We start from the raw sequence: 64,723 nt of genomic DNA, 5'->3' as shown, positions 1-64,723 counted from the left end.
AGTATCTCAGAATCTGCTGCTTTTCTTGGATTTTCACATGTAACAGTCTATAGAGTTAATAGCTAATGATGTGAGAAACAAAAAAAAAAATCCAGTGAGAGACAATTCTGTGGCAAAAATGGCTTGCTAATGAGAGAGGTCAGAGAAAAATGGCCAGATTGATTCAAACTGCTAGGAAGGCAACAGGAACGCAAATAACCACATATTACAACGATGGTGTGCAGAAGAGCATCTCTGAGCACATCAAACTGAAGTTGATGAAGTAGCAGCAGACGTCCACAAACATATACTCAATGGCCACTTCATTAGGTACATCGTGTACATAATAAAGTGGCCACTGGGTGTGTATCTAGGTACTGATAATCTACACTTCTCAATACTTTGGGAAGTGACCAGACACAGTAGATGAATTGGCCATCATTTCCCAACTTTTATTTTGATTCTGCATCAGTTCCTATGGAATATATCCATCATGGCTGATTTTATTTTTCTTAGCGCTATTGTCCTGCATTCTCCCTGTATGTAACCGTTAACCCTTTATCAATGAAGAACCTGACAATCTTAACCATAGATACACCCAGTGACTTGGACTGTACAGCCCTATGTGGCAACGAAATTCCATGCATTCATCATTCATGGGCTGAAGAAACTCCTTGTCACCTCAGTTTTAAAGGGAAATTTCTTTTAACTGAGGCTGTGCCCTAAAATCCCAGACTCTCTACCAATGGAAACATCCTCTCTCCATCCACTTTTTCTAGGCCTTTCAGTATTTGGTAGGTTTCATGGAGATAACCCCATCCTTCTGAATTCGGTCGAGTATAGTCCCAAGAATATCAAAAGCCCTCATATGTTAATTCTTGTGAACCTCCTCTGGACTCTCTCCAAGGCTAGTGCATCCTTTCTTAGATACAGCTCCCTAAATTCCTCAAATATTCCAACTGCAGTCTGGACAATATCTTGTATAGCCCAAGGAATTCAATACATCTTAGCTTTTATATTCTAGTCCTCTAGAAATGAAGGCTAACATTTCACTTGCCTTCTGTACTACTGACTGAACCAGGAAGCTAACCGTAAAGGAAACCTAACCTAGGTCCTTTTGCACTTCTGATTTGTGAATTTTCTTCCCATTTAGAAAATAGTTCACACCTTGATTCTTCCTACCAAAATGCATAAACTTATAGTTCCATATGTGATATTCTGTCCACCACTTTGCCCACTTTTCTAACTTATCCAAGTAATTCTGTGGATTCCCTAACACTGTGACATTATCGTTCTAGGCTTACTTTGCTACCTTCTGAAAATTTGACATCTGTTCCTTCATCGAGTTCATTAATGTTGAAAGGGAAATGATGCAATCCCGACATGAAACTTTGGAACACTACTTGTCACCAGCAACCATCCTGAAAAGGACCCCTTTATCCCCACTTCTTGATTTCTGCCAGTCAGCCAATATTCTATCCACTCTGGTACCTTTCCTCTAATACTATGCTATTTAGTAGCCCTCTGTGCAGCACCTTGTCAAAGGTCTTCTGAAAATCCAAATGAATAACATCCACTGACTCTCCTTTATCTAACCTGCTTGCAAATTCCTTAATGAATTCTAATAAATTTGTCAAATAATTGCAAAAATTAGGAAAAAAAGAAAGTTGGGCATTGCAGGCTGATTATGTTTGACAAATTTACGAAAACTCATTAAGGAAATAACAGTAGAGTGAGTGGAGAAATCCAGTGTAGGTGGTGTATTTGGATTTCCAGAAAGCTTACTTATGACAAGGTCTTACATGATAGATTAGTGTTTGAAATGAATGTGCATGGGATTCGGGTTAATGTACTGTCATACAAAGAAAGCTGATTGGCAGCCAGGAAGCAAAACGATGGAATCAGTGGTTTTACCACTTTTTCCAAGTGGGAAATAGTGACCAACCAGTGAGTATAACAGAGTTCATCTCTTGTACACCCAACTGTTCACTATATTAGTTTCTTCTTTCTTCTGTATTAGTAACACACACAAAATACTGGAGGAACTCAGCAGGCCAGGTAGCATCTATTGAAAAGAATAGATTGTCCATGTTTCAGGCTGAGAACCTTCATTAAGACCTTCACCCTTCCTAATGAAGGGTCTCGGCCCAAAATGTTGACTGTTTACTCTTTTCCATAGACGCTGCCTGGCTTGCTGAGTTCCTGCAGCATTTTGTTTATATTACTTTGATTTCTAGCATCTGCAGATTTACTCTTGCTTGTGTTAGTCATAGTCATAGTCATACTTTATTGATCCCGAAGGAAATTGGTTTTTGTTACAGTTGCAACAACCAAGAATAGAGTATAAATATAGCAATATAAAACAATAAATAATTAAATAGTGCTAAGTAAATTATGCCAGGAAATAAGTCCAGGACCAGCCTACTGGCTCAGGGTGTCTGACCCTCCAAGGGAGGAGTTGTAAAGTTTGATGGCCACAGGTAGGAATGGCTTCCTATGACGCTTGGTGTTGCAGTGTTCCCTATATTAGTAATTTAGATGAAAGAAATAAATAGAGCACTGGCTTGAGATCACATGATCCTAAAGGGTAAGGAAAGCATTTCAGGCAGGGAATTATTCTCCCATATGAATTGCTCAGGTTGGTGAACTTCCCGCAAAATGTTGCTGTATACCAGCAGCACCATCTTGAAAAGCCCATACCGCCTGCGTTTGACCTGCCTCCCTCTCTTCTCGCCACTACCTTCGTGTGGGAGGTACAGGAGTAATGGTTCCTATGCTGCCAGGTCTGGAACAGTTCATGCCCTGCAGCCACGAGTTTCTGAACCGGCTTCACTCGCCTCAGTGCTGAACAGACACTGTCAAGTTTATTGTCATTTAACTATACACATGTATACCGTTAAACGAGATATTTCTCTGAACCAGGGTGCAGAGCACAGTAGTACATGTAACACACATTTCACTGGCAACAACTTAGGAGAGTAAGGATAAAATCTACAGATGAATTATACATAGATAAACAAAATAAAGTGCAAAATTAAATATTATAAGGTACAGAACAGATTTACCAGTGATACTTTGAATGTGATGCAGCAGGGAGTTCAGAAGCCTAATGGCCTGAGGGAAGAAAATGTTCCCCATACTGACCATTCTTGATTTTATATATTGGGGTCTCCTGCCTGATGGTACAAAGTCAGAGAAGGTGCTGGATGAATGGATGAGGTCCCTGATAATACTAAGAGCCCTGCGAATGCAGCACTCCTGATAAATGTCCCTGATAGATGGTAGAGAGACCCTTATGATTCTCAGAGTACTTTGTAGCAACCTCCTGTCCGAAGCTTGCCTGGAGATACAACTTGTCCGGATGCTGTCAGTGGCGCTCCTGTAAAAATCAGTTAAGATTTGGAGGGGGGAGTGGTCCCTGTGGGCTCACGTTCAGGGATTCTGCAGCTGGTTCTCTATGCATTATTTGTTTTCTTTTTTTAGTATATGTACAACTTGTCCTCTCTTGTACGTTGGATATGAATTGCTCTTTGTTATATGTGTGCTTTTGTGGATTCTATTTTATTTCTTTGTTTTGCTGTGGGTATCTACAAGACAATGAATCTCCAGGTTGTGTATGGTATGCATACTTTGATTAGAAATTTACCTTGTACTTTGAACTTCAGTGGTGTTGGTTGAAAGCAGCCAGTTGCTTTGTTTGTAAGGTATAGGGTACTGCAAACCTAAAGAGTGGTAATAGGCAGTGTTCAAAACATCCCAGCACAGAACAGGCGATTACACAACTGTTGTATCTGGTGGTTGAGTAAAGTGGGAAATGCATAATACACCAATCAAGTCAGATTAAGAAAGAATAATTTCCTGATATTAAATGTTGACCTTGCTCATATTTGAAAAAACAATCAAACATGAACATTTCATCCAAGAAAGAACAGCTGATATTTATAAATGTGTTAAGATACACAGAAACATACAAGATTGATCCGTTTAGAACAACACAGTTTATACTGGTAATTTTTTTTTTGGTCTTGTATCAATAAAATGTAATTCCATAGTGCTGCTTTAACTCAAATTATATCTATCTCTGTGTTCTCTACTGGAAAGTGTGATAGTCGTTATTGTCTACTAACAGGTGAGCTGACTCCTTAAACTACACACATCAAAGTTGCTGGTGAACGCAGCAGGCCAGGTACAGTCTACGTTTCAGGCCAAGACACTTTGTCAGGACTAACTGAAAGAAGAGCTAGTAAGAGATTTGAAAACAGGAATGAAACAACTAAGTTTCATGTATCAAAGCTGCAACAATGGTAGCAACAAAGCTGCAACAATCAACTCTATGATTTGATCTAGTTCTACATTTCCTTCCATATTTAGCAACTTGACAAAATATTTCCGTTTCAAACTGCCACAGTCTGTTAATATAAATGAGGAAGTTGATTATGATGACGTTTCCTCATCCATGTTATGCAACTATTTAGCCAGTGTGTTCATTTCCAACTAATTTCAACGGTCAATGTTGATTCTTAGCAATTTAACCATTTATTCCCTGAATTCTACAGGATACAACTGTATTTCTATCTCAATTCACACAAGGTAAACTGGAAAATCTAATTGAATTAACAGGAAGTTTCTGAAAAGCTGACCGAATGTCGGAGAAACTGAGAACTCATAAAAGTGGTGAAATCTTAATAAATAGCCCCAAACAAAACTACCAATTCCATTAACTGTAACTTAGTTTGGTAAATTCCTATTTTTAAGGTTTTGGGATCTGAGATTTCAGGTTACATCTTAAACTGAATTCCACTAATTATACTCGAGTACTCCAGGGACACTCCTGCCATAAAATATTTGAAAGAGTATTGTATAAACCAAGACAAAAATGTGGTATAGTGCATTTCTGAAGAGGGTGTGAACATTGAAGATGTTGAAATTATTTGCAGACACCGGTAACATTTATTGTGCATTTTGGAATCTGGGATGAGGCAGTTGTCTATTAACGGAAGCATGTTTCAAATTTGCTCGAGGCTGATATCCAAAGACTGAGGAACACCTTGGTGAGTGGCAGTGGATCTCTCGCTATGAGTGGGAAGGAGCAAATGAGGCTAAGGATGGGCCAAGAACATGGTAAGGCTGCAAACACCAAAGTTTGATGATGTTAGCAGTGAGACCTCATGAACCGACTGTAGTTGGACCTCCCACCTCTGCAGTTGGCTGGACAGACAGACTGCCTGGGTGGCAGATAGGAAGAAACTTAAATGTTACAGAAAATAGGGACACTAAACTACGTTCCTCAGGAAATAGGAGGAAGGGGTAAATCAAAAACTAATATTAACTCATAATCATTATAAATAGACTTGATCAGATGTCTGTAATATTGTCGTACAATACGGCTGCCCCTTCTGGTTCGGTTCCTCCTGAATGTGACACAGAGCAAAGCGGAAGCTCCAATTGCACTGGGACTTTTTAAAATAACATTTATAGCTCATGCAAAATCTGCTGCAATACAACAAATTTCATGACATACATTAGTGGTACTAAACCTCATACTGATTTCCATGTGAACAGTTTGCTGCCAAAACTTACACCTCCGTAAATGTTGACACCAGATATTTGTATTTGGATTGGCAGAACGCAATACCAAGGAAGTGGAAGATGAAAGCTCGGGACCTTCTACATTGGGCCAACAAAATGCTGTCATCCTTGGATGGATCTGAATGCCCATGTCACAACTGGAGATCAAGGGGACAGTGCAGGGTGTTTGTGCATGTTGGATGTTAGCAACAATGATCTTTCAATGATAGTGAATCACTGATTTGTACTCTCCTTGATTCAATCAGAGGTTAAATTCCGACTTTAAGATTCTCAGGGAATTCTGTCAACAGTTAGAAAAAATTGTGTGATTTCAGTGTTGGAAAATCTTGGAGTCTTGGAGTTTTCTGTTTTCTTTTTCACTTGAAGTATTGCCAGATTGCAGTTCTTGAACACTGGCTGTTTTGATATTGATAAGTAACAAAGGCCAACTCACTAATACAGTTCATAACCAATCTGCTAAATGCAGATTTCCTTTGTTTCATGATTAGGTGGAGGAATTTTTTAGCTGTTGGGAAAGTCTCACCAGCTGATGTCCTCACTCAGCCGCTGTAACACAATGCTGGTCAGTCTTCTGTCTTTACCTCGATTAATGAGGTCTACCAAAAATGTGTTGCTTGTGTTCTAAGTCAGCCCCAGTCACTTTCACACATCACTCCAAAGTGTGTCAATGTATGATGACTTCCAGTTAAGCAACATCACAATCTTACATTGGATTCTTCTCTGTTTCCAAATCCTTCCAAGGAGTAAACTCTCCCTGTTGTCAAAAACTCATCCAGATTTGCAGCAGTCATAAGATTTGGCTGTTCCTTCAATTTTGGCTTTATAACCTTCCCAGTTTAATGCCTGCATAATTGTTGATAGTGTCTTCAGCTGGCTGGCCTTGAGCTCTTGAAACCATTGGGTGGATGTAATTGTACTGGAGAGGCTGCAGAAAAAATTCACCAAGGTGTTGCCTGAATTAAAATACTTTAATTATGGGAAGACATTGGGTAAGTTGGTTTTGTTTATTTTCCCTGGAGCAAAGAGTGATCTTATAGTTATATAAAATTATAAGAGGCATAGATACAATTGAGCACATCTTGAGACATTGATTTACCCATTCGCTGTTGTTGATGGTGGAGTTCCACTACACAGAGCAGAGACACATTTCAAATTGACTGAATATGTAATAAAATCATTTCAAAGTAGTAAGAATATTAACTGTTAATAAAATCTTTAATTATTGAGATTTTGAGTCTCCCCTATTGACTGAGTGGCTTGTTAATTTTATCAATATAAATATTCTGAACTGGCTCTGGAATAGAAAGATCTGAAAGGGGAACAGTATCTGCCTCGCACATTCCAAAGACATACAGGTTAGTGTTAGTAAGCTGTGGACGTTCTTTCTTGGCACTGGAAGTGTGGCGATACTTGTGGGCTGCCCCAGCATATATTAAATTATGAGCCTCAAATCCAGTGCAAGTTAGAGCTAGATTCTGGTATTCTTCTTGAGTATCCAGTCAGAATTTTGTCACTGTTGTCATTGGACCGAAGACACACGATGATTTGGAGGTGAAAGTTCAGTCTAATGGCTGGCATTTACAGGCTGTTGTTAGAGAACAGCAGAAGGTCCAATTGCACTGAAACTTTTTAATATAACAATTATGTCTCATAAATTTACTTTGAACATAGGATCTTTTTACTCATGGTAGAGATATCAAAAAAAAACATGTTCACCATGGCTAATGGGAACTTTTCACCTCCATATTAATATTCTGTTTTAACAGCCTTTAAGGAGGAGTTCCAAAGGCTCGTGAACGTCTGAGGGGAAAATAGATGAACCCTTATCTTAAGACAGTGGTTTCCATGTTTCTCCTGTAAGATGATTTTGCCACCTTATCAAACTCCCTCAGGGTGTTGAATGTTTCATGTGATCACTATCGTAAAAGGATAAATTCCTCTACTCCATGGGTTCCCAACCTGGGGTCCACAACCCCCTTGGTAATCGTAGGCATCCATGGCATAAAAAAGTTTGGGGACCCTGCTCTACACAGATCAAAATGCTGGTCTTGAACAAAGCAGGGAAAGTTGACTCCTTTGTGCAGAGGCTGACCTTATGTCATGTGAAGTTTTATTTTTTATTGCGTGTTCTACATTAGTTACAAGTTTGCAAAGTCATCTTGTGCAAGAGGCCCAATCGTGAGACTTGAGCACATAAACTGGGCTAACCATTTAATGCAATGCTGAGACAGTGCTGAATTATCACAAGCTTTCATATGGATGAGATGATGAGGCAATACTCCCATATGTCCACTCAGATAAATCTTCATTATTTCAGGACAGTGCTTTCAGTTTGGTGTGGACTTGGTGGGCCAGGAATCTCATTTCTTTTTCTGTAAGTCCCTGTGCTTTTGTCTAGAATTCAAAGTTAACCAGTGTAGCGATCCCTCTTCGGACCACCAGTCCAATCACAAACTTGATGATTCCCAGACTCATTCTAGGCCCAACCTCTTTACCTTCTATATTTGGAATCATATTCCAATGAAGGCAATATTTGTTCCACTGCCTTCTTTCCTTTTTCCAGATCACCAAGGCTTAAGCACCATTAGACTTAAACATTTAGTCAGCTACCAGCCCACCTTCTATGTCAATCCCCCCTAGCCCCATCCAGATTGTTTTTCCAGCACTGTTCAACATAGCACCTTTGATGTAATCCACGTGGGTTTTAACACACAATCCAACATGATTGATTGCTCCAATATGTAAAGGTTGATGGATTCCAAGGAGCACGTTACATTGGATGAACAAATGGATCCTTGGAAATCTGTAGAGTTTGAGATTGGATCCGATGGGTGGAGGGGAAGAATTTATTATCATGCAACAGTATTGACAATGGGATAGGAATAATTAGCCCATCACTAAAAGTCACCGTGTTGTTGAACAGAGTGAGGTCTCACATCTGGGGCTCTGCCTTTAATTTCAAAGTGATTGGTTCAAGCAGATACTGAGTAGACCTGCCGAGATGGGCCTCAGCCCTCTGCCCAGCTCCTTAGCCACACTGCAAACACCATACAATGTTCTCTTTCTATGTGGCCCCTCTCTGAATACAGTAACTTCGCAGGCCGTGTATCACATAATGTGATATGTAACACACAACGTGCTGGGGGAACTCAGCAGGTCAGGTAGCATCTATGGAAAGAATAACAAGCTGACATTTTCTTCTTCTCAAGTTTAATGGCAGGAGGCTGACCAACGTAAGGAGCATTACTGCCACCTACTGAGTTATAGTGTGGAATACAGAAAGGAAGATTACCCACTAAATCTGCCTCCACAACCACAGAAAAAACTAAAATAATATCAGAATCAGAATCAGGTTTATTACCACCAGCATGTGTTATGAAATTTGTTAAATTAGTAGCAGCAGTTCAATGCAATACATAATATACAGAATAATAATAACAACAATAAATAAGTCAATTACAGTATACTTACATTCAATAGATTAAAAATCGTGCAAAAACAGAAATAATATATATTAAAAAAGTGAGGGAGTGTCAAGGGTTTAAGGTCGATTTAGGAATCAGATGGCAGAAGAGAAGAAACTGTTCCTGAATTGCTGAGTGTGTTGCCTTCAGGCTTCTGTACGTCCTACCTGATGGTAACAGTGAGAAAAGGGCATGCCCTGAGTGCCAGCGGTGCTTAATGATGGACCCTTCCTTTCTGTGATACCGCTCCTTGAAGATATCCTGGGTAATTAGTAGGCCAGTACCCAAGATGGAGCTGACTAAATTTACAACCCTCTGCAGAAAACAGATACACATCCATCTCTCTCAGTCGCTCCCTTGCCTTCTTTATAACTGCATCAATATGTTGGGACCAGGTTAGGTCCTCAGAGATCTTGACACCCAGTAACTTGAAACTGCTCACTCTTTCCACTTCTGATCCCTCTATGAGGATTGGTATGTGCTCCTTCATCTTACCCTTCCTGAAGTCTACAATCAGTTCTTTCTTCTTACTGATGTTGAGTGCCATGTTGTTGCTACAACACCACTCCATTAGTTGGCATATCTCGCTCCTGTATGCCCCCTCGTCACCATCTGAGATACTACTGACAATGGTTGTATCATCAGCAAATTTACAGGTGGTATTTGATCTATGCCTAGCCACACAGTCATGGGTATAGAGAGAGTAGAGCAGTGGGCTAAGCACACACCCCTAGGGTGCACCAGTGTTGATCGTCAGCAAGGAGGAGATGTTATCACCAATCGGCACAGATTGTGGTCTTCCAGTTAGGAAGTCGAGGATCCAATTGCAGAGGGTGGTACAGAGGCCCAGGTTCTGTAACTTCTCAATCAGGATTGTGGGAATGATGGTATTAAATTCTGAACGATATTCAATGAACAGCGTCCTGTCAAAGGTGTCTGGTTTGTTTTGTCGAGGTGGTCTGAAGCCGTGTGAAGAGCCATTGAGATTGCATCTGTCATTGACCTATTGTGGCGTAGTCAAATTGCAATGGGACCAGATCCTTGCTGAGGCAGTTTAGTCTCTCATGACCAACCCCTCAAAGCACTTCATCACTGCCGATGTGAGTGCTACCAGGCGATAGCCATTAAGGAAGCCCACATTATTCTTCTTAGGCACTGATATAACTGTTGCCTTTTTGAAGCAGGTGGGAACTTCCACCCATAGCAATAAGAGGTTACAAATGTCCTTGAATACTCCCGCCAGTTGGCACAGGTTTTCAGAGCCTTACCAGGTACTCCATCAGGACCTTCCACCTTGCGAAGGTTCACCCTCTTTAAAGTCGGCCTAAATATCGGCCTCTGAGACAGAGATCACATGGTCATCAGGTGCAGCAGAGATCTTCATAGCTGTAGTTATATTCCCCCTTTCAAAGCGGGCATAGAAGGCGTTAAGTTCATCTGAGTGAACTCAAATGTCATGCTATTTTGTTTTGCCTTGTAGGAAATAATGTCTTGCAAACGCTGTAGACTTGTCATACATCTGATGTCACCTCCAACCTTGTTCGAAAGTGTCTCTTCACCTTTGAAATAGCCCTCTGCATATCATACCTGGTTTTCTGGTACAGACCTGGGTCGCCAGACTTGAATATACTGATATAGCATTCAGCAGATGACGTATCTTCTGGTTCATCCACGGCTTTTGGTTTGGGAATGTACAGTAACAATTTGTAGGCACACACTCATCCACAGTTTTTAACGAAGTTGGTAAAAACTGCAGCATACTTATCCAGATTTGAAGATGAATCCCTGAATGCAGAGTCCAGCCCACCGATTCAAGGCAGTCCTGTAAGTGCTCCTGTGTTTCCCTTGTCCATACCTTCTTGGTCCTCACTACTGGTGCTGGAGTCTTCAATCTCTCCCTTTACTCAGGAAGTAGAAGTACAGCCAGGTGATCAGACTTCCCGAAGTGAGAGCGTGGAATAGCACGGTAGGCATTCTCGATGGTGGTGTAGCAATGGTCCAGTGTGTTGCTTCCTCTGGTATTGCAAGTGATCTGTTGATGGTAATTGCTTAGTGATTTTTTCAGACTGGCCTGGTTAAAATCTCCCAAAATGATGGCGAAGGTGTTTGGGTTCACTGTTTCATGCATGTTGATCCCATTGCTCAGATCACCCAAAGCCTGATTGACATTGGCCTAAAGTGGAATGTATACTGCTACCAAAATGATCCTGGAAATTTCTCGCGGTAGTTAAAAAGGATGGTACTTAACTGCTAGATATTCTAGATCTGGTGAGCAGAATTGGGACAGCACTGATATATTTGTGCACCAAGAAGAGTTGATCATGAGGCATACTCCTCTACCTCTGCTTTTGAGAGACTCGACAGATCTACCCTGACAGCGTATAGTAAACCCGTCAATCTGCATTGCTGTATCCGGTACCGAATGGGGTTGTGACGAGAATACACATAAAATTAAGATGTTTGCTGGCCTGGGTTAGCATCAGTGACATCAGCAAGTGGTCTGCCACCTGCCCTCAGGGGAAGGAGAGATAAGGAACAATGGAGCAGCGTCTGGAGATGTGTAATGAAGGGATGTGGGAGAGAGAGCTGTCTGGAGCGGCTCCCCCCTTTGAACCTTGAACTGTTTGAAGTGACGGACAGGCGATGCCCCAGCAGGGGGATAAAAAGGGACCGGTTCGCTAAGACGGACACACACGCCACCCGAGGTAACGAGACCCTGGAAGCGGTGCGCCTCTCACGAGTGGGTGAGAAGTACCAGACAACGCCCGGGGTGGAAAGGTACGATCAGCGGGAACCCGGTGTGTGTCCGCCCTTGCCTGGGTGCCGGGTTCACTGCAGAGGATCGAGCGCATCTGGAGGAGGGGTCACAGTCGGTGACCTCAGGTGACATCACAAAGGACCCGCCCAAAAGCTGCTTGTGAGCAATCTCGCCGGTCTGTGAGTGAAGCCGTTCTGAATGATCAGTTGTTCCTGTTCTATCTCTCTCTTCCCCCACATTGTCCATCGCCATGGCAACGATTACTGCGAACTGAACTACAAACTGGACTGAACTTTGAGTCATTTTGAAATTTGGTCATTTACCCCTAGACAACGATAGAGCTTGATTGATGCTGTTATCTTAATTCTGTGCACATGTGTGTTTATCATCGCTGAACTGTTGCATTTATTATCCTTTCGATTACTGTGTTGCTTGTTTCTTTAATAAAACTTTCTTAGTTCTAGTACTCCAGACTCCAACTGAGTGATCCATTTCTGCTGGTTTGGTAACCCAGTTACGGGGTACGTAACAGGGTTAACTAGAATTCCATGATACAAAGGACAAACGCGGTCCTAATGTCCCTCTGATTCAGCACCCTAGCTCTGAGAACATCGATTTTATTCACCAGAGACTGCACGCTTGCCAGCAAGATAGTCGGTATTGGGAGTTTAAAACACTGTTTCCTTAAACGCACAATATCCCTGACCTACAGCCACGTTTCCTGAGTTTATCCTACGAGGTCTAATCCATCCCCAATCGGCATTGTTTCCGTCAGTTTTAAGCAGCAATAGTTCGTTTAAATGCACTAAGACATCTTTGTTGATTGTACTGATCTTGGAAGCAGTGGTGGTTTTTAGCTGTATCAGGCTGAAATGAGAATACTTAATCGTATCCATTGAGAGTACTGCTGCTACACTAGGCTCCCGGAAAAGGAGCAGAAGTATTATCAAAGTCTTATGCTTTTCAAATGGTCAAATGCACACATATAGTACATTGAGATGGCTGTGATGTCTTTAAAACTTTCCATGTTAAACAGTCTGTCCCAAAGATCTTAATATAGCATTTAATTGTTCCCTTTGCACCTCATAGGAGCTACAATATATGCTGCACCATTTCTTGACAAGTGCATTCACTATAGATGTCCGCATATTAATTCTGAATAGGGAATTATTCAACCTAGTATGTGTAAGTATAACAATGTCTCTCCTTTTATACCCATCTCCAGTTGAGTTCTACCATCCTCTGAATTTTATATAAATAACGTTCTTTCTTTTACTTATCTGTCCCAACTTTGTTGTCACAGCAATTATGGCTTTCATCTCACTCTTAAACAAAGACGCTACTACATTTACATCTTTAATTTTAAGTGATTGTTTAGCAAGAATGTCTGCTACCTCATTTCCTTCAACCCTTAACATGGGCAGGAACACAAGTGAAATGTATACCCTGCAGGAAACTCTTTGTTGTTATAAGGCAGTTACCCGATAAGTATTTGGTTCTTCCATTGTTGATGAGACTAACTCCTAGACAATAAATAAAGTATATTAAATTGGGAAATGTGCAAGTGAATCTCTGCTTCAGTAAATTTAACTGTTTTGGTTCCAGTATAATAGGAGGGAAGTAGAATAAAGCAGATGATGCATGTCCTGCAGAAGTCTGGGTAAATATTGTGACTTGGTTAAAACAATGAAGCAGCCCAGGGAGAACTGTACTTTCAGACTGTTCAAATTGAAGGCAAAGACTTGTCTACTGGTGGAATTTTGTTAAAGAAAGCAGAAATTGCAAAGGATGATCATTAGAGTCCATGGGCTTTAATGAATACTCAAACCAAATCAGAGAGGAGGTTGGGCAATTTTAGAAAGTGATGGGTGGACATGTTTTGTGGGGGCACATTTGCATAGTGGTTAGCAAAACACTATTATAGCACCAGCGTCATGGATTTAATTCTCTCATTGAGTAGATGAGAGAATTTCCTCTGGATGCTCAGGTTTCTTCCCACATTTGAAACATGCACAGGATAGTTGGTGAATTGGTCAGAGGGGTGTATTGAGTTGGGTGAAAATGAGAGCAGGTTGGAAGTTGTCAGCAAAAATAATGAAAAACCTGAGTACTATACAATCATAGGAAACAGAGTGAATATATCTGTCATTGTAACAGAGAATCTATTGAAAAAGGGATCCCAAATTGAATAGGAACTGCTTCACCTACAGTACTGTGCAAAAGTCTTAGGCAGATATATATATATATATATATATATATATAGCTAAGGTGCCTGAGACCTTTGCACAGTACTGTACTAATTTAATAAATTGCGCTGTACTTCTGCAAAAAAATAAATTTCATGAGATATATGAGTAATAAAAAACCTGATTCTGATATGGCTCTCTATTGTGGACGGAGAATAGGAATGGAGGAGGTAGAGGGGAATCATGCTGGGGAAAAGGGGAAGGGAGGGGGAAGCACCAGAGAGACATTCTGTCATGATCAATAAACCAATTGTTTGGAATCAAATGCCCTTACCTGGTGTTTCAGGACCGGTTGTGTATGTACCCTTGCCATCCCCCAATCCTGGCACTCCTTCTCTGTCATCTGTCCCACACCCTCACCATTTTCAAGATCCTTTGCTCCAGCCAGATTTTCAAACTCGCTCTCCTCTTCATGTTAACATATATAGTATTGTGTAAAAGCTTTAGGCAGTGTCACTAGATATACTGTATACTGTATGTGCCAAAGGCTTTTGCTAGTAGTCCATTCCAGAAATGGATAATAACAGCTTGGATCTATGTGAGCTTCATTGCAAGAGCTTTGATCTGGAGAGTGTGCATAGAATTACATGAAAGACTTCGACATAAGATATTCTACAGCTGCGGGAAAAACAAAGCAACATACACAAAAAGTTGGAGGAACTCAGCAGGCCAGGCCACATCCACGGAAATTAACAAACAGTCGACGTTTCTGGCCGAGACACTTCTTCAGGACTGGAAAGGAAGAGGGAAGACAATAGAATAAATTATGGGGGGGAAGGGAAGAAGGATAATTGCTAGAAAATGGAAGGTGAAGTCAGGAAGGTAGAGAAAGTAAAAGGCCGGAGAGAAAGGAATTTGATAGGAAAGGAGAGTGGAGCATATGAGAAGGAGAATTAGAAGGGGTACTGGGGGAGGTGACAGGCAGCTGAGAAGAGGTAAGAGGAAGAGGAAAAGGGGAGCGAGAAGGAATAATTTTGTTACTGGAAAGAGAAATTGATATTCATGCCATCACGTTGGAGACTACCCAGCCAGCAGTCTCCACGTTACTCCTCCATGCTGAGGGTGACCTTGTCATGGCACAAGAGGACTGACAAAACCCCTGGTCTGTCAGGCTCCGCCGTCACCTCTTGAGTCCTGGGAGCCTCCAACTTCCTCCCACCTCATCTTCCCTGAACACCCTAACCCTCCCTCCTCCTCTGATGCCATCACCTCTCCTTCCCCTTTCAAATACCAGCTCAAATCCCTGCCGTGTTTTCATCATTCTTCCGACCATCCACACTCTGAACCTCAGGGAGGTCTGAGTTCACCGCACTGCTGAGCTGTTCTTCCGTCACCGCCGACTCTGAGCCCTATTCTTCAGCATGAGCTCCCCACTCCATACCAATGATCCCTTCTGCTGTCTCCAGCCCTCCTCATCTTCTTGGACACCCCACACTGGTTCTCTACTTGTCCCGGATCTTTTTATCTTGATTTACTGAAGAGACATAAACCATCTCAAATTCAGTACAGTACTGTTCTCTCCCCCTCCTACAGTACTCCCTCTGAAAGCACAGCCCCCCACTCTTGGCACCAATCCCAACTTAACTAGCAAACCCGCAGACAAAGGGAATGTAGTAATGTGGCAGACCGACTATACCTTCCTGAGGCCAGGTGGCAACGGTCAGACACCTCCTCTTACCTACCTTTGATGAGAACCCCACTCTGTACTATCAGAATACTGACTCCAGCACCATCATTGACCTCATCAACTCCAGAGAACCACTGCTACAAATCTCATAGCTCCCTTACCCTGCATTGCTTCCTTCAACCTACTACCCAAGAGCAACATGCCCAGCTATTCATGGAAGTCCATTGTTTCTGCTTGCTCCTGTCCCACTGAACTAGGGCCCTTATATCCCAGCTCCATTTTATTCCCCTTGGTTCAATCCCTTCCCGTCTATACCAGCGGCACTTCTCATGCCCTCTTGCTCTGAAGTAACTTTCAATTCTATGGTCCTGACAGTCTCATTTTCCCAATGGGTGTAAAGTCCACTAGGTCCAATCAAGAAGGCCTTAAAGCTCTCCACTTCTTTCTCAATAAAAGAAACAACTAGTATCCCTCCAGCACCACATTACTGTGACTGGCAGAACCGGTCTTCAACCACAACAACTTTTCATTCGTCTCCTCGTACTTTCTGCAGACTCAAGGGTAAGCCATGGACACCCACATCTGCCCCAGCTATGCCTGAACTTTCACTGGCTAAGCAGAAGAGTCCATGATCCAAGCCTTCCCTGCTAATGCCCCCTAATTCTTCCTCAAGCTACACTGACGACTGTATTCGTGCTGCTTCATGCACCCATGCAGAGCTCGTCAATTTCAACAACTTTGCCACCAACTTCCGCCCTGCCCTGGGTCTATTTCTGACATCGATCCCCTTTCACGATCTGTCTACATCGCTGGAAACAAACTGTCAATGACATCTTTTATAAACCTAACGATACCCATGCCTACCTTGACTACACTTCTTCTCACTTGTCTCCTACAAAAAATGCAATTCCCTTTTCTCTGTTCCTTTGTCTCCACATCTGTTCCCAAGATGAAGCTTTCCTTTCAGGATATCAGACATGTCCTCCTTCTTCACATAACGGGGTTTCCCTTTCTCCACCATTGTTTTCAGAAGGGGCCAATTGCAGTGCTGGAGCTGGCTCTGATCTGTCTAGAGCCCAGGTCTGTGCTGGTAAGTTCATTGTACATAGTCATCAGGTTGTAGGATGGAATCGTGTATATTCATTAACCAGATGTAAATCAGCTGGTAAAGGCACAACTGACATTGCGCACTAATCAGACTGTTGGTAAGACTTACATGCTTTGACCATTGCTGGATCTCCTGGAGAGGTTTGAAGTGAGGGTTGCAGCAGCGTTGTTAAATAACAGTCTTTGACATTCATGTCAACAATGATATCAGATGAATATTGAATGTTCATGTAAGCATGGATGAAAGAGATGAAGATCCTGCTGTTCCTTACTTTCTTTATTGCTTTCATGTCAGTGGAGAATGCTGGATTCCAGGGTGCTGTTGGAGAAACCAGGTGACACTGTTGCCATATCATCTTATTTATGGTGGGACCATGAGTCTACAGTGAACCAACAGAGAAAGGAATCAGTATCTGAGAGCATCAATAGGCATCTCTTCACTGCGGCCAATCTATTCTGGATATCACTGAGTGTCTTTTGTTGTTAGAGCCTCACATTTCCATTCAATTAGAGAACATTACTTTATATCTCTCACATACACTGTCAATGTCAGAGAATAAGAGAAGCATGAGATCTCACTGTCCACCTCCTCACAACATCCTGCTCTGATCTGGTCCATTTGCCATTTGGCTGGTTCATTCGATTTTCTGATCATGTCGATCATGAAGATGTGATCAACACATGTGGCAGACATTAGAATATAATAATTTCCCTGACTTCATATTCTCAGTTCTGTCAATTTGATTAGTTCCTGATCAGTGCAAATTCTAACATATTGGGACAATTTTTACAAGTGTGCTGTTTTTTTACTACTCTCACAACTGAAAGAGGAACCAAGCAAATGTTGTAATTTTCCTTGGAAATGAAGAGTAATCTTCATTCAAATCGTGACAGGAAGAGGGTGTGTTTGTGACCAGTTACAGCCGACAACTTGAACGAGCAGATCCACAGCCTTCATTTCCTTCAGACTCCGAGGCGTTAAAAACATTGACTAGATCCAAATCAGATTTACTCTGGGTAGTTTCAGGAGACTGGATCTACATGTTTCAGTATTTGTTTCACTCTGACAGGGAAATGGATGGAATCTGTGAAATGAGGCTTCAAATTGCTTGCAGCAAAATGCCTTCTCTTCTGATATTCAGTTTATTTTTTTTGCCTTTTCAGTCTGGTTTCACCCAAAGTAAGTACTTTAGCTCACTGATTAGTCACGGTTGTTTTCTGCATTTTAGGTTCTTGTACATATCAAGTGGGACTCTGGATGTGGTCTGTCTGGACTTTTAGATGTTCCTTCAGTAAAGTTGTACACAAGAAGATAAAACAAAATAATGCAGATGGTATGGGGTGTAACATGGAGATGTGCACCAAGGACATTCCAACAATTGAGGTGCTGTGGGTATTGTTCAGCAAGAACAGGTGAAGCAGACTGGACCTGAATTATTCAGAGCTTAAAAGAGAGCAAGATAATCCGACTTAAGCATATAAAACTCTGGGTTGGCTAGAGCCAGGCCAAAATGAGAGATTTTTTTTCTGATACCCGAGATTGTTCATTATTTTCAGCTGTACAGAACTTTGTATGCTCTATCATACCCAGTGCAAGGATCAGTTGCGTTTTGGATGTTCAAGAAATCATGGGACATGGGGTCAGTGGAGGAAAATGCTGCTGAGGAGCAGAACAGCCATGTTCCTATTGAATAATAGAGCAGACATAGCCTACTGGTGTTTCAAATCCTTATATTATGACCTATTGCTTGAAGTCATACACTAGTTATTCAGAAAGCAAATGTCTTTTTTTCCTTATAATCTGCGTAAATATGTCTTCAGCCCCACCTACTTTACCAGGATTTATTCAATTGTCCAACTTGTTTTCTGGTCATGTGATGTCTCTGTATCCCATAACATTTATTATTCAACTCTGTCAAAGACCAACTGTTGTGCGCAGAATGACTTGAAAAGTGTGAAATATCTTAGAGTGTCAAAACATAAAGAATTTTTGCAAATTTACTGTTTTCTGATTCAGTGTTAATTCCTGAAGATACTTTTCAGTCAATAGTGCTTTTTATTGTTGCTTTACCATTGTCGTATGTGCAGTGGAAATCTTGTCTTGCATGCGATTCATTCAGATCAATTCATTATACTGTGTGTCGAGGTTGTACCTGGGGAGACAGAGACAGATGCAAAATAAAGTGTACAACAGCAGAGAAAGTGCAGTGCAGGCAGGCAATTAGATGCAATGTCTGAACAAGTTGGAATGTCAGATAGAGTCATTCTAGGGAGCTGTTGAACATTCTTATTACAGTGAGATAGAAGCCGTCCTGGAGCCAGATGATACATAGGTTCAGGAAATGTATTTTCTGTCCAATGGCAAAGGGAAAATGGACGATGTCTGAAGAGGGTGGGCTTGTTGATGATGTAGGCTGCTGTACTGCGGCAGTAGGAAGTATAGACAGAGTCCATGGAAGTGATGCTGGTTTCAGCGATCTGCTGAGCTCTATACACAACTGACATGTCCCTATCAGAAGCATTGGTTTTAAATTTTGGTAAGTGTTGATGAGGACATGTCGAATTTCTCTCGCTTCCTGAGGAAATAGAGGAATTAGTATGATTTCCCGTTCATAGCATCTTCAAAGTTGGATCAGACCAGGCTCTTGGTGAAGTTCGCTTGATGTGCTTGAAAATCAACAACAAATTGTAAGGTTTGGAGGAGCCGCCACTGTGTTGCTTAAGATTATAAATATATTTTAGATTGGGATACGTTTCCTCGGAATGTGAACCATACAACACAGGAACAGGCTCTTTGTCCTACAGTGTCCATGCCAAGCACGATGCCAATTTAAACTGCACAACTGTCTGTACATGGTCTATATTGCTATAGACCATGTACAGACCAATATTGCAACCAATTTCCCCCGGGATCAATAAAGTACGACTATGACTACGACTATGACTATGACTATGACTATATACCTCTGCCTCTTGTTTAAAGACCTCTTCAATGTTGCTCCTGTATCTGCTTCACCATTTTCCCTGGCAGCAAATTCCAGCACCCTACCAATCTCTCCTCATATAAAAAAAGTGTCATAAATGTTATTCCTTTCCTGCTCTCGCCTTAATGCTAAGGTGTGTAGTATTTCACATTTACACAGTGAGAAAACAACTGTCTCCACAATGCCTCTCAAAACTTCATAAACCTCTCTGAGATCTCCCCTTGACCTTTGAAGCTCTAGAAAAGAACATTATATTGTGAACTTCTCTTTATAGCTTACACAGTCACAAAGTCAAAGAGAAGTACAGCACAGAAGCAGGCCCTTTGGCCCATAAAGTCAATGCTGAAACCATTAAAATTGCTTACTCCCATCGATCTGCATTGAAACCATAGTGCTCCATATCCCTACTTTCCATGTATCTGTCCAAACTTCCCTTTGTCAGAAACTAACCTGTACCAATCCTCACTTGTTTGATCATTTCTGATACCATCAAAAGTGGTCTTTCTCCAATTTAGAATTTCAACCCACTGACCAGACCTATACTCTTTAATTCAAGTTACATCCTGGTGAAGCTCTTTCCCAGCTCTCAAAGCCTCTACATTGTCTACGCTTTCTGTCTCACTGCGACTGGAACAGCACACAACACTCCAATGTGGCGTAACCAATGGTTTACACAGCTGCAACACAACCTGCTGACTTTTCTACTCAGCACCCTGACCATTGAAGGTAAGTATACTGCGAGGTTTCTTCACCAATCTATCAGTGGACTGGTATCACAAAACGCCTTTGTATATCATCAGCCCTGTGGGACTTGGCATTTATGGTATATTTACCTCTTGCAATTGATGTCCTTAAGTTCAACACATCACATTTGTCTGGATTAAGTTCTGTCCCAATTTATAACTGAGGTCTAAACTGCAGAATTCTTTGTCATTCCCACTCAGTATCCACAATTCTGCCAAATTTTACATCATCTGCAAACATACTGATCAAATTACTTACATTTTTCTCCAAATCATTGACATATATCAATGATAATTTTGGTACATGACTGATAATAAACCTCCAGTCAGAGTAACACCAATCTATCACTTCCCTCTGTCTACTCTCTGAGTTTCCTCTTCTGTTTAAGTAACCACTGGTTCACTATCCAAAGGTTTTCTTGTCCTTCACACACCCTCTGGAAATGTCCCTCTTCACTGCAGTTGTAACAGAAAATACTAGTCGCTCCCCTGGTCAAGGAACCCCACTCAGTAGCAGCTATCTGTCCCACCAGTGGGGCAGGCTCCCTAATGGCCTTGTCATGCTTGGTGGCAGCACCAGCTGATATCAACCGAGATACCTCGGCCCTCAAATCTTTCACAAAATCCTGCAAAACCCCCTCCTGTGTGACATCAGGAGTCACTTCAACAACAGAGGCTTCTACCAAGGACGGTGTCCTGCTGACAGAGGCCTCCTGCTCCTCCATTGTGTTTTCCTCCTCTCTCCCTTCTCTGATCAGCTCAACAAACAAGGGAGGAGGAAGTGGCCCACGAGACGTTCAGAAGCTTAAAGCAATCATGTCACGTGACTGTGCGCCCTTTGCCACTTCACCCATTCTTAAATGGTTCATATCAGCCAGTGGAATGGCCCCTTTATGGCACAAGCCAAGCAGCTGTCTCTCTAGACTGAACACGTAGGCAGAAAGTTTCTCCCCTTTCTCCTGGGGCATGCACCTGAACCTCATCATAAATTCTGCTGGGCTGCCTGTCATACCAAAAATGCTCTCTAATGCTTGCATGTTGCCTGCAGATATGGCAAATGGGTTCGCTACCTTGAAGAATCTCACCACCTCCGCAGCTGGACCTTTTAGACTGCCGCTGTCTTTTCATGTTATCTGAGCATTGCCACTCATCCAGCAGCTGAGATGTCTGCTCTGCCCAAGTAACATATTCCTCCTCCCCCTCAGGGTGGGCTTCACTCCTGAGAACATCCTCAGCCCATGATAACTTTGGCCAGTGCATTTTGGCATTTATCCACCAGGGATGCAATGCCGAAACCAACTCAGAGTATTCACCGCCCACTGAGGGGCCTGTTAGACCTTTCACATCAGACAGCTCCTTGCCCTTATTCAGCGGAAATGATAGATAGCAACTTGCCTTTGAAGTCTCCACCCTGAACTGTAAGAAACTTGTCTTCAAATTCCTCACCCTCAGCTACACTCCCCACTTCTCTAAAACTAATGACGGCCCATGACTCGCTTCTCCAGGCACCCCAATCATGCCAGGCTGAACCACTCCCATCATGTCCTTGCTAGTCTGGGATAACTCAAAATCTTTAGTGGCTAATTGCTCAAAATACTGTTCAACTTTCCCTAATACTTTAACAGAACTCAAAATCTTAATTAACAATTCACCTGGGCTGTGGATATCCACTTTGCTTAAAACACAAACATTACTCGTGGATAATCTTTTTGAATCACATCAAGGCTTAATACCTGTGGTGTTCACATAGGCATCCGTTAGTCTTGTAAGACCATGGATTTGCACCTTGGAAGATTTCCAGCGTGCAGGCCTGGGCAAGGTTGTATGGAAGACCGGCAGTTGCCCATGCTGCAAGTCTCCCCTCTCCACGACACCAATGTTGTCCAAGGGAAGGGCACTAGGGCCGATACAGCTTGGCACCAGTGTCGTCGCAGAGCAATGTGTGGTTAAGTGCCTTGCTCAAGGACACAACACGCTGCCACAGCTGAGGCTCGAACTAGCGACCTTCAGATCACTAGACCGACGCCTTAACCACTTGGCCACGCGGTGTTCATAATCACGTATATTAATCACTTTCCCAACACTAGTTTAAACACAGGCTTAAACACACAAACCACTTCGTAAATTCTTACAACAAACACACAGAATTGGCGAATGTGATCCTGGATGAGCCCCTACAATGAAATTACTTTTTACTGGGCGTCTCTGAAAACATGGCTAGTTAGCCCCTCGCTAACAATCCACTAGACTCAGCATTGAGAAAAACACCTCTCTCGAATTCCATATGTCTTGGGTCCCACCAAACTGGGAAGTTGGGATGTTTTGACTACCCGCACCCTGATCTAAGCAAATACTGTGTATATACTGCCCACTGGCAATTACCCATAGGCAAGAAGTAACAGATTGTACACTACATCCAATTATAAGGAAGGTATATTTATGAGTGTCAACTTAATCAACAGTCATTAAAGAAGAAAAAAATAAAAGGGCCCATTATAATTAAAACAATGAATGTGCACAGGGTTGGAGCTTATATCATCCAAAAGTCAGATGTCCTTTCATTCACAGCGCCAACTCCTATTCACTGATCACCAGTAGAACTTCCCATCTTGGACTCCATCGAAACATATATTCCAGTTGGATCGAATCCTATGGCCAGTTCTCTCGATCTTCGCTCTCCATCTTCTGCTGAAAAGACCTCGGACCACCCCAGGATATGTCACAAAACCTCACCTCTGCAGCTTTCTCTAGAACCTTTTCCAAATTTCACTTTCCTCATTGACTGACCCCGACATTCCTATGTTGAACATCACAACCCCTTAACTTTAACGGTAACCCAAACACAACCAGCAGAACACACTGCTTCTACAGAAAACCTTTAAATAAACTACCCTATAACATTGGCAATAAAATCTTCACCGGGGCATTGCATAAGTCTTCTGGAACCTGGCCTATGAGTAAAGAGAATAGAAAGATCTCAGCTAACAATCTGTTGTTCTCTTGTTTTTCTCTAGAATGATGGATGGAACCCATAAGGTCTTGAGGACTTATCTACTTCATTATTCTTCAGCAGAGTCAGCATGTCCTTCTTCATATCTACATGCTCATGCGGGAGAGTCTGATATGACAGTATGGGGAGCTCACTATCACATTAAGAAACCCCAACAAATGGCAAACAAGTCAGTCTCCACTGGAAACCAGTGGGCTCATCCCAGCAGAACAGGAGAAGCACTGATCAGATCCTCCTGAATAACACCGTCTACCTGATGGTCCGACACGTTACAGAGGAGGATGGGAAGTTGAATAAGTGTGAAGCACAGGAAAACAGAAGTGTCATTGGCACAGTGGAAGCAGATTTTGCCTTGGACAAATGTAAGTGATATCACTATAGATATTGGGCTGAAACATTGTCCAGTAGGAAGTTCTTAAACATCAAGGGTTTAAGAGTTCGTGGCTGGGTCCTAAATGAATACTTCGTAGCTGTATTTACTATGGAGAGGACACAGAAATTAGGAAATTTGGGCAGAAGAACTGATGCATATCAGCATTATGAATGAGGAGCTACTGGCAGTCTTACAACCAGAGAGTCGTAGATCATGAAAACAGGCTCTTCAGCACAACTGGTCCATCGATCTAAGCTCATCCCATTTGTGTAGTGCCTTTGTCAGCATGGAAAAGTTAAACTGAAGGATCTGTTCCCCCACCATTTAGCCCCGTGATAGAGATCTGGGAATTATCGGACTTGGCGACACACAGCAGCAACAATTTCAAATTGCATCATTACGAGTTGTAAAGGTACAATAGTGTTACTGGGATCGTACCGATCATTCCAGCCAGCCATTCAATATATCAGTGATACATTCTCCACTCCAGACCAAAACCAATTATAATCACGATTCGGTACTGTAATTGTTCAACTGCAGTGGTGGATATTAAAGTGTTACTCATGTCAAAGTGTTACAGAGAAGGAGGAGTCCACATGACATCCACCAGCACCTCTGACTCACGCTCAGCACTGGGTCCTGGTTCTCACAGCAACACTGAAGAGCAAACCATTCTCCCTCGCTCTCAGTGACCCTTTGCACTGACTCCTGCTCCTGTTCCTGAATGAAGTGGGTCCAGCAGCCGTGGATGCAGGATTCAGTGTGGGGCAAATCCTGCGCTCGGACCGATGAGAGAGGTTGCAGCACATGCAGTTCATTCAGCAGCTGAATTTAGGAATTAAATTAGGATAACGGCAGAGGCAATAAAGTGCAGTGGGTGTGTGGTGATGCACTTTTGCTATAGGAATAAAGGCGAGAAACTATTTTCTCATCAGGGAGAAAAATTCAAAAATCAGAAGTGCAAAGGGACTTAGGAGTCCTCATGAAGAATTCCTTAAAAGTTGATCTGCAGATTAGTTGACCCTAATGCGACCTGCAGTGGTAATGCAATTTTGGATTCATTTTGAGAGGATTAGAACATAAAAGCAAGGATGTAGTGCTGAGACCTCTCCATATTCACTCTGTCCAATCATTTCAATACTCAGTAGGTTTCAAAGAGATCTGTTCTCATTCTTTAACACTCCAGCAAGGATAGGCAGAGAGACATCAAATATTGCTCATATGTTAACCTTTTAGTGAACCTCCTCAAGACCCTCTTCAATGCCAGCACATCTCTCTTAGATAAGGGACCCAAAACTGCTCACACTAGTTGTCACAGTCTTGTGTTCTAGAATGAAGCTGGTAAAACTGGATTGGGAAAACACTGGAAATACTATTGTATTACTTCTTGAAGCATTGTGCTATGTAAAACAGTTCAAATCTTTATGTTGATATTTGTATTGAATTTCTAGAGCAAAATACACTTTGAAAATGATCAATATTATTATTATGCTTCTTCCGGTCGTCTTCATCTTGTCACAGTTGCTGTATCCATGAAGATCAGATAAAAATATTTGAACTCACAGTCATAAATAATTTAAAAATAAGTCTCTATGGAAGTGTCCGGTCATGAATATTTGTCATTATTTTATTGCAGAATGTTTTCACACTCTCATCTTCTACTGAGTGTCTGACAGAAATACTTGGGCATTAAATGTGATGCAGAATGTCAACTTTGTCCTTTACAGTGAGATCACTTCCGGACAGTTGGATCACCACAATTGCTGGATACTTGTTCGTTAAGCTGGTCGTTGGTCTTGGACTCGACTACACATCTGGACAGTAAAGGTTCATACCTCAGGATTCTATCTATCAACGACAGCTCAGCAATCAATTCCATCATCTCCTCAAATCTAATCAATAAGCCAAAAGACCTTGGCCTTCTTGTGCATCTTGTGCAATTCGATCCTGGATTATCTCACTTGTATAACCCAGGCAGTTCAGATTGGCAATAACAGCTCCACAGTCTCCATCAGTAGAGGCGCACCACAGTGATGTCTGTTTAGTCCCCTGCTCTACTTACTTTACATTTATGAATTTGTGGCTGAGTGGTGTCCGATGCCATATTCAAGTTTGCTGATGTCACCTCCGTCATGGGCTGAATCAAAGCTGATGATCCAGTTTTTAACAAGTTCTCTGAGGATCTGAAGTTCGGTGCTCTTTGTACAGTTGTGATTATCTGGGATGATCGAGGTCTCCCAGAATTCCCACATTTCTCAAAAAGAACACAACACAGCTGCTGGGGCTATCCTCACTGCTCTAACTGCGTACCAACAGATGAGGAATGGAGAATGAGGAAGAAGAAACTTCCAGGTAAGTTCCTCGCCAAACTATGGTGGAAAATATTGGTGGAAACTATGGAGAGGGTGCAGAGGAGATTTACAAGAATGTTTCAGGGATTAGGGAGTATGCCTTATGAAAATAGGTTGAGTGAACTTGGCCTCTTCTTCCTGGAGCAACGGAGGATGAGAGGTGTATAAGATGATGAGAGGCATTGATCACATGGATAGTCAGCGGCTTTTTCCCAGTGCTGAAATGGCTAACATGAAGGGCACAGTTTTAAGGTGCTTGGAAGTAGGTACACAGGAGATGTCAGGGTTAAGTTTTTTACACAGAGAGTGGTGAGTACGTAGGATGGGCTGCTGATGACGGTTGAGGAGGTGGATACGATAGGGTCTTTTAAGAGACTCTTGGCTGGGTACATTGAGCTCAGAAAAATAGAGGGCTATGGGTAACCCTAGGTAATTTCTGAAGTATGTACATGTTCGGCACAGCATTGTGGGCCTAAAGGCATGTATTGTGCTGTAGGTTTTCTATGTTTCTGAAACAAAGCCTGCCTACTCAAACACAGTTCCACTCACACAATGACCACTACAACAATGGATTCTATGTTTGTATCTGCCATATTTTTATTTGTCCTTGCTGGGGATTGCTCTTGCTTCTGGCCACTGGAAAATAGCAAAATCCCACGAATACTTTTTCCTACATCTGATGCACGGACCTGTGAAATGCCTTCTCTCTCTCTCCTAACTCAACTAGGCTGCTGGAAAATCTCCTTTGACTCTTCTTTTACTGTAGTGATGAATTTTGCTTTTCTGGTTCCTAAAGAAATATCCTTGAGCTGTTTCAGGATTCATTGTCAGCGAGTGGAACAGTCAACATTGATGTGAGAGGAGACAATCTTCCAGACCAACTGAAGTAGCTTTTGATCTGAAATTTATACAGAGAAGGATAAATGCCTATTTCAGTCATTGTTATCATCAAAATGTCTAAATGCACAATTAATTTTAGACAATAAGTGTTCCACATTTGTTTAGCTGGTGATGACTTAGGTTCAGATTTAACACAAAGCAAACATTAGTTATTTGAAACTAAAAATGTAACAGTGCAGATGTTAAAAACCAGAAACAAACACATAAACTTCTGAAAGAACTCAGCAAGTGAAATACCTGTAGAAATAAAAACAGAGGCTATGCTTCAGGTAGAAAACCAATCATCAGAAATGAAAAATACTGTCTAAAAAAATGCAAGTTTTCAGGAACAGAGTGTGTTGAAATTGATGGATTGGACGATGTGGTAATATCTGAGGGGTAAGGTCATAATTGCCATGGGACAAGATGTTGATGAAGATAATTATATGAGAGGTTCACGAGGATTTAAACAGTGAGAGGCAAGGACAAACAGAGGAAATTAAAAGGAGATTTTAAGACAGAGCTGAGCAAACTACTCAACAGGTTGTGCCATGATTGTGGAGGGAGAAAAAAATGATCCAATACTAGAGGCTAACAACAGAAATTCTGCAGATGCTGGAAATTCAATCAACACACATCAAAGTTGCTGGTGAACGCAGCAGGCCAGGCAGCATCTCTAGGAAGAGGTACAGTCGACGTTTCAGGCCAAGACCCTTCGTCAGGACTAACTGAAAGAAGAGCTAGTAAGAGATTTGAAAGTGCGATGGGGAGGGGGAGATCCAAAATGATAGGAGAAGACAGGAGGGGGAATACTAGAGGCTGATGTTTTACCAGTGAAAAGACAGATCATGGAAACAAAGAGAAAGCATGGTACTTTACACCATTAATTTTGATATTGAGACATGAAGGATGTATTGTGCCTCTGTGGCAGCTGATGTGCTGTTTCTCAAACTTATGTTAGGTCACATTATAATTGGCCAGTCGATAGAACAGAGGTAGGTCAGAGTGGAGTTCGAATGGAAAATTAATGTGACATGCAACAGGAAACTCTTTGTTGTTACAAGGCAGTCACCTGATATTCATTTGATTTTTCCATTGTTGATGAGACTAACTTTCAGACAATAAATACAGTATATTAGATTGTGAAATGTGCAAGTGAATCTCTGCTTCAGTAGATTGGAATGTTTCAGTTCTGGGATAACGGCAGGGAAGTGGAATAAAGGCAGGCGATGCATGTCCTGCAGTGGTCTGGGTAAATGCTGTGACTTGATGAAGATAATGATGCAGCTGAGGGAGGACTGTACTTTCAGAATGTTTATACCAAAGACTTGCCTGCCAGTGGAATTTTGTTAAAGAAAGCAGAAATTATAAAGGATGATCATTGAAGTCTATCAGTTTTAAGGAATACTCATCACTCACCAAATCAGAGAAGAAGTTGGGCAATTTCAGAAAGTGATGTGTAGACGTGTTTTGTGGAGGCGTGTTTGCATAGTGGTTGGCAAATGCAATTACAACACCAGAGTCATGGGTTTAATTCTCTCATAGAGTATGAGGAGTTTATACATTGTCGCCATGACCACGGGGATTTCCTCTGGATGCTCTGGTTTCCTCCCACATTTGAAACCTCTAGATATGAAAAAAAATCCAGAGGTGGACAGTATGAAAATGTGAGCAAATTGTGAGCAGAGTGCAAATTTTCAGCAAAAGTAAAGAAAGATTTGAGTCCTGTACAAGGGTAGAAAGCAGGGTCAATAGATCTGACAACACACATCAAAGTTGCTGGTGAACGCAGCAGGCCAAGCAGCATCTATAGGAAGAGGCGCAGTCGACGTTTCAGGCCGAGACCCTTCGTCAGGACTAACTGAAGGAAGAGTGAGTAAGGGATTTGAAAGCTGGAGGGGGAGGGGGAGATGCAAAATGATAGGAGAAGACAGGAGGGGGAGGGATAGAGCCGAGAGCTGGACAGGTGATAGGCAAAAGGGGATACGAGAGGATCATGGGACAGGAGGTCCGGGAAGAAAGACAGGGGCGGGGGGTGACCCAGAGGATGGGCAAGAGGTATATTCAGAGGGACAGAGGGAGAAAAAGGAGAGTGAGAGAAAGAATGTGTGCATAAAAATGAGTAACAGATGGGGTACGAGGGGGAGGTGGGGCCTAGCGGAAGTTAGAGAAGTCAATGTTCATGCCATCAGGTTGGAGGCTACCCAGACGGAATATAAGGTGTTGTTCCTCCAACCTGAGTGTGGCTTCATCTTTACAGTAGAGGAGGCCATGGATAGACATGTCAGAATGGGAATGGGATGTGGAATTAAAATGTGTGGCCACTGGGAGATCCTGCTTTCTCTGGCGGACAGAGCATAGATGTTCAGCAAAGCAGTCTCCCAGTCTGCGTCGGGTCTCACCAATATATAAAAGGCCACATCGGGAGCACCGGACGCAGTATATCACCCCAGTCGACTCACAGGTGAAGTGATGCCTCACCTGGAAGGACTGTTTGGGGCCCTGAATGGTGGTAAGGGAGGAAGTGTAAGGGCATGTGTAGCACTTGTTCCACTTACACGGATAAGTGCCAGGAGGGAGATCAGTGGGGAGGGATGGGGGGGACAAATGGACAAGGGAGTTGTGTAGGGAGCGATCCCTGCGGAATGCAGAGAGGGGGGGGAGGGAAAGATGTGCTTAGTGGTGGGATCCCGTTGGAGGTGGCGGAAGTTACGGAGAATAATATGTTGGACCCGGAGGCTGGTGGGGTGGTAGGTGAGGACCAGGGGAACCCTATTCCTAGTCGGGAGGCGGGAGGATGGAGTGAGAGCAGATGTACGTGAAATGGGGGAGATGCATTTAAGAGCAGAGTTGATAGTGGAGGAAGGGAAGCCCCTTTCTTTAAAAAATGAAGACATCTCCCTCGTCCTAGAATGAAAAGCCTCATCCTGAGAGCAGATGCGGCGGAGACGGAGGAATTGCGAGAAGGGGATGGCGTTTTTGCAAGAGACAGGGTGAGAAGAGGAATAGTCCAGATAGCTGTGAGAGTCAGTAGGCTTATAGTAGACATCAGTGGATAAGCTGTCTCCAGAGACAGAGACAGAAAGATCTAGAAAGGGGAGGGAGGTGTCGGAAATGGACCAGGTAAACTTGAGGGCAGGGTGAAAGTTGGAGGCAAAGTTAATAAAGTCAACGAGTTCTGCATGCGTGCAGGAAGCAGCGCCAATGCAGTCGTCGATGTAGCGAAGGAAAAGTGGGGGACAGATACCAGAATAGGCACGGAACATAGATTGTTCCACAAACCCAACAAAAAGGCAGGCATAGCTAGGACCCATACGGGTGCCCATAGCTACACCTTTAGTTTGGAGGAAATGGGAGGAGCAAAAGGAGAAATTATTAAGAGTACGGACTAATTCCGCTAGACGGAGCAGAGTGGTGGTAGAGGGGAACTGATTAGGTCTGGAATCCAAAAAGAAGCGTAGAGCTTTGAGACCTTCCTGATGGGGGATGGAAGTATATAAGGACTGGACATCCATGGTGAAAATAAAGCGGTGGGGGCCAGGGAACTTAAAATCATCGAAAAGTTTAAGAGCGTGAGAAGTGTCACGAACATAGGTCGGAAGGGATTGAACAAGGGGTGATAAAACAGTGTCGAGGTATGCAGAAACGAGTTCGGTGGGGCAGGAGCAAGCTGAGACAATAGGTCGGCCAGGACAGGCAGGTTTGTGGATCTTGGGTAGGAGGTAGAAACGGGAAGTGCGGGGTGTGGGAACTATAAGGTTGGTAGCAGTGGATGGGAGATCCCCTGAGCGGATAAAGTCGGTGATAGTGTGGGAGACAATGGCCTGGTGCTCCTTAGTGGGGTCACGATCGAGGGGTAAATAAGAGGAGGTATCCGCGAGTTGTCGCTGTGCCTCGGCAAGGTAGAGGTCAGTACGCCAGACTACAACAGCACCCCCCTTATCGGCGGGTTTAATAATAAGGTTAGGATTAGTGCGGAGGGAGTGGAGAGCAGAGCGTTCCGAAGGAGTGAGGTTGGAATGGGGACAAGGTGCGGTGAAGTCGAGACGGTTGATGTCCCGTCGGCAGTTAGCAATAAAGAGATCCAGAGCAGGCAGAAGACCAGAGCGGGGTGTCCATGAAGAAGAGGAGGGTTGAAGACGGGAGAAGGGGTCATCGGTGGGGGTGGAAGAGTCCTTGCCGAAGAAGTAGGCTCGGAGACGGAGACGGCGGAAGAAAAGTTCCGCATCGTGGCGAACACGGAACTCGCTGAGGTGTGGGCGAAGGGGGACAAACGTGAGGCCCTTACTGAGAACAGAGCGTTCTGCCTCCGACAGTTGAAGGTCGGAGGGGATGGTAAAGACCCGGCACGGATGAGAGCTGGGATCAGAGGGGGGAGGGGGGAGGCTGGGGGTGCTGCTCCGTCTAGCGGAATTAGTCCTTACTCTTAATAATTTCTCCATTTGCTCCTCCCATTTCCTCCAGACTAAAGGTGTAGCTATGGGCACCCGTATGGGTCCTAGCTATGCCTGCCCTTTTGTTGGGTTTGTGGAACAATCTATGTTCCGTGCCTATTCTGGTATCTGTCCCCCACTTTTCCTTCGCTACATCGACGACTGCATTGGCGCTGCTTCCTGCACGCATGCAGAACTCGTTGACTTTATTAACTTTGCCTCCAACTTTCACCCTGCCCTCAAGTTTACCTGGTCCATTTCCGACACCTCCCTCCCCTTTCTAGATCTTTCTGTCTCTGTCTCTGGAGACAGCTTATCCACTGATGTCTACTATAAGCCTACTGACTCTCACAGCTATCTGGACTATTCCTCTTCTCACCCTGTCTCTTGCAAAAACGCCATCCCCTTCTCGCAATTCCTCCGTCTCTGCCGCATCTGCTCTCAGGATGAGGCTTTTCATTCTAGGACGAGGGAGATGTCTTCATTTTTTAAAGAAAGGGGCTTCCCTTCCTCCACTATCAACTCTGCTCTTAAACGCATCTCCCCCATTTCACGTACATCTGCTCTCACTCCATCCTCCCACCACCCCACTAGGAATAGGGTTCCCCTGGTCCTCACCTACCACCCCACCAGCCTCCGGGTCCAACATATTATTCTCCGTAACTTCCGCCACCTCCAACGGGATCCCACCACTAAGCACATCTTTCCCTCCCCCCTCTCTCTGCATTCCGCAGGGATCGCTCCCTACACAACTCCCTTGTCCATTTGTCCCCCCCCATCCCTCCCCACTGATCTCCCTCCTGGCACTTATCCGTGTAAGCGGAACAAGTGCTACACATGCCCTTACACTTCCTCCCTTACCACCATTCAGGGCCCCAAACAGTCCTTCCAGGTGAGGCATCACTTCACCTGTGAGTCGACTGGGGTGATATAATGCGTCCGGTGCTCCCGATGTGGCCTTTTATATATTGGTGAGACCCGACGCAGACTGGGAGACCGCTTTGCTGAACGTCTACGCTCTGTCCGCCAGAGAAAGCAGGATCTCCCAGTGGCTACACATTTTAATTCCACATCCCATTCCCATTCTGACATGTCTATCCATGGCCTCCTCTACTGTAAAGATGAAGCCACACTCAGGTTGGAGGAACAACACCTTATATTCCGTCTGGGTAGCCTCCAACCTGATGGCATGAACATTGACTTCTCTAACTTCCGCTAGGCCCCATCTCCCCCTCGTACCCCATCTGTTACTCATTTTTATGCACACATTCTTTCTCTCACTCTCCTTTTTCTCCCTCTGTCCCTCTGAATATACCTCTTGCCCATCCTCTGGGTCACCCCCCCCCCGTCTTTCTTCCCGGACCTCCTGTCCCATGATCCTCTCGTATCCCCTTTTGCCTATCACCTGTCCAGCTCTCGGCTCCATCCCTCCCCCTCCTGTCTTCTCCTATCATTTTGCATCTCTCCCTCCCCCTCCAGCTTTCAAATCCCTTACTCACTCTTCCTTCAGTTAGTCCTGACGAAGGGTCTCGGCCTGAAACGTCGACTGCACCTCTTCCTATAGACGCTGCTTGGCCTGCTGCGTTCACCAGCAACTTTGATGTGTGTTGCTTGAATTTCCAGCATCTGCAGAATTCCTGTTGTTTGCGTCAATAGATCTGACATTGTAGCAAAGAAATGGTTGAAGAAGGGAGCCCAAATTGAATAGAAACTTCTCCACCTATAGTACTGTGCAAAAGTCTGAGGCACATATATATAGCTAGGGTGCCTCAGATTTGCAGAGTACTGTAGTCATTTTATATATTTCACTGTACTTCTGATGCAAAAAATCAAATGTCTTGACATACGTGAGTGATGAAATGCCTGATTCTGATATGGGTCTCAATTGTGGATGGAGAATGGGAAGGGAGCATGGAGGGGGGATCATAGATGGGAAAAGGGTAAGGGAGATGGGAGAGTGACATTCTGTTGTGATGAATAAATCAATTGTCAAATACCTTGCCTGGTGTCTCAGGACTGGGTGTGTCCGCACCCGTGCCATCTCCCAATCCTGGCACTGCTTCTCTGCCATCTGTCCCACACCCTCGCCACTTCCAATATTGTTCGCTGTTGTCAGATTTACAAAGTCGTTCTCCTCTCAACATTGATAAATACGGTGTTCTGTAAAAGTCTTAGGTCCACTCACCATACCAATTAGTGTGTAAGGATTTGCACAGTACTGTTTTCCAGAAATGGACTGAAATAGCTTGACTCCATGTGAGCTCCAAGGCAAACGTTTTCATCGGGAGAATGTGAGTAGAATTATATGATGAGCTTCAACACAAGAAATTCTACAGATGTTTGGAAATCCAAAGCAACACACGCTAAATGCTGGAGAGACTCAGCAGGTCAGGCAGCATGGAAGGAAATGCACAACCAGTCAACGTTTCAGGCAAAGACCGTCAGGACTGGAAAGGAATGGGAAAGCTAGCAGAATAAAATGATGGGGGGGGGGAGGGAAGGAGGGGAGCCAGAAGGTAAAGTCAGGAAGTTAGGGAAAGTAAAAGACTGGAGAGAAAGGAATGTGATCGGAGAGTAGAGTGGATACAGGAGAAAGGGAAGTAGAAGGGGCACCAAGGGAAAGTGACTGGCTGGTGAAAAGAGGTAAGAAGCCAGAGGTGGAAATAGATGCAGAGGAGTGGGGGAGGGAATTTTTTTTAACTGGAAGGAGAAATCGATATTCCTGCCATCATGTTGGAGACTACCCAGATGGAACCTAATGTGTTGCTCCTCCACCCATCTTCACCATTCCTCCTGACCTTCCTGTCTTTGAGATAAGATGTTCTGACCTCAGCAAAGGCCTTCCCTTTGTCTCCATTCACCCGCAGTTCAATGAACGTCTGTATTGCCACAATGCTGAGCTCTTCTTCCGTCTCCCCCATCTCTGAGCCCACGTCTTCGACAAGAGTTCCCCACCCGAAATGGATAAACCTTTCTCCGGTCTCCATCCCTACTCCTCTTTTTGGATGCCCCACGCTGTTTCTCTGACTGCCCTGGATCATTTAATTTTGATTTCCTGATGAGACATCAACCATCTCAAATTCAGCACTCTTCTCTCCTCCTCCAACATTTTACCTCAGAATGCACTGCTCTCCGCTCTCCGTACCAATCTCAAATTTACTATAAAACCAACTGGCAGAGGGGGTGCTGTTGTGGTTTGGCTGATTGAGTCTACATCCTGAGGCCAGGGGGCAACTCTCAGACACTTCTTCTTACCTACCCTTGAAGAGGACCCCACTCTGGAAAAGTGACTCCATCAACTTGGGAGAACTCACATCCGCTGCCACCAAACTCATAGCTTACTTACCCCACACTGCTCGCTTCTACCTACTACCCAAAATCCACAAACCCGACCATACAGGTAAGCCCTTTGTCCCTGCTTGCTCCTGCCTCATTGAACGTTCCTCATATACAAATTCTATTCTCTCCCCCCAAGTTCAATCCCTTCACCTACCTCCATGACGCTTCCTATGCTCTCATTCTCCTAACTAACTTTGAATTTCCAGGTCCTGACATCCTCATTTGCATCATGGGTGTCCAGTGCCTATAGACTTCTATGTCCCATCAAGGAGATGTTAAAGCTTTCCTCTTCTGTCTTAATAAAACAACCAACCAGTTCCCTTCCAACACCACTCTACCCCGTCCGTTAGAACTGATCCTCACCCATAACAATTTTCCTTCAACTTCACCATTTTCTGCAGACTCGGGGGTGAGCCATGGGCACCCACATGAGGCCCTGCTATGCCTGACTTTTCCTTGACTAAGTCGAAGAGACCACGATCCAAGCCTTCCCCAAGTAATGCTCCCCACTTCTCCTTCCGCTACACTGAACACTGTAATGGTGCTGCTTCATGCACCCATGCTGAGCTCGTCAATTTCATCAACCTTGACACCAACTTTCACCCTGCTCTAAAATTCACTTGGTCCATTTCTGACATCCATCTCCTTTCACAATCTGTCTGCTTCGCTGGAAACAAACTGTCGACCGACACCTTTATAAACCTCCCAATACCCACAGTTAACTTGTCTACATCTCTTCCCACCCTGACTCCTATAAAAATGCTTTTCCCTCTTCTCAGTTCTTTTGACTCCATCTGTTCCCAGGGTGAGGCTTTCCTTTCCGGATATCAAAGATGTCCTCCTTCTTCACATAACACAGTTTCCCTTACTCTACCATTGTTTTCAGAAAGGGCCAATTAACTGTTAAATGAGACTGGTACTGCTGGAGCAGGCACTGATCTGTCCAGAGCCCAGGTCCCTACCTGTCATTTCATCGTACGTGGTCATCAGCTTGTAGGATAAAAGCCTGTATATTCATTAACTGGATGTTAATCAGCTGCAAGGTGCCTTTCAAAAGGCAAAACTGACATTGTACACTGGGCAGACTGTTTAAGACTTTTGTGCTTTGAGCATCGTCGGATCTCCTGGAGAGATTTGAAATGGGGATGACACCAGCATCGTTGAGTAACAGGTTTTGAAATTCATGTCAACAATGATGACAGACGAATAATGAATGTGCATGTAAGCATGGACCGAGTCACAGAGTCGTGAGAGTACAGCACAGAAACAGGCCCTTCGGCCCATCTAGTCCATGAATGAGATGAAGATCATGCTGTTCCTTGCTGTCCATATTGCTTTCATGTCAGTGGAGAACGCTGGATTCCAGGGTGCTGTTGGAGAAACCAGGTGACGCTGTTGTCATATCATCTTATATATGGTGGGACCATAAGTCTACAGTGAACCAACAGAGAAAGGAATCAGTATCTGAGAGCATCAATAGGCATCTCTTCCCGGCTGCCAATCTATTCTGGATATCAGTGAGTGTCTTTTGTTGTTAGAGCCTCACATTTCCATTCAATTAGAGAACATTACTTTATATCTCTCACATACACTGTCAATGTCAGAGAATAAGAGAAGCATGAGACCTCACTGCCCACCTCCTCACAACATCCTGCTCTGATCTGGTCCATTGGCCATTTGGCTGGTTCATTCGATTTTCTGATAATGTCAACTGTCAGCAAGTGTTTGTTGGGACTTGCTGATACTCATTCCACAACATGATGTTATCATGTAGATGTGATCAACACATGGGGCAGACATAAGAATATAATAATTTCTCTGACTTCAAATCCTCAGTTACATCAAATTGATTAGTTCCTGAGCAGTGCAAATTGTAACATTGTGGGACAATTTTAACAAGAGTGCTGTTCTTTAGTATTCTCACAACTGAAAGAGGAACAAAAGCAATGCTGTCATTTTCTTTGGAAATGAAATGAGTAGGAAGAGGGTGTGTCTGTGAACAGTTACAGTTTGCAACTGTAATGAGCAATATGTTCAGTTTTTCTTTCCTTCAGACTCCGAGGTTTTAAAAACATTGACTAAATCCACTCCAGATTTACTTCGGGTCGTTTCAGAAGTCTGGATCTACACGACAGGGAAAGAGATGGAACCTGTGAAATGAAGTTTTAAACTGGCTGCAGCAAAATGTGCTCTCTTGTGATATTCAGTTTATTTGTTTCGCTCCTTCAGTCTGGTTTCACCCAAAGTAAGTACTTTAGCTCACCCATTAGTCACTGTTGTTTTCTGCATTTTCAGTGCTTGTACATACCAGGAGGGACTGTGGATCCAGTGTGTCTGGACATTTAGTTGTTCCTTCAGTAAGGTTGTACACAAGAAGTTAAAAGAAAATGATGTGGATGGTATTGGGTGTAATATGGAGATATGCACCAAGGATATTCCAACAATTGAGGTGCTGTGGATATTGTTCAGCAAAACAGGTGAAGTGGACTGGAACTGAATTATTCAGAGGTTAAAAGGGTTCAAGATGATCTTACCAAAACATACAAAATTCTGTGGTGTATAGAGTCAGGCCAAGAAAAATGAAAAAAAAAGATCTTTTCTGTATACTAGTTATTGTTCAGGATTTTCAGTTGTATAGAGCTGTGTACACTCTGTCATAGCAAGTACAGCGATCAATAGCATTCTGGATGTTGAAGGAATTATGGAACATGGGGTCAGTAGAAGAAAGTGGTGCTGAGGGTCGGGTCAGACATGATCTTGAATGATATAGCAGGAATGATGGGCTGAATAATACTGCTGCTTCAATATTATTATTACTTATTGAACAAAAAGGCTCTTGAACAAAAGGGGATAACGACACACATTTAAGTACTCTTTTATCTTTCTATTTCATGCTTATTATTTATTGCAATTTATTTATAACTGCATTTGCACAGATTATTCTCCATTGATCCTGTTTACAGTTACTGTTCTATAGATTTTCTATGTAGGCGCACAGAAAAAGAATCTCTGGGTTGTATGTGGTTACATGTATGTACTCTGATAATATATTTCACTTTGAACTTTGAATTTCTTGAAGTCATACACTGGTTATTCAGAAAACAAATGTGCTCTTGATGTCCACAGCTCCACACCTTACAATCTGTGTAAAAATTCTTTCAGCTTCCACAAGACAAACAGCATCTCAGCAACTTTACCTGGAGTTTGGAGGAGCCATCACATTGCTTAATATTATAAATATATTTTAGATGGGATACTTGTGTCCTCAGAAACTGAACAGGACAGCACAGCAATGGGCTATTCTTCCCACTGTGTCGATGTCAAACATGATGCCAATTTAAACTGTATGACTGTCTGCACATTGTCTATATTGTTCTCCTCCTCTGTCTTGTCTCGAGCTTGTTTAAACACCTCTTCAATGTTGCTCCTGTATCTGCTTCTACTAACTTCCCTGGCAGCAAATTCCAGGCCCCCTCTAATCTCTCCTTATAAAAACTTGTCTCATAAGTTTCATTTAAACATTCCCTCTCTCACATTAAAGCTATGCCATCTCGTGTTTCACATTTACACACTGAGAAAATCAGTATTTCAGTTATGCCTCTTATAACTAAAAATTTCTCCAAAATCTCTCCTTGGCATTGGAAAAAAAGCAATACATTTGTCTAATTTCTCTGTATAGCTAATACTGTTTAATTCAAGCTACATCCAGGTGAGACTCTTTCCCAGCTCTCCAAAGCCTCTACACTGTCCACACTTTCTGTTTCACTGCGACTGGAACAGCACACAACACTCCGATGTGGCGTAACCAATGAACCAATGGTTTACACAGCTGCAACACAACCTGCTGACTTTTATACTCAGCACCCTGACCATTGAAGGCAAGTATACTGCGAGGCTCTTCACCAATCTATCAGAGACCAGTGGACTCGTACCACAAGGTGCTTGTGTACATCAGCAGCCCTGTGGGACATGGCATTTACTATATATATACCTCTTGCAATTGATGTCCTCAAGATCAACACATCACATTTGTGTGCATTAAATTCCATCAGGCATTACACCGTCCCAATTTATAACTGGTCTGTAAGCTGCTGAATTCTATGACAACCTTATTCATTATCCACAATCCACTGACATACCAAATTCCATTTTTCTCCAAATTATTGACATATATCAATGATCATTGTGGTACATGACTGGCAACAGGCTTCCAGTCAGACTGACACCAATCTACCACTTCCCTCTGTCAACTATGGCCAAACTGATTTCGAATCCCACCTACCAACTCTCCACAGATCAAATGTGGTTTTATGTTCAGTATCAGTTGATCACTAGGGATCATGTTGAAAGCTTTACCATGTCTGTGTATACAGCATCAAGTTTGTAAGACAAGATGCCCCCACGCAAGGCATGCTGATTATTCCTAAAGTTGGTTGTCCAGATGTGAGAACTCCCCCTCCATAACAAGATTTTCAAACAATTTCCATACAACTGATGTAAGACTCTCTAGCGTGTGTGGATTTTGTGAATAAAACATGTGAGATTCACCTGGCTTGGGTCTTATGTGCCTTGGTTGGAATAGCAATGTGTCTCTGATCCGTCCTGGGGTGTGCAGACACCCACATGGTCATGTCGTGATGCAGAGGGTATGATAGTGGAACCATCCAGGTCCTGTGGGCTAATTTAAGACAATCTTCAAAACTACATTCAGATTTAACTTTCCGAACTACAATAAAAGTCTTTTTGCTCCTTTTTCCAATGCAGAATAGACGATTGTAAGAGGGCTTAAGGAGGGATTGATGTGCATCATTGCAGACAAAAAGGAATGAGGTGGAACATAGGTCAACTGGAACCCAGTAAAGCTGTCTGGCATGGTGTGAGATAGGAAAAGGATTAAAGGAACTGATTTCTCTGAGGAAGGCAGATCGTTGCTGAGAAGCCAACCAAGTAGTCATGACATCAGGAATAAAATCACCCGCAGATAATGCCACTGCTGATGAACAAACTCACTGTGGAGGTCAGCAAATCGTGTTTTAGAGCCATCCCGAAACTCAGGAGGACCCAGAGGAGATGATCGTGCCAATACTTGACCATCAGAAGGGCCCTGAGAGCTGTCTTTAAGGAATAGTGAAACTGCTCACACAGGCCATTGGGTTGCGGGTGATATGGTATGGTGTGATCTAGTTTAACACCGAGCTGCAGCTCAGAAGTTGGGTGTGATTTGGGGACTGCGGTCAGAAGAAATATCAGGTCGGGCCCCGAAACGAGTGACCCAGTTATTGTTGAATGCCCAAACCATGTCCACCGCCGTCATTGATGCTCCAGAGACAACCTGTAGCCACCTGGTGGTGTGGTCCACCATGGTAAGGAGGTGTGTGAACCCACAGTGGTGGGCGGTGTGAGGACTAACCAGGTCTACATTAATGATTTCAAACCATCTCTCTGGGAGCTCGAAAGCTTTGCCGGTGCCCGCATATGACAATTAATCTCGCACTCCAGGCTCGCACAACTTTTCTAAGGCCATGCCACACAAACTTTAGAGCAACCAGTTTCAGTGAAGCCTTCCCGCCAAGTTGCGAGAGGCTGTGAATGGAATTATAAACTGTCTGCCTCCAGTTTGCAGGCACTATGGGGTGAGGGCAACCAGTTGAGACATCAGATAGGAGAGAAACTCCAGCGTCTCTTCAGCACGTGACCTCTATCCTGTAAGCCTCTATTCGGTAGCTTGGTCGGATGCCATGCCAGCTTAGTCAACCCTGATGTGTATGGCATCAATGGCGGGCCATGAGAGGCAATCAGCCACAGCATTATTTTCCCCTTCAATGTGCTGTATGTCAATCATGAATTCCAAAATACAGGCCAGGTGGCATTGCTGCCATGCAGACCAAGTGCCTGATCCTTTGGCCATCACATACACAAAAGGTTTGTGGTCATTGAACACTGTAAACTGCCGACTCTCCAGTAGAAAACAAAATTGACAGATGACCAGATGTAGACCACGGAGCTCATGGTCAAACATCCCTCAGAGGAATAGAGGATCCAGCTGAAGAACACAAATGGCTACCACACTCCTCTAACCAACTGTTCACGCAGGGCACACACAGCAGAGACTAAAGAGTCAGCAGCGATGGCTGTAGGTTATTGGCGAACTGGTGCGCCTGTTGAATCATGCTCGAAAGAGCTTGTTTAGTATCATCAAATGCTCTGATCATGTCCGCTGACCACTCAAGAATGTGATTGGGGCTCTGCTTTTAAGGGCACTTTTCAAGGGGAGCAGAAATTCAGCACTTCGTGGAATTAAATGGTGATCGAAATTCAACATACTTTGAACTCTTTCTGTGCTTCAGTAGTGCGAAGCAGTGGAAGTCCATAATAGTGATGCCCTTGATAGCTGGGGACAGAAGGTGGCCAAGAAATTTGATAGTAGACAACCAGAACAGGCATTTGGCGGGATCAATAAGCGTGGAATGTTGGCTTAAGCACTTGAACAGTGTTCGGTTTTGGATGCACTGGCGACAAGAATGTCATCGAGGTAAACAAAAGGAACATCTGAATCGTTTAACATAGAGTTGATTTGGCATGTCATTTTCAGCCCCAGTGGCACGCACAGAAACTCGAATAGGCCAGACGGGTTCATAAACATGCAGTTTTGGGAATGTTCTCACCGCATGTCGGCAATGAATGGTAGCTCCTGAGTAAGTCCACATTAGAAAATTTCATCTTAATGACTAAACATGCTGAAAAACCTTGAATATGTGGGTCTGGGCAATAATTGGGTGTGGTGGTCTCATTATGTTGGTGGTAATCACTACATGGACGGCAACCACCATCGGGCTTCGTGACCATATGGGGAGGTGAAGCCCGAGGGTGATTTGACCCATGTACAATGTCAAGCATTTCCGTGTTTACAATCTCAGCTTTTGTTCTGGCCAGCTTCTCTGACTCTTGTCTACACGGACGGGCATGGACAAGTGAGCCAGTTGTGCAGATGTGGTGCCCAATCCCCATGCTTTGTGACTATAGTGGAAAATGTGGGTTTGTTGAGGTTTGTGAACTCACCCAGCAAGTGAGTGAATTCACATGGGCTGGTGCATAGAAACATGGAAACATAGAAAGCCTGCAGCACAATACAGGCCCTTGGGTGCACAGGAAATCTGCACCTAGCAGATGTCTGGCAAATCTAGCCAAGGCACAATCCCATATTGTCCACTGAAGCATCGTGTCAGGTGTCGTGTCCCTGTTGCCACCGGCAGCCTCCATTGAGGATCCTTTGCTCTCTGCCTTATCGACGATGCCAGCAGCACACTCACTTCAGCAGCAAGATCACACAGCTAGTGTCACCAGCACATCCACTGCCAATTTCTCTTACCCTGCTCTCCACGGTAATACTGACCCCTGTAGATGAGAAATCAGAGTAAATTTTGTCTATCATCCCTTTTCAATGTCAATTGTTTTGTTTCAATGATACATGACTGTAGTCACCACCCCTCCCACAGTGTGTATCTCCCTCACCACCCTTCCCACCATGTGTATCTCCCTCACTACCCCTCCCACAGTGTGCATCTCCCTCACCACCCCTCCCACAGTGTGTATCTCCCTCACCACCCCTCCCACAGTACAGATTTCCCTCCTGTACCTTGGTACATATGACAGTAATGAACCATCTTACCATTTTAATTGTGTCAGTGGTTTTGTTGTGATCAACTGATAAAATAGTAATACTGCACCAATGGAACATTGATACGCAGTGAAATAGAATGAAACATTTGTGATTTCATGCTGTAACATTTTCATTGTTTCTCTTTTTTAACAGAAAATCCAAAACATTTTTATATTTTTGATAAGATAGATAAAATTGTCTTCACTGGACTGGACATTCCTGGAAATGGCCCTGTTGGCTGGGATTGGAAACCAAGCTACAAGCAAGGCACACAACAACTTGTGACATTTTATAAAGAAGGATCCAGAGGGTGGAACCCACGTTGGGAAATACACTTCAAACACGATGGCATCTTTCATGCTATGGACAGTACGGCTGGTACCATTGATCTGATAATTACTCAGCCCACATCTAAATTTGCAGGATCTATCATCTTGGTGCAAAGAGAGCCCAGTTATGAAATCTTGAAGCAATATGAAATTTTTGGGATCAAAGGTAAATGGGACAAAGATTTGAAAAGTGTAAAAAATGTTTCTCTTCATCAATAATTTACTTTCCAGTACTGAATGTTTTATAGGGATCATGTGAGGTTTGTATTCTCTGCTCATTTACACTCACAGGGAGAAAGTTGTGTTCATTTGGGTAAACACAAAATACTCTGCAGATGCTGGGGTCAAAGCAACACTCACAACACGCTGGAGAAACTCAGCAGGTCGGGCAGCATCCATGGAAACGATCAGTCAACGTTTTGGGCCGGAACCCTTCGGCAGTACTGAAGATGGAAGGGGCAGAGGCCCTATAAAGAAGGTGGGGGAGGGTGGGAAGGAGAAGGCTGGTAGGTTCCGGGTGAAAAACCGGTAAGGGGGAAGATAAAGGGGTGTGGGAGGGGAGGCAGGGAGGTGATAGGCAGGAAAGGTGAAGAAGGAATAGGGGAAAACACAATGGGTAGTAGATGGAGGCGGAACCATGAGGAAGGTAGTAGGCAGCTGGGGGAGGGGCAGAGTGAAATAGGAATAGGGGAAGGGAGGGGGAGGGAATTTCTGGAAGTGGGAGAATTCAACATTCATACCAAGGGGCTGGAGACTACCTAGACGGTATATGAAGTCCAACCTGAGTTTGGCCTCGTCATGGCAGTAGAAGAGGCCATGGATGGACATATCCAAATGGGAATGTGAAGCAGAGTTGAAGTGGGTGGCAATCGGGAGGTCCTGTCTGTTGTGGCGGACGGAGTGAAGGTGCTCGACAAAGTGGTCCCCCAATCTGTGTCGGGTTTCACCGATGTAGAGGAGGCCGCACCGGGAGCACCGGATGCAATAGATAACCCCAACAGACTCACAAGTGAAGTGTTGCCTCACCTGGCCAGCTGAACCCTGACATTCCATCAGGTTCGGGGGGGATGTGGTAAAGAGTTAATTCCCTCTGCTCTGTCTCACTGAATTTGGTGTAACCAGACTGAGAGTTTGTGTGCCCATTGTGTTATTCTGTGTCGGAGACCCAACAATCTCTGTCCTGTAGCAAGACACATGTGCTGATCACGGTCAGCTCCTGAGGTCAGTTTGAACCCAATCATTGGACATGTTACTACTCACTCCACCCATCCAATATTTGGACCAAATATTGAAAGGCTGAGATAGATCAGATGTGCAGATGATGTTTCCGATAGTGGGGGAGTATAGGACCAGTGGGCACAGACTCAGACTACAAGAATGTCCCATAGAACAGAGATGAGGAGGAATTTCTTTAGCCAGAGGGTGAAGAACGTATGGAATTCATCGCCACAGGTGGCTGTGGAGTCCAAGTCACTGGATCCATTTAAAGCAGAAGTTTAAATAAATGTTCTTGATTAATAAAGTTGTGAAAGGTTACAGGGAGAAGGTGTATGAAAGGGGTTGAGAAAGAAAATAAATCAGCTATGTTGGAATGGCAGAGCAGACGCAAGTGTCAGAATGGACTAATTCTGCTCCTGTGTCATTTTGACTTATGGTCTTATTTCTCACAGTTGTAGCAAATCCACGATCACCTGTGGAGGGCAGTGACGTCACCCTCAGCTGTACCATCTCCAGACTCCCAGATACCGTCAGTCTCCACTGGAAACCAGTGGGCTCATCCCAGCAGAACAGGAGAAACACTGATCAGATCCGCCTGAATAACACCCTCTATCTGATGGTCAGACATGTTACAGTGGAGGATGAGAAGTTGTATCAGTGTGAAGTACAGGAAAACGGAAACATTGTTGGAACAGGGCAAGCAAACTTTACTGTAGACACGGGTAAGTGTTGTTACCTCACTGTACGTATTGGGCTGGAATATATCTGTCTGGTAGGAGGTTGTTAAAAATAGTACAGGAAGAGTTCATGGCCAGGTCTAAATGGATATTCCTCATTAATATTTACAATGCAGAAGAAATGGAAATTAGTGAATTCAGGCCAGAGAAAAGTGATAACGTGACGCATATCAACATTATGAAGGAGGAGACATTGGCAGTCCGTAAACTATGGAGTCGTACAGCATGGAAACAGGCTTTTCAGCACAACTGGTCCATGCTGATCTAAGCTCGTCCAATTAGTGTCACACTTTGTTCGGCAGAGAAGAGTTGAAATGAAGGTTCTGTTTCCCCACCATTTAACCCTGAGACTGAGATCTGGGGTTTATAGGGCATTAAAGAAAATAATACATAGATCAGGACGAGCAAATCTGCGGTGGGAACAATTTCAAATTACATCATTACAAGTTGAATTGAATTGACTTTAATTCTTACATCCTTTGTGTACTTAAGGAGTTAAAGTCTTTACATTACCTCTCCATCAAAATGTGCAATGTGCAATTTATAGTAATTTGTAACACATACAACAGGACAGTCAATAAAACATAGAAATACAATTGTATCAGCATGAATTAGTCAGTCTGATGGCCTGTTGGAAGAAGCTGTTGGTCCTGGCTTTTGTGCTGCAGTACAGTTTCCCGGATGGTAGCTGCCTGAACAGTTTGCGGTTGGTGTGACTCGGGTCCCCAATGGTCTTTCGGGCTCTTTTACACACCTGTCTTTGCAAATGTCCTGAATAGGTGGAAGTTCACATCTGCAGATGCGCTGGGCCTTCCACACCGCTCTGCAGAGTCCTGCAATTCAGAGAAGTACAGTTCTCCTACAAGGCAGTTATGCAGCCAGTCAGGACGCTCTCAATTTTGCCTCTGCTGAAATTTCTTTGGATTTGGGGGCCTATACCAAACTTCCTCAACGGTCTGAGGTGAAAGAGGTGTTGTTGTGTGTTTTATACTACACAGCCAGTTTGTACAGAGCATGTGAGATCACCACTGATGTTTATCTCGAGGAACTTAAAGCTGTTCACCCTCTCAACCCCAGATCTATTGATGTCTATAGGTGTTTGCCTGTCTGCATTCATTCTGTAGTCCACCACCAGCTCCTTTGTTTTTGCGACATTGAGGGAGAGTTTGTTTTCTTGACACCACTGTGTCAGGGTGATGACCTCTTCTCTGTCGGCTACCTCACTATTATTTGAGATTACACCAATCAGTGTAGTGTCATCAGCAAATATAATTAGCAGATTAATTAACATTCATACAGTCATGGGTATACAGAGAGTAAAGGAGGGGGTTAGGACATAGTCTTGAGGGACACCCGTTTTGAGGGTCAGAGTGGCAGAGGTGAGCATGGCCACTCTTACCACCTGCTGGCGATCTGACAGGAAGTCCAGGATCCAGTTACACAAGGCAGAGTGAAGGCTGTGGTCTCTGAACTTCTCGTTGAGCCTGGAGGGAATTATAGTTTAGAATGGTGAACTGCAGTCCAAGAACAGCATTCTTACATAAGTAGTTTTGATTGGAATCATACCGATCATTCAATATGTCAGCGCTACATTCTCCAACTCGGAGACTAAAACCAATCATAATCACGATTCGGTACTGTAAATGTTCAACTGCAGTGGTGGATATTAAAATGTTACTCATGTACTCAGTGGTGGATATTAAAGTGTTACTCATGTCAAAGTGTTACAGTGAAGGAGGAGTCAACACGACAACCACCAGCACTTCCGACTCACACTCAGCACTGGGTCCCGGTTCACAGAGCAACACTGAACAACAAACCATTCTCTCTCTCGCTAACCCTTCCTGCCAAGTCTTTATCGTATTTGTTGTGATTCCAGCTTCAATGACAGACTCAGGCTTCAGTGGAGATTAGGTCTCAAGTGTGGACCAATGAGATGTTGCAGCACTTGAGGTCCATTCAGAAACTGAAGCTGAATATGTGACTTAAACAAATTAGGAGAATAGGCCATTTTCTAAGCAGGGAGAAAACTCAAAATTCAGAAGTAAAAAGGGGCTGAATCGTCCTTGTGCAGGATCCCCTAAAGGTTAGCTTTCAGGTTGATGAAGTGGTGAGGAAGGTAAATGCAATGTTAGTAATCATTTTGAGAGGATAAGGATATAAAAGCCAGGATGTCAAGGCTTTACAAGACATTATTGAGACTGGACTTGGAGAATGGTGAGCAATTCTGGGTCCCTTCTCTCAGAAAGGATGTTCTGGCTTTGCAGATGGTCTAGTGGAGTGTCATCAGAATGACTCTGGGAATGAAAGGGTTAAGAATGAGGAGTATCTGATGGTTCGAGGACTTTCCTCCCTGGAGTTTAGAAGAATGAGGGAGGTCTCATTGAAACCTATCGAAGTTTGTAAGGGCTGAACAGAGTGGGTGCGGAGAGGATGTTTCCAATAGTGGGAGAGTCTAAAATCAGAGATCACAGCCTCAGAATAGAAGGTTATCTGTTTAGAGATGAAGAGGGTGGTGAATCCTTCGCCAGAGGGTAGGGAATCTGTGTAATTAATTTAAAGTAGTAAGTGATAGGTTCATAATTAGACAGGGCATCGAAGATGAACAGAAGAAGTCAGAAGAAGAGTTGAGAGGGATAATAAATCTGCCATGGTGTAATGGCAGAGGAGACTCGATGGGCTGAATGGCCTAATGTTGCTCCTATGCTTTATGGTTTTATGGCGGCTTCTCATCACTGCCTCCCGAATGGCATTGTAACATTTTAATGAGTTCTCCTCTCGTTCATGCAGATCGATATGATAAACGTTACACACTTTATCGCTCAGTTACGGATCACAGTGAATTCCAACTCATCTGTTACAGTCATTCTGTTTACAACAGTGCTGCCTGGACTTGGCTGTCACATGTTCATCAAAGTCCGTGGAAAACAATTGCAACAGCATTGAAATCTCAGCCCGTGAATGTCAGTGAGAACCACTTTGTGAATCGACTGATGCTCACAGAGACACCTTTTAACGGCTGGAATTTCAGTATGAGGGTTTTTCCTGTGGTGTTTGAAGATGCAGGAGATTACACCTGTACTCTGGAAACAAGTGTATTTAGCACTATCACACTAATCACAGTTAAAGGTAGGAGACAGAATGTGTGACAACAGATTTCCCAAAATCACAGCATTTTGCTTTTGTGCAGTATGTCACTCCTGTTTTTAAGGAGACTAATAACGTTTTTCTTGTTTCCACAGTCACGGCTGAACCGTCTGATACAGTGACTGAGGGAGACACCGTTACCCTGAGCTGCTCTGTGTCTGACGTCACTGCATCAACCAGACTGGTTTGGATCAACGGAGACGGTGAAACTGTTGGAGACAAAACACTGACTGGGGAAGAGAAATCACTGAGTCTGATCGTACAGAAAGCTGAGAGAGGCAGAGGGAAATGGACGTGTGGTGTTGTTGATCAGAACACTCTCCAGCTTTCAGTACCATATAATCTGGAAGTCAGAGGTAAGCGTCTCGAGTTTTTCCCAATGTACCAAGTTTCATAATGAGGCTTGGTTCTGTTTGCGAGCAGTGACTTTTTTCTTCCACACTGTGTGGGAGAATCTCACGGAGGTAAAGCTTAGAATTACAGTACTGTACGATAGTCTCAGACACCTACAGCATGGATGCCCCAGACCTTTGCACAGTACAGTATTTGTCAATGTGAGAGGAGAGCGAGTTTGTAAATCTGGTGGGAAGCTAAGGATTTTGGGAATGGAGTTGGGATGGGCACTGCAGCAGAGGTGTGGGACATGTGACAGAGGGGTGGGACATGTGACAGAGGGGTGCTGAGGGGGGCATGTGACAGAGGGGTGAAGAGGTGGGATATGTGACAGAGTGGTGCAGTGGGGTGGGATATGTGACAGGGGTGCTGAGCGGGGGGACATGTGACAGAGGGATGCTGAGGTGTGGGACATGTGACAGGGGTGCTGAGGGGTGGTATATGTGACAGATGTGTGCTGAGGGTGAGGGCATGTGATAGAAGGGTCCTGAGGGGGGGGATGCGCAAGTGCGAATGGGGGGGGAATGCACGGGTGCTGAGGTGGTAGAATGCATGGGTGCGAATTTGCGGAATGTGCAGGTGCAGACACAACAAGCCATGAGACACCAGGCAAGGACATTTGCTTCCAAACAGTTGTTTCCGTGATCATTATGGAATGTTTCTCTGTTGCTTCACGCTCCCTCCCCTCTCCCTGTCCCTTTTCCCAACCATCATTTCCCTCTCCCTGCCCCTTCCCACTCTCAGTCCACAATAGAAAACTGTATCAGAATCTGATTAATCTTTACTCACATTTGTCATGAAATATGTATTTTTTTTCCAGCAGCAGTATAGTATAATACATAAAATTACTGCAGTACTATTCCAAAGTGTTAGGCACATCAACTGTATTTGTATTTAAACCAGGCTTGTTTATGTATGACACAACCTATCTTCTAAACTCTGGTGAATACATGTCCAACCTACCCAGTCTTTCCTCATTGATGCAAACTAGGTATCCAGATATCAGCCCAGTAAAATTAAATGAGATCAATATTCCTCAAAATACTCCAGATATGGTGTCATAAATACTTCTATTTATTTATTTACTGAGGTACAGCACAGATTCAATCCTTCCGGCCGTTTAAGCTATGCTGGCTAGCAATCCCCTGACTTCATCCTATACTAATCACGGGATAATTTACAATGACCAATTAGCCTACCAACCGATAGGTCTTTGGACTGTGGGAGGGAACCCACGTGATCACAGGGGGAGGGTACAAGCTCCTTAGAGGCAGCAGTGGGAATGCAACTTGGGTCGCCAGTGCTGTAAAGCATTGTGCTAACCACTATGCTTCCATGCCACTACTCAATATCATTGAAGTATGTAAATATCAGTAGAGTATGAGATGCTACTTTTGTGTACAACTCTCTTTGCAGTAAATGGAACATGTTAACTTCCCCATTTATATACTCTGGCAGTATTTCATGTCCCAGGATCCCCAGATTCCTCTGGATCTCAAAGCTCTACTATCTCTCACCATTTAGATGATAAGCTTCTTTTTCCCTTTCATTTATTCAGCCAGATTACTCCACCAACATCTGTACCAGAAGAATGACAAGGGTGCATGGGAGCAGATCCACCAGCATGTTTCCCCTCAAAGTTGCATGATTTTGAAATGTATCTTTCAATGCTTATTAAGTACAATAGTGGTCCCCAGCCACCGGGCCGCGGACTGGTAGCAGGTCGCAAAGCATGTGCTATCGGGCCATGAGGAAACAATATGATTTGGCGATATGACACAATATGAGTCAGCTGCACCTTTCCTCATTCCCTGTCACGCACTGTTGAACTTCAACACATTGCCCACCCCCACGCCCCCGCCATCGGCCGGTCCGCAAGGATATTGTCAATATTAAACCGGTCCACGGTACAAAAAAGGTTGGGGACCCTTGAATTACAAGATCCAAATCCTGGACCTCCCCACCCAACAGCACCATGGGGGGACTTCACCAGAAAGTCGGTGTGAGTACCCACCACTTTGTCATGGACAATAAGCGAGCAACAATGAATGTTGCCCTTGCAACGACACCACATTCTGCAAAATAATTCCTTTGAAAATAGATCTGTGCACCTTTAGGCTGTGATCAAGTGATGGAATATGAGTGAAGTCAGTAACTTTTTTCCAACAAGCACAAATACAACGGCTCAATGCCCTCTTGTCTAGTAAATTTTATATCAGCCCATGAAATATGTATTATTATACAAAGGCAATATCTTCCTTACCTTGTTTAGTTTTCCTCTGAAATAGTAGTTATTTCAGTGTCAGTCTAGAACAGGGGCTCCCAACTTTTTTTTATGACATTGACCCCTACCATTAATGGAGGGGTCCATAGACCCCATGTTGGGAGCTCCTGGTCCAGACAATGAGCAAATACACTCCGTGTCCTTTTATTAAATACACCTGCTCCTGAATGCAAATATCTAATTTGCCAATCCTACAGCAGGAATTCTATGTGTATAAGCATTGATAAGGCCAAGTGTTCATTTGTTGATAGGATCAAACACCTGAACGGGGAAGAAATGTAAACTAAGTGACTTTGATCATGGAATAATTGTTGGTGCCAGACAGAGTAGTTTTTGTATCTCAAAAACAGCTGATCTGTGATATTCACACACAACAACCTCTAGATTTTACAGAGAATTGTTTGAGAGAGGAAAAAATCCAGTGAAAAGCCTCTGACTATCCACACGATCAATGCCTCTCATCATCTTATACACCTCTGTCAGGTCACCTCTCATCCTCCATCGCTCCAAGGAGAAGAGGCCAGAAAATTCCGTTAATTCAAATCCCATGTGTTCTGAGAAAACATATCATATTGACTTCAAATACATTACCAGGGTTCTTCAACTGTGTAGTTCTGCATGTCCTATGTAATCAATTCATCACCACCCTATCTTCCAAACTCTAGTGGATATATGTCTATCCTACCCAGTCTCACAATACTCCAGATACAGGGTCATAAATATTTTTATTTATTAAGATACAGTGCAGATTAGACCCTTCCAGCATTTTGAGCACAAAGGTATGTGGGTTTTTAGACAGTTTGGCTCCTGAAACCACCGAAGGTGTCTGAGGGGAGTATAGACACGTCAGAGGTCCTGGGAAGATGAGGTGTGGGAGGGAAAGGGGAGGAGGGAGGGATGCAAAACCCCTAAGGTTCTAGGGTGAATTGATAGAAATGTATAAAATTTCTGAGAATCACAGACAGCTGTAGCTTTCTTCCCAGGATAGATATTACAAATACTGATGGTGTGGTAGATAGTGCAACAGTATTACCACTCAGGGCCGCAGAGTTGGAGTTCAATTCCAGCAAGAAGGAGTACATACGAGCTCCCCATGACCACATGGGTTTCCTGAGTGCTGTATTTTCATCCACTGTCCAAAGACATATTGGTTAGTCGGTTTATTGGTCATAGAAAACTGCCCTCAGATTGGGATTGCGTTAAATAGGTGGTGTGGTGTGCATCGAGACGAGGGTTAAATGGGTGGGGTGCTGTGCATCGAGACTAGGGATAAATGGGTGGGGTGGTATGCATCGAGACGAGGGTTAAATGGGTGGGGTTGTATGCATCGAGACAAGGGTTAAATGGGTGGGGTGGTATGCATCGAGACAAGGGTTAAATGGGTGGGGTGGTATGCATCGAGACTAGGGATAAATGGGTGGGGTGGTATGCATCGAGACGAGGGTTAAATGGGTGGGGTTGTATGCATTGAGACAAGGGTTAAATGGGTGGGGTGGTATGCATTGAGAATCGGGTTAAATGGGTGGGGTTGTATGCATCGAGACTAGGGATAAATGGGTGGGGTGGTATGCATCGAGACGAGGGTTAAATGGGTGGAGTGGTGTGCATCGAGACAAGGGTTAAATGGGTGGGGTGCTGTGCATCGAGACGAGGGTTAAATGGGTGGGGTGGTATGCATCGAAACGAGGGTTAGATGGGTGGAGTGGTGTGCATCGAGACGAGGGTTAAATGGGTGGAGTGGTGTGCATCGAGACAAGGGTTAAATGGGTGGGGTGCTGTGCATTGAGGCTGGGTTAAATAGGTGGGGTGCTGGTCGGTGGAACTCGTTAAAATAAAGTTCAAAGTGAGTTGGGTGGAAAGTTCATGGACACGGAGGAATGCGCCTGGAATCCGCTGATGGAGATTTGGTAGCAGCAGAAACTGTCGCATTGTTGAAGAGGCAACCCGACAGACACGTGAAAGGCAGGGTATAGAGGGTTTTAGAACATTTGCAGAAAATCGGAATTTTCCTGATCAGATCTATAACTCAGCATGGTTTGCCTTCCCGTGTCTAAGGAAAGGAGTCTGTGTATAAAACCATGAGACATAGGAGCAGAAATGGGCCACTTGGCTATTTGAGTCTGCAGTGCCATTCGACCTTGGCTGATTTATGATCCCTCTCAATCCCCCTCACCCTACTTCCTGCCCGTAAACTTTGACACCTCCATCGACACTTGTGGCAATGAAATCCTCAGATTCACCATCATCTGGCAAAATAAATTTCTCTTCAAATTGTTCCGAAAAAGTGCCCTTCAATTCTGAGGCTCAGTTTATTGGCTCTAGTCTCTCCCAATGTTGGAAATATCCACTCCAAATGCACTCTGTCTAACTATTTCAATATTCAATAGATCTTAATGAGTTCCCCTCTCATTCTTTGAAACTCCAGCAAGAATAGGCACAGAGATGTCACCTATTCCTCATGCATTAAAAGTTTCATTCCAGGATCATTCTTGTAAGCTTCCCCTGGACCCTCTCAATGCCAGCACATCCCCTCTGAGATAACGGGCCCAATGCTGTTCACAATAGCTGTCACACACCTGACTTGTGGAATGAAGTCGGTAAATCTGGATTGTGAAAATACCTGTAAAACAATTGCAGTACTTCTTGAAGCATTGTGCTATTTTAAACAGTCCAAATATTTGTGTTGATATTTGCATTGAAACTTCAAGAGTAGAATACACTTTGAAAATGATCAATATTATTATAAACAGGAGTCTGTTTCTTCCATTCATCTTGATCTTGTCACATTTGCTGTGTCCATGAACATCAGAAGAAAATCGTAAAACACAAAATCATAAATAATTAAAAATAATTCTCAATGGAAGTGTCGGACCACGAATGTTTGTCATTATTTTATTGTAGATTGTTTTCACAGTCACTTCTTCTACTGAATGTCTGACAGAAATACTTGGGCATTAAATGTGATGTAGAATGTCAACTTTGTCCTTTACAGTGAGATCACTTCCGGACAGTTGGATCACCACAATTGCTGGATACCTGTTTGTTAAACTGGCTGTTGGTCTTGGACTCGTCTACAGTTTGATGAGGAAAAACAGAGTAAGATTTTTTCTTTATGTTGCTGTGTATACCTGCAAGAAAATGAATCTTGCGTAGTATATGATGACATACTATAAACATACTTGGTTAATAAATTTACTTGGAACTTTGTAGTCTTACTGTCATTGCTCCTGGCTCCCGTCAGATTACAGGAAACAACTGCTATAGCTGTTTCATTGGCCCTTCTGGCCTGTTGCACCCTTCAAAGCAATCACGATGATCATCTACCTCAGTACCTCGTTCCTGCAGGAGACCAACAAGCCAGTCCTCATTAGGTAATTGGTTGAGGAAAGGATCAGTTACTTTCAATTTATTAACAATGACATCAGAGGATCTGATCCAGTAGCAACATGTTAGTGCCATTATGATGAAAACATGGCAGTGACCTTCTTTTCCTGAATGTTTGTGTCAATTCAGCATGTCGTCTAATACTTTGAAAGACCTCAATAGCTGTATGGTGAAAGTATCCTGACAGTTTGCATCACAGCCTGGTATGGAAATATGAATGCCCAGAAATGGAAAAGTCTCAAAGACACTGCTAGATACAGCTCAGTCCATCTCAGGCAACGCCGTCATCATCAATGAATGCATTTGTTAACAGCATGGGTGGAGCATTGGCTGATTGGAAGAAAGCAGAGAATGGGAATAAAGGGATTCTACTCTGGCTGGTTGCTGGTTACCAGTGAGTTCCAGAGCGGTCAGTGTTGGGACCGCCTCTTTTTATGCTGTATGTCAATGATTTGGACTATGGGATTAATGGATTTGTGGCTAAATTTGCCGATGATACAAAGTTAGGTGGAGGAGAGGGTAGCGTTGAGGAAACAGAGAGCCTGCAGAGAGACTTAGATAGTTTAGGGGAATGGGCAAAGAAGTGACAAATTAAATACAATGTTTAAAATGTATGATCATGCATTCTGGTGGAAAAAATAAACAGGCAGACTATTATTCAGATGAAAGGAGAATTCAAAACGCAGAGATGCAAAGGGACTTGGGAGTCCTTGTGCAGGATACCTGATAGGTTAACCTCCAGGTTGAGCTGGTTTTGAAGAAGGCAAATGCAATGTTAGCATTCATTTCCAGAGGTATAGAATATAAGAGCAGGGATGTGACTTTGAAGCTGTATACGGCACTCGTGAGACCACATTTTGGAGTATTGCGCGCTCCTTATATTAGAAACAATATACTGACATTGGAGAAGGTTCAGAGAAGATTCATGAGAATGATTCCAGGAATGGAAGGGTTACTGTATGAGGAATGTCTGGCAGATCTTGGACTGTATTCCCTGGAGTTCAGGAGAATGAGGGGGATCTCTTAGAAACATTCTGAATGTTAAAAGACCGGAACAGATGAGCTGTGGCAAAGTTATTTCCCATGTTAGGGGAGTCTAGGACAAGTGGACATGACTTCGGGATTGAATGAGGTCCATTTAGAACAGAGATGCAGAGAAATTACTTTAGTTAGAGGGTGGTAAATCTGTGGAATTTGTTGCCACGAGTGGCTGTTGAGGCCAAGTCATTGGGTATATTTAAGGCAGAGATAGATAAGTTCTTGATTAGCCAGCGCATCAAGGGGTATGGGGAGAAGGCAGGGAAGTTGGGATGACTGGAAGAATTGGATCAGTCATGATTGAATGGCGAAGCACATTTGATGGGCCGAATGACCTATTTCTGCTCTTATATCTATGGTCTTATGGAGGACTGCCACAAGAGAGCAGCATCCATCATTGAGGACACAAACCATCCCGACTTCACCTTCTCCTGACCCCCATTCAGTGCCCCAAACAGTCCTTCCAGGCAATACTTCACCTGCAAGTCAGTCGGGTCATCTGCTGATTCCAATGCTCCCAGTACGGCCTCCTCTACATCAGTGAGACCCAAACCAAATGGACCAATGCTTTGTTGAGCACCTTTGCTCCATTTGCAACACACAGGAGTTCCTGATGGCAAACTCTCTTCATTTCTCTCCCCATTCCCATTCTGACATGTCAGTCCATGATCTTTGCTACTCCCAGAAGGGGGCCACTCTCTGTGTGGAGAGCTAACACCTCATATTCTGTCTGGGGAGTCTCCAAACTGACAGCATGAACATTGATATATCTAACTTCTGTTCTTTTCTCCCATACCCCTGCTCTCTTTTTACATTCCCCATTCTGGGTCTCTTCTTACCCCTTCTCTTCTCCTCCCCTGCCAATCATCTCCCTTTGGTACTACCGGCTGTAGCAGTCAGACCAGATGGATTCTGGATTTACAATTCACAGAATGAACCAAACTGCTGACTCAGGGAATGCAAAAGGAGGAGGCGTGTGTTTTATGGCTAATTCTCGCTGCTGTTCTGAAGTGTTGTTTCTGTCAAACTCATGTCCCCACCCGACTTGGAACACCTGGCGGTCACTGTTCATTCTATTTACCTCTGGAGTTCTCCTGTGTAATCCTGACCAAAGTGTATATACCACCAGCAGCCACCTATAATCAAGTGCCCGAGACACTGCATGATGTCATCTACAAACAAGAAATAGCCCAACCTGACATCAACAAGGCTTGTTTGAAGAAAGCCCTGCCCAATTCCCAGCAGCGTATACCTGTAGCTTCAGAGGTCCCAACACACTAAACCACTGCTATACTAAGCTAAGGAAAAACTACTGTTCCTCAAAAAGACAAGATCCGGTCAAGATAGCACTAGCGTATTATGCTTCCTCGTTCGACGGCTTCCAGACAGTCCATGAAACTATTTATTTCATCTCATTTGCAATTGCTTTTAATCTTAAATATCTTACTGAAACTGTTAGAGCCTGTGATTTACAGTTTTGAGATCGATTGAGTGATCTCGCACGTTTCTCTCGTAGAAGATGACTGGACGTGACCATGAGCCTCATGGTGAAGAAACTGATAGACGGGGCACAAGCCCATAGTCAGTTAAATTCCTCTGATTAAAGCGTTCACTTCTCGCTGAATAAAATGTTGTGGAAGATTGAAACGTCCAGGGGAATGCAGAAGGCAGGCGATGATTCTGTGCCGACTGTCTGTATTTCGAATTGCCAATGGGATGGAACTCCCTGATGCCAGAGAAGGAGTCTGTGGATTCGATTGCTTCCTGTTTCAGAGAGTAGGCCTCTGTGTCTTGTTGTGTTTCGTAACATTTTTTTGCGTGGAGGGTGTCGTTTTGGGGGTTGATGATCGTGTTGTGTTTTCTTTTCTGTGGAGAGGAGTGGGTTTGATGATTTTCTTGAGAACAAGTTTTTGGCTGTCTTTGTTTCGTGGCTATCTGGAGAAGATGATTCTCAGAGTTCTCTGCACTAAGACCTCAATTGTAAATGAATCTTTGAAACAGTGTCCCCTGCCCAGACCACCTTTTGGAAAAATCGGATCACTTGGCTGTCCTTTCGTTACCTGCATACAGGTTGAGTCTGAACAGTGAGGCTGCGGAGACCTGGTCAACAAAGAGTTGGTCATGGAAGGCAGAAGAGCAATTACAGGATTGGTTTGATTCGGTGGAGTGGGTTGTGTTCAAGCACTCATCAAGAGATCTGAATGAACACACCATGGGTGTAATAGCTGCAGATGAGTGAGTTTCCACTAAGTTATTCAGAGTCTTCCAAACGCAGAAGCACTGGATGAACCATCTGCTGGGGGCCGGATCAGAGGCACACAAGTCTGGAGATCAAGAAAGCTACAAGAGGTGCAGGGATGATCTCTGGAAGTCCATCCCATGGATAAAGTTGAAATTCCAGACCAAACTTAAATCAATAAGGAATGGTCAACAGATAGAACAGGGCTTGAATGCTATCCCCTCTTATAAAGTTAAAGCAGGCAATATGGGATTCAAGGGGGGTTTGCTTCCAGATGAGCTCAATCCCATCTATGCTTTCCTTAATTGTTAGAACATGAGGAAACCATCTTGAACTTCAACATACTCTGATGATCTAGTGATCTCCGTCTCTGAAATTGAAGTACGGGCATCCTTCAGGAGGATGAATCCATGAAAGCATCCGAATTGGGTGAGGTATCTGGCCACAAATAAAATTCCTGTTCTGATCGGCTGTCTGGTGGATTCACCGTGATCTTTAATCTCTGGCTTCAGCAGTGTGTGGTTCCCACCTGCTTCAAGCAGGCATCAATTATACCGGTGCCAAGAAGAGTGTGGTGATCAGCCTCAATGAGTGCTGCCCAATTCCACTTGTATCCAGACTGGTGAAGAGTTTTGAGAGGTTGGTGATGAAACAAATCAACTCCTGCCTAACAGGCAACTTGCATCCACTCCATTTTGCCGAACGGAGCAAGAAGTCCACAGTTGATGCCATCTCCTTGGCTCTTCACTCAATCCTAGAACAGCTGGACAGCAAAGACGCATACATCAAGATTCTCTTTATCGACTACAGTGCAGTATTTGAAAAACCATCATCCCCTCAAAGCTAATCAATAAGTTCAAGACCTTGGCATCAATACCTCCTTCTGCAATTGGATTCTGGATTTTCAAACATGTCGAACCCAATCAGTTCAGATTGGCAACAATACCTCCATGATCTCCATCAACACAGTTGCACCACAAGGCTGTGTGCTTAGCCCCATGCTCTACTCACTTTACAATTTGAATGTGTGGCTAAGCACAGCTCCAATAACATATTCAAGTTTGCTGATGTCACCACTGTCGTGGGCTGAATCAGCATATCGGAGGGGGATTGAAAATCTTCCTGTGTGGCGTCACAACAACACCCCCTAACTTAATGTCCGCAATACCAAGTTACTGATTATAGACTTCAGGAGAGGGAAACCAGTGGTCCATGAGACAGTACTCTTCCGAGGATCAGAGTTGGAGAGGGTCAGCAGCTTTGAATTCCTCAGTGTTACTATTTCAGATGACATGTCCTGGGCCCAGCACGTGAGTGCAATTGTGAAGAAGGTAAGGCAGCGTCTCTACTTCTTGAGCAGTTTGCGGACATTCAGCGTGACATCTGAAACTTTGACACACGTCTATAGATGTTTATTTGAGAGTATATTTACTGGCTGCATCACAGCCTGGTATGGAAACACCAGTGCTTTTGAACAGAAAATCCTCCAAAAAGTAGTGGGTTCGGCCCAGTATGTCACGGTAAAGTGCTGCCAGCCATTGAACACATCTACATGATATGCTGAAGTAGGAATGCAGCATCTGTCATCGGGGATCCCACCACCCATGTCAAGCTCTCGTCTCGCTACCGCCATCAGGTAGAAGGTACAAATGTGTCAGGATTCACCACCATCTTCAAGAGCATTTACTACCCCTCAACCATCAGGGTGTATTGGGGGAGTGGGGGATGTTTCTGCTTTGATGTTTTGTTTTTGAACAGGTTCCATGATTTTCTTTGTTTCGTGGCTGTCTGTGGGAAGACAAATCTGAGGGTTGTATATTGCATACATACTTTAATAATAAATGTACTTTGAATCTTTAAATCCTTGAACCTTTGAATGCTGAACATTTTCCAATATAGCATATCTGCTTCGTTGAAGTGAGTAATGTGAACATGGTCAGGTCCTATCAGGGGACAGATATGTGATGAATCACAGATTACAATTTACTGAAGATTGAATGTACATTCTATCAGTTAAAGAATAAAAAATCTATTCCAGCAGATCACGCCTCAGGGATGTAACAGAAGAGGACGAGCCAGAGGCCACAGAAGGAGAGCAATGTCGCATCAGAGTTAGACTCATCAGTAAATGGTGGTAAGTGTAATCAAAGAAGATCTTCACACTATTTTCTCTCAGGAAGTAGAGTTGGTTTGCCGTGTTAAATGGGTCCATTCTTTACAGTCTTTAATAGTTGGCAATATCGGATTAATGTTGAGCCAGTGATGTTTGGATCATGTGGAAATCTGTTCCCTACTCTGTAAATTCACACTTCCCTTTAACTTAATTATATCAATCATTTCCAGAGCATATTTCATGTTTCTTTTGTCTGATTCATCACAGAGAGAATTCAGATAAAGTGAGAGGAAGAGCAACAGATGATTCACAGGAAGATGCCACATTTCAGACCTCGAAATCTGATACTGATCTGCGATCCTTAAATGAACATTGCAGCCACCGGGTGTCTATTCGGCCCATCATGTCCATTCCCCAGAGAGATCTGCCGATTCCAGAATCCAGATTGATACAGTCTGGAAACTTTGGAACTTGATTTCTGATTTTACTCTCAATTTATTGCATCTGGCAAGAAAACTTTATTCCCCAAAGAAAATATTGCAAGCATTGTTCACCTCAGTACTGTTAACTGTGCATGGCAAGAATATTCTTTCCAGGCAACTGTATAAATTTCCAAACTCCAGGAGGTATCTTTGTAAGCATCTCAAACACAGTCAGATTGCAGAGCACAGCGTCATTTTGGACAATATGTGTTTCACTTCCTTCACAGTGAGAACGATATAAAGAGATGAAAGTTGCACACAAATCTCTGGATAACGTTTCATCAACTACTGCACAGCTGCAGCAAAGCATTCTTGCTTGAACATTTAATTCCTCTTGTAATCAATGCCAACAATATACTGTTTGCCATGCTAATAGCTCACTGCTCCTGAATACTTGCTTTCTGCAACTCATGTACAAAGACACCAAGATCTAGTTGCAACTTCCATTTACCCATTTTATTATCATTCACATTATATTTCTTTCCCCTTTTATGGCCATAACTCAATGTAACATCGTAGCATAATAGTTCTACTACTATGACTACGTCGACTCAGGCCTGGGGGGCCGGCATCAGGCACAATGACGGATCTTCACTTCTCCCTCTCCCTCATCAGTGTGTTCAGTTCATTGACATTGGCCACGCTGCTGTCTTCTAGGAGCGGGTTGACCATAGTCTTGGGAGGGCGCCCAGGGTATCATTCTCTACGGTCTTGAGAGTACCTTCGTCGCAGTTAAATGCCATGTACTCTGTCTTTTTAGTGTTTAGGTGAAGTCCAACTTTATTGCATTCAATTTCCACTTTTGTCAGTAGCTGCTGTGCTTCCTCCATCTGGTCAGAGAGCAGGACTATGTCATCTGCAAAATCGAGATCTGTGAGTGTAACTGGTCTGACCCTTTTGGTTCGCCCTGGTTTTATATGTCATGTGTGACGCCAAGCAGAGCTACCGGACGGATGATGCTAATGTGAGAGATAACGGAAGACAATGGAGAAACAGTCAAAATGCTAATAAGAGAGAAGAGAGAGATTAATGAGAAAGAAACACAATTCAGATATTGACAGACCGTTTGCTTTGAACCTGAACTGTTTGAAGTTTCATGGACAGGTGATACCCCAGCAGGGGGATAAAAAGGGCAGGTTTGCGAAGGCACGACACGCCACAAGACCGTGGAAAGAGCAGTGGGCCCCCACAAGTTGTGGGAGTTTGGAGGACCAGTTCGCAGGAATCAGTCAGAGGCTCACAGGATGTAAAGGTACGTTCGGTGGGAAACTGAGGTGTGTGTCTGCCCTTGCCTGGGTGCTGGGTTCACCGTGGAAGAACGATTGTATCCGGAATAGAGGGGTCACAGTCAGTGACCACAGTGGGATCAGAAGACATCAAAAGGTATGCCCGAAACCAACTGCATCTCTCACTCTCTCACGCTCTCTCCAACGGTACAACAAAAAGCGATTACTTCGAACTGCACTAAACTGAACAGAACTCTGCTTCACTTAAGACTGATCATTTTACCCCTAGACTGCGATAGAGCTTGGTTGATTGTTAATACCCTAGTTCTGTGTATACATGTGTATTATCATTGCTATAATGTTACATTTATATCCTTGAGATTACTGTACTGTATTACTTATTTCTTTAATAAAACTTTATTAGTTCCTAGTAATCACAGACTCCAACGAGCGTTCCATTTCTGCTGGCTTGGCAACCCAGTTATGGGGTACATAACACAAGGTAAAACCAAGCTTGTCATAGCAGTAAGTGTAACATAATTATAATGCCAGCAAACCAGGTTCAATACTGCTGCTGTCTGTAAGGAGTACGTACATTCTCCCCGCGATTGTGCGGGTTTCCTCTGTTTGCTCTGGTTTCCTCCCATAATTCAATGACGTAGGGGCTAATAAGTTAATTGGTCACATGATATAATTGGAGAGCACGAGCTTATTGGGCTTACAGTGCCTTTTACTGTGTCCTACATCTAATTGAAAAAATAGATCATAGGTGTTTCTGAACATAGACAATGTCTCTAATGTAACAATTAATGGCACTGTCTGTCATGAATAGCTCTAATCTGAAAGATTTGGGAAGGTTTATGAAATTAATTTGTAAATTAGACTCATAGGATTGTACAACACAGAAGCTCTCCATGTCCATTCTCACCACCCAGAATCCATTTCTCATCAGAGGGCAAGTGCAGGTACAACACATTTATCACAACAAGAAATGATAAGTCTCTGAACACAGACTCAATTCTCCGTCGCCTCAGTAATATGTCATTCTGAAACTGGAAACAGCTTACATTGTATTTGCCTGCAATAAAAATAAAACTTACAACAATCTGTTGTTATAAAAAGTTCCTGCTTTGAATTTTACTTAATGTGTGAAACATTGATGACAAAATGTAGTGGTATGTACATAGGTAGGATGTGAATGTCACACAGTTTGCAAGATTGTGGCCTCATAGTTGATTGGTGAGACCTGACGAAGATTGAGAGACCACCTCAGGGTAGTAAACTACTCTTCCTCTGTAACCTATACAGGGTCAAGAAAGTTGATGCTACTTTGCCTCATTTTTGTAGATACTCCCAAGATGCAAAGAATTCCTTTAAGATCACCCCCATCTGTTTTGGCTGCACACATGGATTACTAAACTGGATTTCCAGACGACCAATTTAATCCCTTGGAAACATTTTGCTCTTAATGTATCTGTAGAATCCCTCTGGATTCTCCTTCACCTTGTCTACTAGAGGAACTTTATGCTTTCTTTAAGCCTTCCTGGTTTCTTTCTTAACTTTTGCATTCCTAGTACTGCATAAATGCCTCATTTGTTGCTGCATTGCCTGCACCTACTATACACCTTCTTTCTCTCTTTTAAGCAGGCCCTCAATACCTCTTGAAATCCAAGGTTCCCTACATTTGTTATCTTTACCTTTTACAAAGCACATACAAGCTTTGTAACCTCAAAATTTTGTTTTTGAAGGCCTCCTTCTTCCAAGTACGCCTTTGCCAGAAAACAATCTGTCCTAATCCATACTTACCAGATTATGTATGACACCATCAAAATTAGCCTTTCTACAATTTACAACCTCAACCCATGGACCAGGCCTATCTTTAAGCAGATTTACTTCGAAACTAATAGTATTTTGGTCACTGGAATCAAAGTGTTGCCCGACACAAACATCTGTCACCTGCCCTCCCTCACAGCGGATCCAGTATCTCACACACACTCATTGGGACTTTTATGCTCTGATGAAGGCAACTTGTCTGAACACATTTGATAAACTCTATCCCATCTAGTCCTATTACAGTATAGGATTCCCAGTCAATAAGTGGAAAGTTAAAATCACCTGCTAAAACAACCTTATGTTTCTTACAATCGCCCGTGATCTCCTGAGAAATTTGTTCTTCGAGATCCCCTGGACTCCTGAGTGGTGCGAAATATTGCCCAATTAATGTGGTAGTACCTTTTTAAATTCTCAGTTCCACCCATAATGCCTCACTAGTCAGCTTCTCCAGTCTGTCCTGATGAAGCACTGCTGTGACATTCTCACTGACTAGAAACGATACCCTTCTTTCTTTAATCCCTCCAGCTCTGTCATGTCTAAACATACGGAACTCTGGAATATCAAGCTGCCAGTCCTGCCCCTCCTGCAATCAAGTCTCACCTAATGGTGACAATGTCATAATTCCAGATGTTGATCCATGCCATGAGCTCATCTACCTTTCCTATGATACTTGTTGCATTGAAATGTATGCAGCTCAAGACACTTAGTGATTAAAATATTCTAACATGTCAGAGTATTTTAGACCTCATTATTTGGTTTCATTTTGACCATTTGGGGCGTAGAATGTTCTGAAGCCTATTTAGAAACATAGAAAACCTACAGCACAATACAGACCCTTCGGCCCACAAAGCTGTGCCGAGCATGTCCTTAATGAAGAAATCACCTCAGGTTGCCCATAGCCCTCTATTTTGCTAACCTCCATGTACCTATCCAGGAGTCTGTTAAAAGACCTTATCATATCCGAATCCACTACCGTCACCGGCAGCCCATTCCACGTACTCACCACTCTCCGTGTAAAAAACACATCCCGATATCTCCTCTGTACCTACTTCCAAGCACCTTCAAAATGTGCCCTCTTCTGAGCCATTTCAGCTCTGGGAAAAAGCCTCTGACTATCCACACAATCAATGCCTCTCATCATCTTGTTCGCCTCTCTCAGGTCACCTCTCATCCTCTGTCGCTCCACGGAGAAAAGGCCAAGTTCACTCAACCTACTCTCATATGGCATGCTTCCCAATCAAGGCAACATTCTTATAAACCTCCTCTGCACCCTTTCTATTGTAAGGATTTTCTTCTATTATGTCACTGTGTTTGGTAATTAAAATGGCTTCTTTGTTATGTTAAAATTAAAATGGCTTCTTCGTTAAATGCTGAGAAAGTCTTGAGCTAGCACTTTGCTTGGGTTATAACAGATATCAGAGTACTATGAGCCAATGAGTGTCCATGTTATTCTTTTGTGGGGTGATATGCTGTCTCAGATGGCTGAGAACCAGGGGTTTTTGGCGGGGAGTCGGAGGAGAGACCGTGAGGACGACAGACGTGCAGGAAATCTCAGGTTTATCACACCGGGTGGTCGCGAGCTGCGAGTCGAAGGGGTCAGAGTGATCCCGAAGGAATTCCCGAGTTCCAACATCTGCACGACGAAATTGAACTTTGATAAGTCTGGCGCCTTTTCCATTCCTTTTTTTGTATTGAACTTCTATTAATCTCATAGACTTAGTAATATCTATAAAGTGTAATTGGTAAAACGTACATTGT

The 64,723-nt window shown here is 43.5% G+C and overlaps 1 protein-coding gene across 2 annotated transcripts; it reads left to right on the top strand.

The window, feature by feature from the left end:
• The first annotated feature begins 36,916 nt into the window (after nt 1–36,916).
• LOC134348858 (uncharacterized) lies at nt 36,917–62,205 on the top strand. Of its 2 annotated transcripts, none has more exons than XM_063052640.1 (8): nt 36,917–37,127; nt 42,696–43,037; nt 44,542–44,811; nt 47,617–47,955; nt 48,069–48,329; nt 53,643–53,746; nt 59,353–59,445; nt 59,692–62,205. In XM_063052640.1, the coding sequence occupies exons 1-7, from the start codon at nt 37,067–37,069 to the stop codon at nt 59,425–59,427; spliced, it is 1,452 nt and encodes a 483-aa protein (XP_062908710.1). In that variant the 5' UTR covers nt 36,917–37,066; the 3' UTR covers nt 59,428–59,445; nt 59,692–62,205. The 2 variants fall into 2 exon arrangements, with proteins under 2 accessions (XP_062908710.1, XP_062908709.1); XM_063052639.1 differs by having other exon boundaries at nt 59,350–59,445.
• Nucleotides 62,206–64,723: the final 2,518 nt, after the last annotated feature.

This window comes from Mobula hypostoma, chromosome 7 (assembly GCF_963921235.1).
Source record: "Mobula hypostoma chromosome 7, sMobHyp1.1, whole genome shotgun sequence".
In the NCBI taxonomy this organism is placed as follows: Eukaryota; Metazoa; Chordata; class Chondrichthyes; order Myliobatiformes; family Myliobatidae; genus Mobula; species Mobula hypostoma.
This window is presented reverse-complemented; position numbering and strand designations above follow the sequence as displayed.

Excerpts from the sequence above, each read along its gene's own strand:
- LOC134348858 (XM_063052639.1), top strand. The coding sequence starts at position 37,067 with ATGTGCTCTCTTGTGATATTCAGTTTATTTGTTTCGCTCCTTCAGTCT. Across the intron at positions 37,128-42,695 it reads TCAGTCTGGTTTCACCCAAA|AAAATCCAAAACATTTTTAT; the intron begins GTAAGTACTTTA and ends CTTTTTTAACAG. Across the intron at positions 44,812-47,616 it reads AAACTTTACTGTAGACACGG|ATCGATATGATAAACGTTAC; the intron begins GTAAGTGTTGTT and ends TCGTTCATGCAG.